Raw genomic sequence first — 72,089 nt, forward strand, 5'->3', positions numbered from 1 at the left:
TGTAAGCTATGCTTTTCATATAAAACATATTTAATTAAAACAGAAGACAGGACAACAAGCTTTCTTCTAACTTCATTTAAACACATGTTTATGTTGTGTTTTAAATTCCCCTTGGGTTAATGCGAATCTGGGCTAAAATCTTAGAAGTGATGTAGCCTAGCTAGTTTTATTCCCTGAGTTTAGACTTCGGGGCCCAATGGCATGTCATCTGAGTCTCCCAGGATCCGTGGATGCCATTGTTCAGAAGGGGCTCACTTGTGCTTCCCTCCTGGTGCTCTGAGACTGAGCTATGGTTTTGCATACACACACATATGCTCTTTTCTGCAGCTTTTCAAAATATTAATTTATTTAGTCTGGCCATCTTCTCCCTTGTTCTGTTTCTCCCCTCTGTTGCAACCATCAACATAACAATTTCTGTGCTCTTTTTGTGTTCTTCTGGAAGGAATTTTAATGGATTTGTGGAAGCAGCTTTGCATGGCTTTAAGTTTTACAATGACTTACTAAGTAGACTGGGAAAAAAGCTTTACTCATGAATGGTGCACATTTTATATTTTATTTGAAATAACAAAACATGCTCTTTCAAACTGTATTTATGTGAATTAACAGGAGAATATTGCATCTTTTACGGAATTTTAATGAGGTTGAACAGAACAGCACATGTGGCAGAGTAACCAAGAGGATTAGTAGTGTATTTATCAAAAAGATTGTTCATAAAAGGAGAAGACACACGGTGATTCTAAATATTGACATTTTCAATTTCTGTTTGAATTTTCAAAAGCAGAAGAATTGTTTTGCAATATAGGCAATCTTTTGGGTGTTTTCTTTGAATGTTGAAAACAGTAATAGCTTAAGGACAAAAAAGACTTCGAGCTCACAGTCTGATTTGGCACCACTGCCTATAAATTTAAGGTGTAGGATTTTTCCCCTAAAAACATTTTGCCTGTCATTACACTGAATTTTATTGGTCTTTAATCATGCTAGCCAAAATTTTAATTTTGGATCAGTTCACTGAGTTGAACTCTTTTGGAAAATTTCAGCTGAATAGTAGGTGTTTCTGAAAATGAGATCAGAGAAAACCCTCACAGGTTCTTTGCAATCCTTCTCTCTTTCTTTCACAACCACTTACCTGAGAAGTGCTGGTCCCTCTGTACTTCAAAATCTGGCACTCGGCTAGGGAGAGGAGAGTTGCAGAGAGGAAGGTGGGGAGGTGGTGAGCAGGAGGGTCCATGTATGAGTCTGGCACTCCTCCAGCATGAAGCTGCCTACATTTGGCTCACTGCAAAGCTCTGCTCAGACACGTTTAAGCAGAAACCTGATAGAGTTTGGCAGCTAAATTCTCAGAAGATTTCCAATACACTTGGCATCTTTCAAGTCTGCAGGAGGCAAGCAGAGCTTCCTCGGGAATTGCTTCTTTTGACTGTCAAAAAAATGTGTTTTGGATGATACAGATCATCTGTTTCAGAAGAAAGAACAAGAAATCCTGCAATGAATGAGCAGCTCAAGCATAAGTTGAACGAAAGGAAAACTTCCTTTTAATGTCGAAAAGCTATCAACACACCAAGCATACAACTGACTGAAGTCCAGAAACAGATGGCTGTGTCTCCTTTCCAAATTGTCATGTACTTTATTTATTTCATAAGAAATACGTCCTATTATTTGGTTTCATCCTACTATGAGATGCATACATGAGTACCTGAAGCTATCCTGACAAGTTACACCAAACAGCATTTATTATGGCATCTTTTTTCCTCACTGAAATGGAGCTTTTGAATGAAAACCATCTGTCCTACTCTTACTACCGTGCCCTGCTGACGAGTCTGGGGCACACCAAGCACAGCCTGTGTGAAGGACAGCAATTTCACCTGCGCCATTCCTGGACAGGCAGCTAGTTGTCTCTGCAGCCAACAGCAAACTTGGCTGGTATCTTCATGAGTCTGTATTTTCCCAAGCCCTAGTGAAAGAGCTGGTCCATTTTTTAACAGCATCCACGTGTAATATTTTGCATGTCCAAATTTTTGGTGGGTTTTGAAGCAGACCGTCCCATGCTAGGACTGATTTTGCTCCAGTTGAATCAAGGACAAAGCTCTACTCCACTTCGTCAGAGGCAGAAACATCCTGTGAATCTCCAATTACTTTCCAAGTCCCACAAAGAAGGGATAATTCCACGTCTTTTTAGTTTATGAGGCACAGTAGAAGATGCCGCAGAATATTTAGCAGGCAATTTGTGCCTTCATAACAGATCTTTGGCTTGGCTTCTGAATCAGAAAAGTCTGCCTTGGTCTGGAATAGTATGCAAAAAGGAACTGTCTTGAATCTATTTGAATATTTAGAGAGTTTATTAAAAAATTCATCATTCTGAAGTAAGAGATGCAATTTTGTTGTGATCTGCACAATGCAAAAATAAGATTCATGGGACAGGACTATATGTTCTTTTTTTTTTATAACAGGAAATTAGACTGTACTTTAACGTTTACCCACAGTTTAGAGAAGAAGATTGCAGATTATCCTGTGCTGTTAACAAGTGACAATACAATTTAGCTTCGTCAGGACTACCAATGGTTCTGGAAAGGAATATCACGTCATTGCATTCTATATTTAATCATTTATTTTGATTCACAAAAAGAACTCCTCTCAGGATGCTCTTGATAATTTTAAAAATTACAGCAATTATAACAGCTCAATAAATACTTCAGCTTCATCTTCTTTAGTCAACACATTACTGATAAAAGAAAAAAATAAACATGGAACTGTTCCTCCAGTCTTTCCACATTTGGAGTTAGGACTGTAGCAAACAACATGGTCACTGTGGCAGATTCATGGGGTCAAAATCTGTCTTCTACTTTTTACTGATTTGCTGCTATCTCAGAAGCATGGCTAAACAACTAGAGCATTTTGCATCTATGATTTACCACAGATTTCTTGTATATCCTTGGGAAAAGGCTGAGGTGCTACTCAGACAGTCCAAGCCATGTAAATAAAGATTTAGTACATTGGCTAAGCTACTTTGCCTGCCTTTGTGCTGCCCTATGGCAGAGCTGATACTGCCTCCCCAGATCCAAAGGCACTATGGTGTATGTCACACAGATAGTCTGGTATCTTTGTAGGATCCACTCCAATTTTAGCATAACTAGCAGTGAGCCAGTGCTCAAAAATCCAGCTGGATACAGAAGAATCCTTTATGGGGTATCTAAATCACATATACCCCAGTACATCCTTCTATCTACAGCTGAAAAGAATTAGGGATTGATTGCCTCCACTTGCCTAAAAGGGGTGGGATGAATCCCTCTCTTCAGGTGCCTCTTTGGTGCAAGCTAAGAAGTGCTCTCAGGTCATGAAGCACTGGGGGTGGCAGCACAGATGCCCCAGTGACCTGCACAGAAGCAGTACTGCCTGGAAGCAGAGGCAGGTGTCTGCAAAAGGCAAGAGGAGGAGTTGCACTCATGCACATTAGCTAAAACTGTGTCTGGACTCAAGCTGTGGCATAGATATTTTGAGTACTGATGACTGAGAGGTCATTATATGAAAATAATACCTCTAATATCTTATTATATCTTAACAAGTTCATAAAATAGTAGAATCATAGAATGGGTTGGGCTGGAAGGGACCTTAAAGATCACCTAGTTCCAACCCCTCTGTCCACTAGACCAGGCTGCTCAAAGCCCCATCCAACTTGGCCTTGAACACTTCCAGGGAGGGGGAATCCACAGCCTCTCTGGGCAAGCTGTTCCAGAGTCTCACCAGCCTCATAGTGAAAAATTTCTTCCTTCCATCTAATCTAAATCTACACTCTCTCAGTTTAAAGCCATTAACCCTCGTCCTATCACTACACTCCTTGATAAAGAGTCCTTTCCCATCTTTCCTGTAGGAAAGCCGCTATAAGGTTTCCCTGGAGCCTTCTCTTCCCCAGGATGAACAACCCCAACTCTCTCAACCTGTCCTCATAAGGGAAGTGCTCCAGCACCCTGATCTTCTTTTGGCCCTCCTCTGGACCCGCTTGAGCAGGTCCATGTCCTTCTGATGTTGGGAGCCCCAGAGCTGGACACAGTACTGCAGGTGGGGTCTCATGAGAGTGGTGTAGAGGGGGAGAATCCCCTCCCTTGACCTGCTGACCATGCTTCTCTTGATGTAGCCCAGGATACGGTTGGCTTTCTGGGCTGCGAGCGCATGTTGCTGGCTCATGGCCAGTTTTTCATCTACCAACATTCCCAAGTCCTTCTCTGCAGGGCTGCTCTCAATCCACTCATCATTGTCCAGCCTGTATTTGTGCTTGGGATTGCTCCGACCCATGCGCAGGACCTTGCACTTGCCCTTGTTGAACTTCATGAGGTTCACATGGGCCCACCTCTCAAGGCTGTCCAGGTCCCTCTGGATGGCACATCCCTTCCCTCCAGCGTGACGACGGCACCACACAGCTTGGTGTCGTCGGCAAACTTGCTGAGGGTGCACTCAATCCCACTGTCCATGTCACCAACAAAGATGTTAAACAGCGCCAGTTCCAACACCAACCCCTGAGGAACGCCGCTTGTCACTGCTCTCCACTTGGACATTGAGCCATTGACTGCAGCTCTTTTGAGTGCAACCATCCAGCCAATTCCTTATCCACCGAGTGCTCCATCCATCAAATCCATGTCTCTCCAAATTAAAGACAAGGATGTTGCGCAGGACAGTGTCAAATGCTTTGCACAAGTCCAGTCAGTTGCTCTTCCCTTATCCGCCGATGCTGTAACCCCATCATAGCAGGCCACCAAATTCGTCAGGCATGATTTGCCCTTAGTGAAGCCATGGTGGCTGTCACCAATCACCTCTTTATTTTCCATGTGCTTTAGCATAGGTTCCAGGAGGATCCGCTCCATGATCTTAGTGGGCACAGAGGTGAGACTGACTGGCCTGTAGTTTCCCGAGTCTTCCTTTTTTCCCTTTTTTAAAATGGGGGTTATGTTTCCCCTCTTCTAGTCCATGGGACTGGAGTGTCATGACTTGTCAAATATGATGGACAGCGGCTTAGCCACTTCATCCGCCAGTTCCCTCAGGACCCGTGGGTGCATTTCACCAGGTCCCATGGACTTTTGCCCCTTCAGGTTCCTTAGAGTTCTGACGGTGAGTCCTTTTGTGCCCATACACAAGGGATATTGGCGTTCAACTGCCTCTGCAGCCTCTCCATGTTCCCCAATAGTGCAGAGCTCTTTGAGGACTTTGAGCTATAAAAAAATATTAATGGGCAAAGGCTGACAGCTTAGTCTGTTATCAAACAGCTTGCTGAGCCTACAGCTCTGTCTTCTGTTCCATGGAGAAGTTACCGACAAATTCCTTGCTCCTCTGGCAGCACCTAGGGAAGGCGCAAGGAGGAGGTTCCAGAGCTGCAGCTGAAGCAGCCCAGAGGTGCACAGATGCTGTGGGAATCCTCCTCTTCTGCTGGGCAGGAACCACCTGCCCCAGAGGATGGACAAAATGGCTTTTGGTCTCTGTGGACAGGAGGACAAGGTGTAAAGAATGTTGAAGGTTACAGATCTGGCTGATGATCCTGAGCATCTGAGCCACAAAGCAAGTGCCCAGCAGAGGGCTTAAGCAGGCCACTAAAGGAAAAGGACTCCTAAAAAACCCCATAGTATGGATGTAGCAAGGAGAAAGCTGTCAATGTACAAGGTTAAGTACAGTGATCATTATATTAAAAAAGATTTAAATAAACTCTGTAAATGAATGCACCCTCAGACAATTCAGTGGAATTGCATCAGCACAAATAAAACTGATAGATCAGTTTTTTAACTTCAGTCTCTTAAAGATTTGAATGTATTGAAGGACACAGGGGTAGACAAAATGCATAAAGTCCAGAAATCCTTCCTCAAAGAAACGTCTGCAGAAAATAGAGTTTGAAAATATAGCAAAAACAATCATTTTGAGGATCAGGCCTCTCCTGCTAGGTCCTGTCTGCCCACCCCAAGAGCATCACAGGCATAAAGAGAACTGGAAACTGCCAGTGAGGAAAAGTGAAACTGTAACAGTTTTCTTTCACTTCAGTAAATTTTGTGTTACTGGGACTTGCAGTTTTCCATCACTGAAGTGCTTGGGGGAATAAATATCGAGAAATGGTAGTGAGCAAAATAGCCTGTAGTTTGCTCTTTTCTCTATTGCTCATGTATAATTGACTTGGGCTTTTGACGAGGCAGTACATTTTTATGACACTTTCAGTATCCTGGGAAATGCTTAATGCTCCCCGGGCCTGTAGAAATGTTTCTTTTTTATTTTGAAGAGTCAATGATTTGACTGGCTGGAAGGAGCTTTACAGGAACCCATGATGAGGCAGGACTTTCACCCCTGCTGCCACCCCCTGATTTTCAGACTCTTTGCTTTTTCCAAATATCCATGGCTGTTGACAGTTGAAGATTTTTCCATGTGGGTGGCTCGGATGTGATGTTAAACAGCTGAAAAAACTTTATGGAGAGCTGGGGGAGTTGCAGCTTGGGCTGTAGGTGGGAGGTAACAGAAAGCTGGAGCTTGGCTGGGTGGTAACAATGTGATGGCACAAAGTCCTGAGCAACACCACGGAAGCAGTAAGATTTCTGACCGAGTCTCCTCTTGTCTCTCACCCACACTTAAAAATGCAGATAAATCAAATTTAAGCATATGAAGCTTGGTTTTAGTGGACTAATTAATTTGAGCCAAATTCTACCCAGGTATAAAGTCACAGTTTGTTCTTCTGATGGTCATAACAGAGATAAAAATTAACTAGTTTTTTTAATTTTTATGGCGAACCCTGCCATCCCCACACATCTTTTTGAGACAACACGAATTGCTTATTCATCCTCCATCTATTTCAAGGGTAATATTTGCAACTGAATTTCTTAGTAACGTTTTAAACACTGGGCAGATGAACACGGTGCAGATGAATTTTCTGCAAAGAGTAGGCTCTGAGTTTATCCGGCGTTATTTTCTTACATAAAAAGCCGAGATTTAGTTTCAAGACGCGCCTACTCTCTGCAGCCACTGAAGTCGCCAAGCGGGACACCCCTCCCTGTGCCCGCAGCTCGGCCCCCTCGCCCCGCCCCCGGTGCGGCCGCCCCAGGGCTCCGCCGGGCCCGCCGCCGCCGCCGCCGCCATGCCGGGCGGTGCGCGGGGCCTGTACCGGCGGATCCTGCTGCTGCACCGGGCGCTGCCGGCCGCCCTGCGGGCGCTGGGGGACCGCTACGTGAAGGAGGAGTTCAGGAAGCACAAGGCCGCCGGGCCCGCCGAGGCCCAGCGCTTCCTGCGGGAATGGGAGGCAAGTGCCCGCCGCCCCGCAGGGCTCTGACGGGGGGCCGCCTCCCCAGCCGCGGGCCCGTCGGGTGGCGCCGAGCCCGGCCCTCGCTGCCGGTGGGCGCCGCGCAGCCGCCGCCTGCGCCCCCGGGCCGGCAGCGGCGGGGCCGCAGCGGCGGCCCAGGCAAGGCCCGGGCGCCCGCCCCGCTGAGGGGGCCCGGCCTCTCGCAAGCCGTTCTTCGGCCGGCGGCCGGCCCCTCGCTCGCCGGCTCTGCCCGCTGCAGCTCGCTGGGCTCCGCCTTGCTGAGGGCTGTGTGTCACGGAAAGGGGGGCGGAAAATGCCCGTTCGCTCCTTGGCTGCGAGTGACCGCGGGGGCGCGGGTTGCTGCTTGGTGTGCTTGGAGTGCCTTCCGCCCCGAAGGACGAGCTCGTTCCAGAGCTAGAAAATGCCTTGTAATTCTGCATCTCTGGGCAGGTTGTCTTTTATGGTATTTATTTCCTTGCCTCATCTATGTGTGATTATAACTATGCACACACAAGTGTATATATAACAGAATGACAATTACATAATTAGCTATAAATACGCGTATAAAAATATATACACGAAATTATCTGTATAATTTATAATAATACATTATATAAATGGGTGTATATATATTTATAACTACGTATATAGCTAATTGTATAATTGGCTAAATACATAGGTGTAAATAGCTTCCCTGTGAACTTGTATTTCACTTTTGAGTGACATTTTTCCAGAGTGTTTCCGAAGGAAAGAGTCTCATGTGAATATTGCTTCTCTGCTACCCCCCCCCACCTCTTCCCCTGGACTTAGCGACTGGTTTCACCAAGGACAGAAAAGCAGATGGCTCACAAGCAGTTAGGATGTAACAAGTTTCACGAGCAGCAGAGGAGGGAGACTTGAGGTGCTTTCCCCACATGCCTGAACTCCAGCTGTTGCTAGCATATTAATAGATCCCAAAAAATCCACGACAGGCAAATGTTATAGACACTTCACAGAGGAAAAACTTCAATTAAAGCATGAAAACAACTGCAAGAGACAGATCTATAGACAAGTTTCCTATTAATTTTCATGCTCATTGAACTACTGGTTTGGTAATATTTTTGAATCTCAAAGCTGTTTTCCTTTCTGTAGAAGAAAATTGTATTCTGAGCCCTGGAAGCGGGTTTGTGTAGGTAGCATCCAGTGCCTCCTGGTTTCCCAACAGCAGGATGCAGATAAGCATATGAAGCTTGGTTTTAGTGGACTAATTAATTTGAGCCAAATTCTACCCAGGTATAAAGTCACAGTTTGTTCTTCTGGTGGTCATAACAGAGATAAAAATTAACTAGTTTTTTTAATTTTTATGGCGAACCCTGCCATCCCCACACAACTTTTTGAGACAACACGAATTGCTTATTCATCCTCCATCTATTTCAAGAGTAATATTTGCAACTGAATTTCATAGTAACGTTTTAAGCACCGGGCAGATGAACACGGTGCAGATGAATTTTCAGGGAAGATCTGATCCATCCCTTCTACCCACTGTAGCTGAAATCCTGGAGGTAAAGCAGTTCCATTACCTTTGCGCCAGGGCATCAGGAACCAGCAGGGAGAACGGTGCATGGTATTCTCTTCAGAGGAAAGGAATAAGTGTGTATTTTAATTGTCTCTTGCCAACTGATAGATCCTGAAATTGGGAAAACTTGTATCTACCTCTCAAATGCCTGATGCTATTGTAATTCTCAGTTGCAGTTTACTTGAAATTGCCAAAATGTTTCCGCATCGCTGCTTCCAATTTTAACATGAGCTAAAAAGACAAGTTACAGGTTACTATTTTCAGTGCTAAAATCTTCCTTAAAATAGTTTTAAAAAAGGAAGAAAATGTTTGCATTGAAATATCTTTAGCCATTTCTGTGAAGTAAATAGTGAAAATGTTTCTCAGTTTTAAAATGTTTTATAAGTAGATTATAGGGAAAACAGAAAAAAATTACACTACAAGGAACAGAAGTTGAATTTTGAAACCTGACATTTAGTGCTATTAGCTATGATATGTTCAAGGAAAGGAAACTAATTTAATAACTGTTTTCAGTGTGTGTGTATAAAGAACTTTGCAAATATGTCTGTCTTCTAACAAGATGCTGGAAGATGTGGCTCTTTCATCTTTAATTTTTGTTTTATTCTGAGATTTTTTTCTCCCCCAAATAATAATCTGTTTCAAGGATGGAATTTAAATCAGACTTTCACATTTTTGGCCTGTGGGTCTCACTCTGTGTCTTACACTATGCCGTGGTTCCCAGACCTTTGAAGTCTTGAACTAGATAACTGAGGAAGGTGGACTGCAGATGACTTGGATTAGGTAACAGAGAAGGATGCTTCAATGTGTGTTGGAGTCCTCTTTGCACCCTTCCTGGGCAGCAGGACACTCTTTTAATCAGAAATAGGCTGGAAGCTCTAGAATGGTTCTTACAGAACACACCAGCGTACCTGGGAAGCGCCCGGTTCCTGAAGGACGAATGAATCGCACAGTTAGCAATGTGCGAAGCTGTGATATGCTACTTCACATACATGAACTGTAACTGTACTTCTTCCTTCCATATCTATTTTTATTAAAACAAAACCAGAACCAACCAAATCAAAAAAAACCCCAAACAAGTCACTACAACATTAATACAAAATGTTGTTTGTATTCCCTGTTAAGTTTTAGCCATTTTTTCGGAGAAAAATGGAAAGTTACAGCTCTGTTAACAGTATTTTGGCATGTTGCACGTCAGGCCCTTCCCCATTTGCTTGTTCATTAAGGTACACATATACCTCACTGTATGCACTTTAGTGTTGTCAATACTTAACTTCCATCTGGGAGAGTTCTTTCCTCATGTCTTCTACTGCATGCAGGGTGGCTGGTACAGAGTGGCATAATGTCATGTTACAGAAAAATAGTATTCATAATTTTATATTAAAATAGTATATCTTAATGTATATTCACAGAGGGTAAAGATTATGGCTATGGTGACTGCATGGATGTTTCCTGACTTTGAATAAGGACTTCAATATGAAGTGTAATCTTAGTAAGCCACCCCATATGCTTTTTGAGCGAAAATTTCCAAGGACGACTTATTTTAACGTGAAATTGCTTGACTTTTGTTAAAACTCTTGAGAGGCTTTTTTTGGATAGTCAGACCTTCTGTGTGTGCTTGAATATACTAGTTCATAGTCTGTGTTTGTGGTATGCTTTCTTGTCCTCCAGTTTGCTAATTGTTTAGTTAACAGGCCTGGCATTTTAATCACATTATGGTTACACCAAACAATTTTTTTTCCCCCTTGGTATTTAAATCATGATGATTCAAGGGAACTGGGCACATTGATTGTTTATCAAAGAAAACAAGCCGAGCAAATTTCCTTAGTTTCTTGTAAAACATGGTAAAAAACCTGTAGGATTTTATGTTAAAAGCTTTAAAAAGAACTGTTAAAGGAATCTTAATTTTACAGGGCATTCAAGCAACCATAGCTTCCAATATTGCTGTAGTTCTTTAATGTTAGGTTTTGCACCGCAGCTTTTGGAAAGAACCCAAATGTCAGTGCAGGACCTGAATACTCAGCCTAATTCTCAAACAAGGGTACAGCCATTTTGTATATCCTTACAGTCCACAGAAGCACAGGGGGAGCCTTACAGGGAGATTTCTAAGATTAACTTTAAAAAGAAATGGGCGCAAAAAAGAGGTAAAAAGGCTCCCAAATGATATTATCTTAGTATGCGAATGATTCATATCGTTTTCACGTACAGGAGATGAGAAGGGATCCCCTTGTTTGTCATGCACAGGAATTGAGGGGTTTAGTGGTAGAACCCAACTGCGTAGATGGCTAATGTCATTTTATGGGAAACCTAAACTGACCTGTTTGCGTTTGCAAAATAAGGAAACTGTCCTTTGAATATTCTTGGAAGAATTCTTAAGTGAATAATACTGATAGAAATAGTCTGCCAGTATGTATACATTTATATAAAAGTATAACAATGTAAACTTTGCGTTTTTCTTGTCATTGGTGTTGGATCGATGGTTTGCATCTTGAAACCTGCTGGAAAGTATTAAAGGGGGATGCCAAAAAGCAAACTTTGTTGTTCAGGAATTATGATTGTTCAGGAATTGTGGTTGTTCAGGTAGATTCCAATTAAGTATATAAATTATTAATATATGTTCCTTTCTATTTTCTAAATATTTAATATTTTAATTAAAATAATTGGTACTCATTTACAGGAGATGGCTAATATAATTAGATTGATAGTGATTATTACCTTGGAGTGCTATTGAATTAATGTTGACAGATATGATAAGTGAATTAGTTCAGCAGTCTTCTAAATCATAGGGTAGCTGATGAGAATGCTCACTTAAGAACAGATAATACTAAGATAATATTGATTACCTTATTCCAAGTTACAAATGATATAATGCAGAATATTCAGCTAAGTAATTTCAGTAATCATTTGTTTTACATCATTTAAGTTAATTCTTTTAATTTTAAAAATGACTGTTTCATACTTAGCTTGTTTAAAAAGCCTGACCCTGTAGATTGGAAGGTCTGGACTGTCTTGAGATGAGCAGAATTGTTCTGCAGAATTACATGACATTTTCTCACATCTAATAGATTGAATAAATTGCCTTTGAAATGCTTTGGCCGCTCTTGACTCTGAAAGCCTTTGTATAAGCTTTCATATGCACTGAGACTTGGTTTGGGAGCTGACATTTGCTGTTCTATACTCAGAAGAAAGGTGACATTTTTTCATTCTTGATAATAAATCTAGGCATTATATTGGTAAAATTAAGGTGGAACTGTATCTCTGTCTGGGGAACTTCATCACGTAGCTTCTCAAGAACGGCTAATTTTTTGAATCAGTATGATATTTGATGTGTTACAAATAATTGTCATTCATCAAATTTGTTTTCAGTTGCCCGTATCACTTGCAGTATTTAGTTTGCTGGGGTGGTTGTGGGATGGTCTCATGATATTTCCCAGGACATAGTTGTCCTGATACATCTTTTTCTGTTTGTGAGTGGATACACTTACAGAATTTTTTGCTTCTTAATTCTTTGGGTTAGTATGATCTTCCTTCCCCTTCTTGATTTATATTTAAGCTTCCGGCACTCAAAAATATGTTGAGATGTTGAAAGGAGAATTTGAAGAGCAAATAGACAATGAAAGTTGGATGGGTGGAAGAGGAAACTGTGGCCAGTACTGGAGTAAGACTGGAATGGGAATGGGGTGTGTGGGTTGCCCTTTTTACTGTCTTTCAGCAAATACATAGGTTGCATAATTCTAAAACTGCTGCTGACTTTCTGTATTCTGCTCGCAGTTTTAGTGAAGTACATTATATAAGTGATCTTTTCTTTGCCTGACAAAGAAATACATTTTTTTTGAAAGTGAAATATGGCTTTAAGGTTTTTGTCATTTTAAGACTTCAGTAAAAGTTGTGAAATAGGATTTAAGAGTAGTATTTCACTGTAACGTTACCGGATACACTGGAATTTGCTTTTAGTGATTTTTATGGCTATCTGGATGAAAACCCTCTTATTAAGAATAAATTCCGAGACGTACGTATTTAGCCCCCACTTAGGGTATTCACTGGGTATTAATTTGTAAGAACTAAATTGGAGACAATTTCCTCTATTTTCTTTGATATTCCTCAAAAAGCAGGAAAGAATTTCTCACTTTTCTGAGAGCTGTGAAGTTGTGGCTGATAAATGGAAGAGCATGTGGGATTTGGGTATGACCAGCCACAGGAAATCAGCCTGCTGCTCTGACCTGGCGTTCCTGGTGGCCTGCTTTGCTGTAAGGTTTGAAGTCTACTTGTGTAAGATGGCAATTTTACCTTGGTGCACCCATGATTTGGTGAGTTTTCTGAACCAGCATTCATCTGCAATTGTCCCATTGACCAGAAAAATAAAGACAAAGGATGACCGCATGGATCTCTATAGCAGAGGTTCACAGTAATACCCGTTTCATGTTGTGGCATCACTTCCGTCCTTTCAGTGTTCCTTCAAATTTGGGTTTAGAAGCAGGAGCTGGTGTCTGCTTCTCTTCCATGGAGAATCCAGGTGGTCTGGGAGCTTTCTTGTGCAGAGAGACTTGGGGTAACCTGGTAGATACCCGCTGGCTTGTGCATGGTGCACGCCTGTCACGGGAAGAGACATTCGGTACTTCTCATCTGGAGAGCAGTGTCATTGTCTTTCAGATTCATCTGCCCACTGCTAAGGCCAGTAATTTTTTTTTTTTTTTGGTCTGTGTACATATTGGTGTGGGAAAGCATTTGATTAACTTTTTAAAACTGTGTTATGTTTAAATATACTGCATTTTTTTTCTGGTTTGGTGTGGTCTAGGGTTGATGGAAAGTAAGACTTATGGCACATGTGAGATTTTGGGAGAGACTTTTACTGTATTTTCCAAATTCAAAATTTCATAAGCTGCGGCATCAGTACTCTCAATGCTTCTGTCATGTTACTGTGCCAATTATTCTATATTATCATATCTGTGATTGCATGTAGCTAGTCAGATGGCTGTCTTGTCTGCTAGTTGAAGTTTTTATTTACAACTGTTTTGCCACAGTGGGAAATAATATCTGAGTCATTGAGGTCACATCAGACAGTAATGTCCGTCACTTGTGTGTGCCAGTCGCCTCAGGTTATAATCCATTGCACAGCAAATTCCACTGAAGTGATGGAACTCTGTATAAATGCGTGGTGTGCAAATAGGTGTATAAATTTCAGATGATTTGATCATTGCATGTATTTGTAAAGTATATAACATGCCTTTGATATTTAAAGTGTGGCATTAATTAAATCCCAACTGAAATTTGTTGGCAGAGTACAGCAGTTTTTATTAGTTAGAATTTAGATTGAGAAGTTTAAATTGCTGTAGAAGTAGGGCAAATACGCGTAAACAGTTTATTCCTTGCATTGAGTATCACTGACTTGGGAAATGAGCAGGGCATATTTATGTTAATGCTCTCAGATTCGAAGACACTGTAGAAATTTTGTGTATGCCTGCTCATGGATTCTTTTTTAATGAGTACAGGTTCATGACAGCCAGCATTTGATTAGATCTCTAAATAAAAGAATAGGAGTGGTCAGACACAGTAGAAACAGAACCAGCAATGGAGCATTTACAGAATTGACAGTTTAAAAGGTAATTCAGGTTTCCATCTAGTGGTGGTATAAAATTGTGTCCAAGCCATGTGAGACACATCATATGCATAACCATGCCAGCTAACATGCCAGAGTGCTTGTGTATGTGTTTAAAACTTAGGAAATCGAAAGCTTTTATTATGTATAAATTATATACATAATAGCACATAATTCAGATTTTATTAAAAGATTTTTGAAGGTAGAGCTGTAATGATCAAAAATCTGTTATTCTGGCAGTGTACATTCAGATCCCTGAGTACTCTTTTGAATCTAACAGTTTATCTTAGTTGCTGCAAATTAGCCCGATTCTGCTTTTTCGGTGTTCCTTGACAGCCATTTCAAAAAGTTTAACTTGGTACAGGTTATAGAAAGAAAACTGATGTCTTTAAGTTGTATGTGCGCAAGTATGAGTATTGTTAGATTTCTTGTTTCCTCTTAGACTTAAAAAAAAAAAAAATAGAGGAAGAGATGGGTGTTCTGATTGCTTTGCCCCAGCACTGTCTATTATTTAAAGTATTTTACAGTGGAATTTAGAGAACTTTACCAGGTTAGGTTTTCAGATGAAGATAATATCGAGGTAACTAATCCACAAATATTTTTAACTTTGTTGTAGTTTAAGACAATGTAGTGGGTCAAACAGACAAACTGAGTATGAATTGGAATTGCAAATTTATAAGGATTTTATTGACACCTTCCTTCTAGCATTTGTTCAGTACTTGTGTGAATATTGTCAGCTTGTAGTGTTTTGCAAGCATGGTAGGTTTTACTGTGTTTTCAGTGCATTTCCACTATCAACACTGTAAACACTGCCAACTTTCCACAAGTGCTGTCAAGTACCATATTTTGTAATTACTGCAATAATATTATGAGTGCTGTAATTGCGCATACTGTATGGATGTGATTTTCTGTCCTGTGTAGACACAAAATTGATATTTTCTGCGAGTTGAAATGGAAGCTGTAGCACATCTGAATAATTGTTTTTGGAATTGTTTTTTTTCTTCTTTCAGCATAATGCGAGATGTCTGCACAAGTAGCGTTATACAAATTGGAGGATTTTTAAAGCCCCAGATGTGTGTATCACATCTGAATATAGAGCTGTACTTAGGACACACTGATGTGTTCGAACCCATTAAGGGATGAAGACTTTTTTATACACTTCACTAATATTAAAGTCAGTTAATCAAATATGTTTTTTACAGGAAGCTGAACCTCAGATTTTGACTTCATAATCTTGTATTTAGTAGCATTTTTATCAATCTTCATGTTGTTTTAGCCGTCTTTTGTAATGCCAAGAGTTTTGGCTGTTTTAGCACTGAAGCTGACTGTATCTACAACCATACATCTTCTAATTGATATCCTGCTGTTTATGCAGATCACTCCTAGGAATACACTGAGCAGAAAATTTCTGTTGAGATATTTTTATTTCTGTGTCTCAGAGCTGCTAATTTCAAACTGCATTTTTTGAAGGATATGATTTCGAAAACATATTTAATCATAGTCTCTGATAAAATGTTTGAATTTATAGGTTTTTAAAGGTCATTTCCAGAAGTAATGTTAATGAGATATTTCTAATTAAATGTTCATTATACTAAAAGTAAGTTACAAGTGATACTAGAAGTAGAGTTACTGAGTATTGGTATTTAGGCTTAGTGATATGTGGGGAGCTTGAGTCTTGTTCATATGCTCCTTTTTTGTTGTTTCAGGGATATTAGTGAGAGACAGAGCGGTCTGAAGTGAAAGAGAGCATGATGCATTTTTTTCCCCCTCTGCAGTAACTGACTAAATCTGTAGAATACTTTCTGAATTGATCTTGCACCCATCTTTCAAGACTGGCTAGCAACTGATCCTTGAAATGTAGATGCATATTCCTTTGCTCTGTGGGAATTCCTGCATGATGTAAAATTGATATAGTAGTTTTAGACTATTTTATACTAATTTTTCTTCTTCCTGAAATATTCTATTCCCTAATTTAGAGGAAATGAACAGATCATTAGGTCCCTGCAACATTTTTTTTTTCTTGTCTTTTTTTTTTTTTTTTCTTCTGGATCTGAACCAGAAGCAGCCTGGTGGAAGGGTTTGAACTTAAGTCCCTATCACCATTGCTTCTTTGGAGATGTTATGGCTGAGGGTATTGAACTGTGTTGGTAGTATTGATATCTGCATGGAATGAACCAGAGCAATTGGTTTATTTTCTGTGGGCCACCAAATAGCATTTAGCTATTTGTTTCTTGCTTTTTATGATTGCATAGCGGAAGCATGTGGTCTTTGTATGATGTTTGATGTATATGCAATCTGTATCGAGGGAGAGATTCATATTGCATTAGCAGTCTTTGAAACTTCATCACTTTCCAACTGAAGTCTTTAATGCCCTCATATGTAGTCTTGATAGCTGATTTTTGACTTGAAAAGTATCCTTCATAAGATTGCAGTTTTTGAAGTGTACACATGATGGCAGCAAATACTTAAATTGTGAAGGCTTGTTTCTGTACTAGAAACAAGTAGGGTATTGAATTTTCTAATATAAACTAGAATTTTCACAGATTCAATTCTTCTTAAATTATTTCTTAAAATGCATATTGAGATTTGTTAACGTACTTCTGCAGATTTTGAGAAGGCTTTTTAATTTGAAAACTCTACCGTGGTTTCTACCTGGGTTAGCCATAATGTTTTCATAATGTGTTTTCTGGTTTTGATTTGTACTGGGGTAGCTGGGGTAGCAAAACGCAGCAGCTACGCCTGTAGTTAGCAGTGTTTAGCATGGCTACCCTTTGATACCTTAGCAGGGAAAAGGGCACCTACAACACTCTGTTAACCCTCAGAGCGTTGCCCTGGCAATTCTGGTTCTCAAGTGGTTTGCTTTTCTGAAGCCCAGTTTTGTTTTTCTCTGTTGGAGAGATATATCTGTACTCTCTGGAAAGAGATCTCTTATATTCCTCTTTCATGCTTCCTTAATAGATGTATATTTTTGACATATCGTGTAGTATTTTGTTTTTTATTTTTCCCCATTGCAGTCTTTCTTTCCAAGTTCTCATCCTGTAATCTAGATGAGTAATGTAAATTTTCCAGCAAGCATTCTTGGCCCAATGAAATACCCTTAGTACTGCTGTCAGTGATCGTACCTAGGCTGTGTCTTGGACTCTGCACTGAGACGTGCATAGCAGCTCCCTGGTTTCCTCCTGTGGGCTTCTAATGTTGTGGGGCTGGGAGGCAGTTGAGAAGTGCTGTGACTGGGTCCTCAGTGGAGCGATGAGGGAAACAGGGCTGAATGTCTGTGAGCATGGCTTGCGTTTACCAACAGCAGCCTTCCTTAATTTTTAAACATCTAGCCATTGGGTGATTGTTGATGTTTCAGGTCAACATTGGAAAATGGTAGTTGGATAACCAGCTGTTTTTTTAGCCACAGATCTGATGTCAGATGTCATATATTATGACATACATGACATAAAAGCACACCTTTGCTTACTACTATAGTATCAGGAAGGGAGATAATTATCAGAGTAGCTTTCTGCTCTTGTTTCATCTGACTAACCTGGCAGCTGGGAAGAGTCATTACAAAGTTCTGATCAGCCACAGTAGCCCCCAGTAGAGTATGCCCAGAGGAGACAGGGCCTTGGTGTGTAGACACAAAACTGGCTGAGTTTTAAGTGATTATATTTTTGGAAGCATATAGTAATAGCCCAATATGCATATTTTTTCGCCAAAAGAAAAGCTTCATTGTGTATAATGCCACATTTTAGATGCTGTTGCAAAGTACGTTGGTATTGTGGGGTCCTGTTAAGAGTAGGGATTTTTCTTTAAAAATGAAAATATAGTATAAAATCGTATTTATTCCTACTTTCATTCCTGGACATGGGTGAAACATTTAAACTGAATCTCTTTCTCTCTTTTCTGTCCCTTCCAAAATGAATATGGCATGTGTCAAAATCCACCATGATATTTTAGGCCAAAAAATTATAGTCTGCCACAGTTACAGGAACTATGGCTTATAAGAATAGCACCTCGTGGAAAGCATAGGTCAGCTTTAGGCTGTGGTACAAGCAGGTTGCTCTAAAATTAAGGGTATTCTGGTTCATGTTGAAATTACTTGTTCTGTATATGTACTTAATTTACAGTAGTTTAAATTTGATTTAATGTTTAGAATTAATTTTAAGGTGTACAGCAAATCACGATATTCAGTTGTTTTCTGGGCCTCTTGAATGTTTAAATTCAGTTGATTGTTTGCAGTGAAGCACTCTAGTGAGCTTTTTAACATCCGTTGCACTGAGTCATTGTAAGAATTTAAGAGATCCATGGTGTGAAGAGTTTTAATTAAATAACAAACATACATTATGTCCTTAGTGGTTTACAAAGATGAGCTTGTGTATAGCTGTAGGGTTTTTTTCACTAGTTCTGCTGTTGATTGACTCATGAAAAGAAATTTCATAGGCAGCGCTAGCAATGTCGTTCTGGTTCATGGGCAATTCAGTGCCATCACTGTAACTGAAAGGAGTTACATTGTTAAGAAAAACATCATCATCCTGTCAGTCAAGAAGCAAGTGAAAGTTGTTTTGTGAATAATGTGAACCTCTTGATTTTCCTCTTTTTTTCTTTCTTTAATTTTATTTTATTGGTGAATCTGATTTTTGCGGAGTGCCTGTCTGCCAGCAGATGCCACTCCTCAGCAACAGACTAGTTTCCCAAATTTGACCAGATAGAGGAAAATAGTTGTGGTAGACCTTTGTTTTTAGAAACATTGATGGCAGTTTGCCTGGGATTGTCTTTGTTTTCCTTGATAAGAACAATCTATGCTATAAACAATTAAATATTTATATTTTACAATGGAGCTGGTTAAAGTTTTGTTTCCTGCTGATGCATGAAACCCTAGGGCTGGAAAAATGGCAGTCTGTAGAGTAAGATGCTTTTGTTCTTCAAAGTTTTGTGTCGAGCAGTATTTTAGTTGAATAGAGGATGACCCAGAAATCAGGAAGCTTCATTATGGAAGGATTTTGGGTCGTTCAAAGGTGTCTACCAGGATTGCTGAAAAGGTGTGATGAGGAGGATGACTTAGAAGCCCAAGTCTCAATGACTTGCATAGGACAAGTCCTTATAAAACCTTCAGGCATACTGAAAAACAGCTGGCCAAGTTGTAAGTGCATCTGCCAAGAAATAACTAAGAAGCTGTGCAGGGAAAATAAACAAGGGAATCCTGGGCAAGAATATTTTGTTGTTTGTCTTTTCTAAATTTTGGAAAGATACTAGCCTGTGATTAGATATCCTGGGACATGAATAATGGCATATTACTATCTCCAAACTTTAAACAACCATTTTTTTTTTTTTTTAACAGCTGATGTTTTGCATGTGGGTGAGGCCTGTCTTGGCCTCTGTAGACATCTGCAGTAGAAGACTATTTTGTTAATTGGTAAATATGGTTGGACCAGCAGAGCCTGGACTGAGGTGATGGATGCCATCTTTCCAGTCCCAACACCTTCCATCTATATGGACCCAGTCTGGTGGTAATGGAAGGCTTCCTGGTATGGCTAACGAGTTGTTGATTTTTTTATGCACATCTACCTGTGTGTGTTGTTCTAAGAGGTTTAGTTTTATGTTCCTGGTGAAAGAAGATCTGTTAGATAGATAGATAGATAGATATATTTTCTGTCCCCCCACCTTAAAAATAACTTTTTAGTTGCTGGTGGGAAACCTGTGATCATCTGGCGATACCATTTGAACCCTGGAGAACTGTGAAGAAAGCCATCTTTCCCAGTATAATCACATTCCTTCATGTTTCCTGAGAAATGGCTCCTTTAAATTGTAGTTTGGATTTTGCTAGAAAGGCAACCTGAGAACCTGCAGGATTAGAGCAGACTATGTGTCAGTTTAGATACAGCCCTTGCCTGTTTGCTGCTGTCTGGTCCTTGCTGCTGGTTTTACAACATTGATAGCTCTTGATTTTCTGGAAAGGCCATGATTGTAAGATGAAAACATTTTGTTTTCCTTTGTTTTATAAAATTTAACTTTCTGTGTCTGAGATGTTTCAAAACTAGGATGTTTTAATTATCATAAGTGTATGTTTTTCCAGTGGTAAAGATTAATTTCTGTGGTCATTTATATTCGACTTATTCTGAACGGAAAAATAAAAAGGGATGCTTAAGCATATTTTAGTCCAGTGGACAATAGCAAAACAACCGAAATGGAAAGATTGAGGTGGAAGGTCAGCACTGACAACTACAGGTTCTTCTCCTGAGTATATATTGTCTGATTGCAAATAAATAGATATTAAGCTGTTTTGTAAGAAATGGGTAAACATGGAAATAGTATTTCTGAACTATTCTGAGTGATGTGTTCATCAAGCAGTAGAGGTTTGCTGTGTATTGAAACTCACACCCTAGAATAGGATTTAACTAATGGATTGGTCAAAACAGGAGTGTCACCATTAACTTTTTGAAGTTGAACAAACTCATGATCATAGGTGATATTTTGTGTGTGTCTAGCTTGAAAACATTTGAGAATTTTTTATCAGCATTTGTTTAATAATTACCAGTAACTTGTTTTTGTAAAGGGTAGTATGGAATTGTTCAGGGTTCTGGACCTTGCTGTTATATTCATCAGCTTTTCCTAGGAAATTTCATATTCTGCATTTTGGTTTTTTTGCATCATTTTCAGGAAAAAGTTTTTCTGAATTCATTTGACATTACAACAAATTTGCTTCTCTTAAGGATGTTTTCTGTAGCATTGACTAGTATCAACTATCCAGTGTTAACAGGTGTTTCACAAACTGAATTTTCTAGACATTAACTACTTCCAACCCTTTAGGATTGTTTTTTTATGTATACGAATAAATATAGATACGCACTATACATATATGGTGTATTTCAGGGGTTTGGCACTCTTCTGGTTTTGGCTGAGATAGTTTTCTTCCTAGTAGCTGGTACAGTGCTGTTTTTTGGATTTAGTGTGAGAGTAATGTTGTAACACACTGATGTTTTAGTTGTTGCCAAGTAGCGCTTATCCTAAGTCAAGGACTTTTCAGTTTCCCATGCTCTACCAGCGAGCACGTGCACAAGAAGCTGGGAGGGTGAATGGCCAGGAGAGCTGGCCCAAACTAGCCCGAGGGATATTCTGTACCATAGAACGTCATGTTCAGTATATAAACTGGGGGGAGTTGGATGGGGAGGATTGCTGCTCAGGCATCGGTCAGCGGGTGGTGAACAATTGCATTGTGCATCTCTTGTCTTTCTTGTGTTTTATTTCTCTCCCTTTTTGTTATCTTCCTTTTCATTACAGTTATTATTATTATTATTATTATTATATTTTATTTCAATTATTAAACTGTTCTTATCTAAATCCACGAGTTTTACTCTTTTTTCTTTCCGATTCTCCTCCCCATCTTGATGGGGTAGGGGAGGAGTGAGTGAGCAGCTGTGTGGTGCTTAGTTTCCAGTTGGGGTTAAACCATGACAGGTGCCATCTACTTCATTGAGTATTTAATGGTTTTGACCTGCAGCAAAGCATGTTGAAATCATCATTTCAGTGGGTTCTTCTGAAATTGCAGGTGTGTCAGACATTCTTCTCAATGGATGTAGCAATGTTGTGCTGCCTCCTATAGGCATGTGGTTGAGTCATGGCTACCTAATTGGTAGCATCAGTCACAAAAAATTGGAAAATTTTCCCTTTTTTTCCCTGAGTTCGTGGTAGAATTGTCTATCATTGATAACGTTGGTAAGTCCTTTAGGCTGGAAGGTGGCTAGTTCAGTGGTGATGCCAGCAGGGGGGCAGTGAGTGAAGTGTAACAAGGTGTTGGCTGCCCGGATTATGGAATAGTTCCCGAAGGAAACCGAGATCCATCTGAAGAGCTTCTAGGTTAGTGAGAAGGAAAACGATCTTGAAAGTGCTGTAATTTTAGTACAAAGTATGTTGGACAAAATAGCCAGCATTCCAACATGTTGCAGTTTGTAACGCTGTTGACTGAAACAAAGGCAGAAGTCTGGAGGGAGACTGTTAAATGCTTCATAGTTTTTTTTCTGTTTTGTTTTGGCTTTGCTGAATTGACATACATTGAACTTTCAAACTCTGTTATTGGCAATATGCTTCATTTTGCAGTGACTGACCTTTCTGAAGACCACTGGGTGCTTTTTGCAACATACTCTATGGAGAACAAACTTGAGGAATTTTGTTGCTGTATTGTCATTGATACTTGGAAAGTATTTCTTCTGTTAATAAATGTACAACAGAATATGAATACTTACTATGGTACTAATTTTTTTTGTTTTTTACTAAGTCGAATTTAAAATCTGCAAATAGAAGACAAACTTGTATCTTGCTTAAGGAAGTAAAATACTTTTTTTGTTGTATTCTGTACAGCACAGTTTTAGACAGTGACTTTTATCTAAACTACTCATAAGTATTGCTTATGGGTGAGACAGGAAGCTAGATACACAGGGAAAGACAGGGAAAATAGAAAAAAGAAAATAGTGGCTTTTTTTAACTGGAAGTAAGTTGAGACATTGCTGTACAATAGTAAAAAGGAAAATAGTAAGGATTAATGAGCCCACCAATCTCTCGCTATTGTTTACCTCACTAGAAAGTGTGGAGAACTTGCTGTAGGTGAAGGTGAAGTTCCTTTCAGCTCTGTTACGAAGTATGAAGTAAAGTCTTTCATGTATCAGAGTATTTGGTTAAGAGAAAGGAGTCTGAATTTTGCAATTGAAGAACTTAAGCATTTACCTGTTTGCATTGAAGCGAACCTTTGTAGTAATTCTGCTTGATAACATATTGCTAAATCCGGTCTCTTTCAGACAGTGTACTCTGCCACCTGGAGTCTTCACAGGCTGAGTGATAAGGTTTTGGAAGAAGCTATCCCAGTACGAAAACTGCACATCACAGAAAAGATTCTAAACCAAAACCAAGCTGTGTGTGAGATAAGCATTTGACTTGGGAATACACCTCTTGCAGAGTGTGGTGAGATCTGTTAGTTTGACTGTTTGGCCCCAGCACTGCTGGGCTAAAGCTGTACGGCTGAATCAGATGTGCCTGGCACTGCTTTACAGCTGTCAGTGGAACAGCCCATGTCCATGCTGTTAAACTCTTACTCTCCAAAGCGGGGTGGCCACATCCAAACTACCTGCTGGGAGCAGTCCCCAGTCTGTGCCAGCTCACTGGCTGGGCCTGGGAGTTGTTTGGGAGAAAGCTACTCATCTTTAATCAAGCCTGTGCCAGGGACCGTGGCACCAAGCTCCCAGGGTGGGTGGTTGAGGTCTGGTACCTTCTCAAAGCATTCCCTGGCACTGGTTTAAATCATTACTGCAGACAGAGCCCTGACTCCTCTGCTGTCAAGTGCAATTGCTGCTTTTTTTCTGGATTCTTTCTCTCTGCATTATCAGATTCTCATCAACCGTTAGATTTATCTTACTTTCTCCAAATCAAAAGCTGTCATCTCTGGAACCTGTGTGCAGATCTGAGCCATTCTAAGAAACAAGTTCTGAACTCTTTAGTGCTGTTCTGTTGCTGGTCTGGTAAAATAAGGGGAGGCTCTCTAGGCCTTTATGAAATTGCATGTCAAAGCTGGGCACTGTGTCTGTACATAAGCAGTTGTGAATGTTCTGCTCTGAATACGTGGAAAATACATTCCTAGAAGGAAAAGAAAGCAAAAAGAATCCCCTTGCTGTCTTTCTAGCCAGGAGGGATTGCCAGACATGTATCTTGTTACTCTGCATCCTAGATCTGAAATATGTTGTTTGAATACTACTATTTCTTTAAAATGTCACTTCTGCTTCAATTTAATGAGTGTTCACTGGTATTAGCCCTTTCAGTGTCCTCTTGAGAACGTACTTCATCTGTCATTCATACTTGGTCTTTGCATTAATAAGGCAAGCAAACACACTTTCTCATCATTCCCTTTTACTGACCCACTTCTGAAATGTCATGGGCCAAGTTTAAACTCTCATGGGCCACAGCAGGTGAAACTATGACACTGTGAAGTTCATTGTGTGTAGTGCCTTTAAGAGGGTGTTGTATGGGTGAAGAGCAGCCCGATGAAGCCCAGTTAAACTTGCTTGGGTAATGATGGGTATAGAGGATCTCCCGAGTTCCCTGGAAAAACTAGAGCTACTGTCATCTTATGTAATACCCCGAGGACAAGCAGACAGAAAATACACTTTATTTCTCTTTGGGTAATGCCAGTTTGTGGATTAGGGCATTTCTAATTTATGCTTTGTTGTTGAGCATAATTTGGTGAACTGGTATCTTTAAGATGTATTGCTTGTAAATTTTGATCAGATAATTTTTGGGTGCTGTCGTGTAATGTGTATTGTGTTTCAAGTGGAAAGGAGGTTTTGTTCTTTTCGTTTACATATTGTACAAGTAAAGCTTCAGTGACTGTTCAATTTAGTGAGGAAAACATAAATGCAGACTGTGATTCTTCTCTGAGAAATAGCTGCCAATGAAGTTTTGTGTTTGTTATGAAAGAATAGGATGGAAACTAGCTTATATGTGCATTCAGTAAAAGCCATGTTCTACAGTTTGAATAAATCAGCTGATTATTGAATGATGATAATGTTTTAATCTCTTGAGTATGTGGACTTGTCTGTCTTAGTTAAATTTGTAGTTGGTTTAGTTGTTTTTATACATTTGCTTTGGGGGGAGAAAATAACTGTTATAGTATGGTATATTCAGTACTGGAACATTTAAAAAAAATCTTAAATCTGGTAATCCTCAAAACATAATGTCAGATCTTATCAGTAACCTGAGATTTTATTTTAAATATTTTTTACTTAGGGATAGTAATTTAAATATAACTTGGACTAATCTTGGCTTTTTAATAAGTAGAGTGATAAAGCAGAGGTAGCCTGGAAGACCTTGGCTGGAAGGGACCTCTGGAGCTCCCTACTCAGAACAGAGCCATCTTAGGTCAGGTTGCTTGGGGCCTTGTCTGGTCACAAATCCTTGTGATTTTTGCTGTTTGCTGTAAAGGATGTGGAGAAAAGATTTGACTTATAGTATAGTTTTTAAATGTTAGCTGAGAAAATTCTCAAAGTTTCTGGTATTCAAGCAAAACTAATTACAGTGATAAAAGTCAGAAAGTCATAATTTAAATAAGCATTCACAACTAAATGGTACTGAAGTACAAGTGCTGAGTACTCTGAAAGTATGTGATCACTGACACACATTTGTATCCTTTGCACTACATCTAATCACTTGTTTTCAATCAAGTAATCAGAGTAATATGTCCCGAAGAATTGAAAATCGTACTGTGTTGGGTTTTGCCTAATAATTTGTTTAGTGTATATATAAATGTAACTCTGTAGATGTGATGTTGGCTGTATGTTTACATTTCAGCAATATGTTTAGTAAGCTTTAGTTTAGTTTGTCTGATTTTATATTGAGACACAAGTCAGCCATATGAATTACATGTGTGTCTGAAATGAGGGTTAATGTGCTAGACAGTATGAAGTGTAACTGGGATGGATTTTTGCAGCAATTAGCAAGGGCTTGGAAACCAGTATTATCGTGGTGTGAATGCTGTCTACATCATTATTAATTTTTATTGTATTGTTTTTAATGGATTGTTTGTGCACTTATTTGCACAAATACACACTTTTAATGCACAGTAACAAGTATAGGTAGGAATAAATTAAGCATATGAGTTTGCAGATTCTTCTTTTGAAAATCGATTGCATGGTATCCAAAAGACTTAGTTCCAGTCTTTCATGGCATTACAATTTTAGGATGCATTAGTTAGATTGATATCTAACAGTGCTTCATTGAATTTATTTAGTAGTCTAGCAGAAGGCATGCAACAGTGTGTAATGGATTTAATTGAAGTGTGAGTGAGCACTTTGAATTTGTTTTATTTGGCTTTGTCTTTTTTTTCACCTTCAGATGTTCAGTTCTGTTGTGTGAGATGAAGTTCTCATGACCCCTTGTACTATTTAGCATATCCCATTTGTTGATTAAAGCTTTTGGTACAGTGATGCATCTGTCACTGGCAAGTTACCAAGTTACTTGCCAAAGGTTTCTTTTTCCTGAGTAATGAGACTTTTTTGTTTGTTTTCATTTGTGATTAGATTGCTTGTAGGCAGTGTTTTTGAGGACAGATAGGATCCTAAAGATACTTCAAATAGGTATGATAATTTTGACAGCAATTGTGGCAGAACTTTCCCAGGGAAATTCTCCACCCACCTGATGAAATAAAGCATTACTAAACTGGGTTCTGCAAAGGAAGATGTTTTGCAAAGCTGTTATTTGTAAAATCACTGCTATAGTAGATATAGCAAGCAATTCAGTGAAGATGAGGAGATCTGTTGTATTTTTCTCATAAATAAATACAGTAGAATACAAATAATTCCACTGCTTCCCCCCCATTGGTGTACAGTCTTGTTTTCAGTGTCTTCCTCTTTTAAGAAATTACACATTCATGTTAAAATGTTATGTTTTGATATAGAGAAGATAAATCATGCTTTGTTCTGATTTTCTAGGTCAGCAGTCAATAGTAATGGCTAGTCCTGCACTATAACAGCAGGTGGACTTTATGGTTGAATTTACTGCAGTGCACGTGCCTGTGGGTCAGAGATCTGCAGGGAGCCGGGGTGAGCTGGGAAGCGCAGTATGGTCAGGACACCAAAGCGATGCCTGGCTGTGGCCCTGGGACCAGCCCGTGCAGATGCCTTCAATGTGTAGCCCATAGGGACAGTTCAGCAAGCAGCCCACAAGTGTGTTTTGGTGTAAACAACTGTTCTAGTCTATGCATCTTTTCTGTGATAGAAATGGGGCACATGCTGGTATGGTAGAGGAACCCTTGCAATCCAGTCCCTTCCTGTGCAGGGCCGGTGCTCAGAGCCGTGACCTGTTGCATCTGTGTGCTGTGCTCACCTGCTGCATCTTCATGGTACTGGTAAGTGGGAGGAGTTTCCACTACATCATTAAACAAATTTAGTTTGGCTAGTCTGAGCTCTCCCCTGTTCTGGCAGCTTCATAAATGCAATGGGATTGATGTTACTTGGAGGATTTTTTTTTCCCTCCCCATTTAGCAAGCATGATTTTTTTTTCAGAGGCACATGAAACATTCTACAGGACAGCAGAGCATGCTAATATTCATCCCTCCCCCCTTAAGACTGAAATAAACGCCTACTCAGGAAGACCCCGTAATTTACCATCAGCATGGTTCAAGGGGAAGCATAGCTGGGTGGCAGGTGATGTAAATCTTATTCGAGGTTCTTCTACTGATGTCTTCAGCAGAAAAACTCTTATTTAAGAGTTTTTTCCTGTTTACTATCTTTGCCTAGTGAATCCTGGGACTAAATTAAAAAACAGAGTAGCTTAACTGGGAATTTATCTTAAATAGGTAGCATAAAAGCCATTCTGCAGAGTGGAGAGTGAGACAAGAATTCATCCTGATTCTCATGTAACTGCCTACTTGTGGGCAGATGTACACAAGACCTCCTCTTCCATATTTTTCTTGGCTAGCAAGCAAAATTAAAGATGTATAAGCAACTCAAAACTAATTCAAGTTTTTATTGTTCATATAGCATTGCATTGCTTTAAACAAGTCCAGAGTAATTTTAAAGCCATGCAAATGTAAGTCGAAGAGTCTTGAAACACAAATGAAATCTCTTGAATAGTTTTGGTATTCTCTGACTGGTAGAGACCTTGAGGAAACCTATTTATTCACGTCATCAATGGATGGCAAGAAGAGTTTTTTCTAGAACTTACTGTATAGTCAGTTTGAAAACTCCTCTTCCTGATCATATACTGTAGATAAAGGACTTGTTTCTTAATATAGTATAAACAAACAGTTCAGCAGTTTGACATTGACACTAATGATGAAAGTATTGTATTAATGTGGAGAGAACATCTGAGTGGATGCGGATGTATCATACCAAAATGATTAACTGGTACCACTTAGCACAGAAGTAGTTTATCTCGTGTGTGTGTGTGACATACAGGTAGAACTAATATGCTACACTTTCCATTCTTGGTATCTTCTCTACAGGCAGGCTGCTTCTGCTCCAAATATTATTGTTTTATCTGTAGCAGAAGGCTTGCGGTACCCAGCTGTGGAAGCACCTGGGAGGCTGGCAGATGGAGCACAGAGCTGAGCTGGCTTGAGCAATCTTAATGTGCACATTTGTGTTTCTGAAAGGTTGCCTTGATATTTTCCTGGCTCTGGTGTTTTTGCATTCTTCTTAAGATACTTTCCTTTAAATTACTGAGGTAAATTAAGTTCTGTTCCAGTTCAACATGTATTTTTGCTTGGGACCGGACAGCCTGTGGTTGCACAGAGAAAAAGGAGAGCTTCTAGGTGGGTGAGAATTTTTAGGAATAAGTAGGCGGTCTGGATTTTGTTGTGGAAGCTTAAGTTTTTGTTAACTGAGTGTTCATTTCAAAATTAAGTATGTACAAATCTAAGCTATTTTACTTACTTGATTTCCCTCCCTTTATTACTCCCCTACCCTGTTTTCCCTGTCATTTGCTAATTCAAAGCAAGCACCCTTTAATAGTTGGAAAACCTCCTGCAATAGCAGAAACAAAAAAGAAGGAATAGAACAAGATCTAGGTGAGTTAATTTTGAAGTATTTGTTGTATAGAGATTACAGGAGAATGTGTTCAGACTTGAATTTGTGATATGTATTTGATCTCCCCAAAAACAGTACAGAAGATTTTATGGAGTTTTTCAGAAGTGCTTTCAGATTAGCTGTCTCTACAGTACTTTATTGAATTTTCAAACTTGTTCAGCAGATCAGTGACTTTTTCTTTTGTATTTAATCCCTCCAGTCTTCTGCGACAGCCCAGCCCATACTTGCTGTATTGTGACAGATGCTGTAAAAATCCTCTTAAATGTCAGAGCCATTGGATAAAGGGATAAGTAGATAGTGACTTGCAGATGATTACAAAAGTTTTGGCGTTTTTCAGATTTGAGGGCTCTGATGTAGTCAGTAGAGATGCATGCTCCCTTACAGCAGCTCTTGAACATTCTGATGACACATTTGTTTCCTTCAGTTAACTTCTGAAGTAGTTCAAAGATCGTATAAAAATCTCCAAATTAAAAACTCCTGGTAAGATGCATAGATTTGTAGGCTTTAGAGTTTTTTGACCTTAAGAAATTGTTAAAAAAAAATCAATACGATTTTAGATTTATGTTTAGAATATTATTTTTTCAGACCTTTTTTGTTTGTACTGTTATGTCAGGAATTTCTGGCTGCATATATGCTATATCACAATATTTTAGGAAAATAAAACAGAGTAAGGAACTTTCTGTTGTAATTTTGAGAGCAATAAAACTAAAGAAGAAGGAAATGCTGTGATTTATTCTATTACGTGGAGGATATGGAAGACTTTTTCAACCTCGTTTGACAGAGGTACATTTATGTGTATGCAAAGTATTATGTCTGGTCTAAAACTTCAGCAGCTTTTAGCATCTTTTGCTGCAGCAACAAGAACTTTCAAAATTTTCACTGGATCTAGCACAGAGACCAATGAGTTAATATTTTTTGCCTTTTATTAAGTATTATGAAGTACATGTTAATTGCAGTAATGAGCCTTCTTTCCACAGAGTGAGTTTACAAGTATAAACCAGTATGTTGTTAGTTGTCTTAAGTAAAATGTCAGTTACATCAGTATGCATTTATTTACATAGAGATGCCCTATTGCTGCTATTTAAAAGCAAGGAGGACTGAATTGTAACCAAATGATTGTGGTCAAGTACACTGAATTATTTCTATAGAGGAGGACTTTCAAAAGTACCAGACTGAACGTCATACTTATCTAAGTAATGCCCTTATAAGAATTCACCTGTGTTTCCCAGTGGCAATATTATTTTATTTTTGAAATCATATGAGTCCACCTGTATGTAGGTTTTCTTTTATCGATGGCCAGTCTCCTAGGTAGTGCTCTATGAAGAGCACACCTCAAAATGTTTGTGCCATGTTGAAGAAGCAGGTAAACCTTAATGACTCCTTGCATGTCTGTTTTAAATGCCTCTGCAAGCACCCAGGTAGAGCTTGTCTCTCTCTCCTGTTACTAGAGGGACCATGGTAAGACTGGCCAAGAAAATCAGCCTTCAACTCAGTATTTTCTATTGCCAAATTTGCTTTGCGAAATTATCATTCCATGTATTGTATTGGAACAGGTGATGTAGGATATGTTCACTTAAAACTGGTGAAGTTTCTGTCTCTTTGTTCTAAGGGATGGGTCTGACTTTCACACTAATGACTCTCTGGTCCATTTATTAAATATAGCCCATGACTTTTTACTTAATTCATTCAAGCACATTATTCTTCTACAGGTCCATTAAAGTAAAAAATTCAGTGCACCCTCAGCAGAAAGGTTATTTGTGGTGTCAGGGAAATCAATGCAAGATGCCTATTAGCAGATTAAATTTTTGTTTATACTTGAGGTTTTCTTCCTGACTGTATTAGTTTAAGGTTTTGGCTCTAATGAGCATATAGGAATGTGAGTAATGGAAAAATAAGAATACCAAGTCTCTTTTGGATATATATGTACATTTGAAATGCTTCGTTGGGTATAAATTGAGTAGAAGAACATGCATGGAAAGTCTTTCAAGTGTCATCATCTGGGATATGTAATCTTTTGCATGTTCTTAGTTAGTATCTAGCAGTCTGGAAACTAATGTGGTTGTCTTGGAAACAGGCTTTATTTTCCTTTTGTGAATATCTAGATGTGAAATCATTGTCTTCCTTGAAAATCTGGAAGTAATTCTTCTGAAATAACTGCAAATTTAAAGCTTGTCCTCTATTTAAAGAATTGATATGGGAGTCTGTAAGTGATGTTTGTGTTGTGTGCTTTAATTATAGTTGTGTGATTATGTTGCTAAAACAGTCCTTAGGTTTTTTTAGGTAAAACGCTTGTACTTAGTGTTGATGTTTGACTGAGAATTATCTGCAGTGAAACACTTTGCCAAGATTTCCTAGCTTAATATTTAAATAGAAATATTACAGTATAACTGATGCATTGAGGAAGTTAAGTTCCTAAAAACAAACTGATACTATCACTTTCAGTCTTTTCCCTTCCCCTGCTTTAAATTAACAGCATGTGATAAAACCTTGAATATTCTGTGAAATTGTAGCATAATATTTGCCAGACAAAATATCAGCAGTAGACAAAAGTGCACAGGACAGCTTTTTATTAGCCAAAGAGCTGCCATGCACAGCGTAAAATGTCAAAGCAAAATAGAATCTGAGTCAAGAAATAACCATCTTTAAAATTGCTGAGCACTTATTAGGATTTGTATGAAAATATGAAACAATGTTCTCGAAAGAAGTTTAACTTTTCTGGTCTGTAGCTTATTTGTCCGGTCACAGCAGTCTTAGAGTTTGGTATTAGTAACAGTGTAATTTCATAATAATTTTTACAAATGAAGGTCCAGACTGAATAATTTTCCATGTTTTGTTCTTAAATTGTTAACTATATTGTTCTAATGGGGTTTTTAATATATTTCTCTTCCAAGTATTTTTGTCTCCAGTACCAATTTAAGACTCTCAAATACCGGTATGTACTTCAGAGAAGAATATTGTTTAAAATTCTTCCATACAAGAATTCTTTTTTTTTGGTGGAGCTGACACTTTGAATGATACGACCTGTCCAAGGGAAGAGAACCATGGCAGGATCTCGTTGAGCCTTTGGAACCCATTCGCATGACCATCTCTTTCATCCTACCTCCTCTATCTTCATTCTGACCTGTTTCTTGTTCTACATCTACATTTCAGATTGATCTCTCTTTTCAGAACTTAATCAGTAATTTTATTTTTTCTTAGATGTTGTTTTTCCTTCAACTATGTTCCGATTTGTTTTCTTTTCTTCTTCCCTAGAATGAACTCAAGCTTTCTATTTAAGGCCTGAGAAGAAGCTTATTAATGTAAGTGAAGAGGATCTTAAAGACTAAGGTTGTTATCAGATGATGTAAAAAGCTTTTAGTGACCTAGATTTTGGCCCTGATGTACAATACTGATGTAAGTATGTGCATCCAGATAGAAATAATTAATCACAGCTTGTTTTTCCACAAATGACAGTAAAGTCACTCTGATGTACTGTAATGCTCTTGTGCTCCATTTTGGATTTAATAGCATTTATATATGTTTACCTTGATAGTCAGGCCACAAACTTCCCACTTTCACCTCAAATTATGATCTCACAAGTCTTACATGAAAAAAAGACATTAAAATAACATGTTATTTAAGCTATAAGCAAAGCTGTTAGAGCTTTTTTCACATTCCTCTAAATAAATGTCATTTCTTCCAGTTTAACAATATTAGTAAACTGTGTTCAGAAAAAAGTAGTCCATTTTGTACCTTCCTGATCAAATAATAATTCTCCATGCTGATTACTAAGTATTACATAATCATATTCCCTGGCTCCGTTTTAGCTGAACAATTTTTCATTCTCTTCTCCCAAAACTGCAAACAAGCAAGCAACCAAAAAAACCCCCAACCCATTATATGGTAACTGTTCTGTATAGTTACAGTATGTGCATCATTGTGTTACTGTGATCACTACCCTGAAATTTGGTTGATAATCACATATTCTAGCATCCTTCCTGAATCTCCTGGGAAAACATGATTTTGTTAAAGTTCTTGTGGCTTTTCCTTTCAGATTAACTTTTAGAAAACTTTGAAGTTTTCTGGTTGTTTCCATTCTTTATGATCCAGTGACTTTGTCCTGGAGAAATCTGTTTTACTTCTGTGTGTTGTAATTAGAAATGGTGACATGGTCTTTCATCCCAGAAGTTAAAATATACATAATTCAAAGTTTTCTAAGGATAAAAAGGAAGTACAATTTTTTTTTTTCATCATGTGTTTCACTTCAGGATGTTGCTAAGTCTGACTTCAGCAGCATTACCCAAAGATAAAACAAACTCCAGAGGAGAGATTATAGATTCATTCAAGGAGAAATGGTATTTTTGTTGCCTTTTGTAATTAAAAAAACCACAAACCAAAACAACTAATGAACACTTCTTTGTACCGTAAGAAAGGAAGGAAGTTGATTGAGCCAGTCATCTACAGCCAGAGAGAGAGAGAGAGAGAGATGTAGTTGTTTTCTCAGTGACGAGACCCACATCTCTGGAGGACAGTGTATCCAGTCATCACATCATGTTGAAGACAGAAGTTTCTCTCTCTGACGCTCAGCATAGAGACAACGTGCATCTCTAGCTTCACTTAGACATGTAACATACAGATGTAGACAATCCCATCGCAAGTGCTAGACTATCCCCTTGGCTTGAAACGGCCTCTACGAAATCTTTCCATCTAATAATGGACTGAAATACAAAATAGGTTATCCAAGCTGTTCTTCACACAACTTGCTTTAGAGCTCCTCATTAATTACAATTGGGTATAGTTGTTAGAAAAGGGAGGGTTTTATTTAACCAGTGTTGTTTTTCTTTGGGAGTAGTAAGTGTCCTGTAGTGAGATGGGTTCTCCACACTGTTGGGCTTGAAGGGTACTTGAGGAACCAGTTTGGTGTCTGGCAAACCATGTAATTTTCATACCTCTTGTGTTTTGCATTTATGTTTAAACGAACTGTATGTGCTGCTCTGCTGTCCCTGTTTTTCCTTCCCTTTCTGGAGTGCAACCGTAGTGGCTGCCTCAGCAGAGAGGCAGGGACAGTGGCTGTGAGTTACTGGCTCTGGTTTAGCCTCACTCTGGGATATTTTTCCCTTTGGGAATTCCTCAACTGCCATGCTCAAGAGGTGGTGATGCACAGGGGAAGAACAGGGATCTCGTTCTGGGAGGGATGCAGTTTGCACTGTTGCTGGATTAGAAAAAAATGCTTTAAAAAATTCTTTCACATAATCTGAAATTTTCAAAAATTTGTATGAAAATATGTTTTCCTTTAATTTCTGAGAAAAGTGCTTTTTTTTTTTTTTTTTGAACAGAGTGTGTAATGTTTCAGCTTTAATGAAAATGAAGTATTCTTTCTCATACACTTTTCAATTCTTACATGTGCTTAAAGTTTCAACTTAGTGTTCTTATGACTGGTCATATAAGCTACTCAGTCTCGTTTTTAAGTGTTTGTGTTTTTATACATAGCAAACTTCTGAATAAAACATACCTATTTAGTATGTTACATCCTAACTTCTGCTTAACTGAACCCGTCTATTATTAATGGAAAATATCAAGGATGGCTGAGATTTGGAATATAACAGAACTGGCAGATTTTTTAGATTGTTTAAGGCATCTTATTCTTTATGTCTACAAGCTGTCAGAAGGTGGTAAACAGATCTCAGAACAGCAGCATTTATAACCAAATTGCTTTAATGAAATACAGATAAATCATTCAACAGAAGAGCTAATTAGATCTGTAGCCTATAGCATAGGCTCTGCCATCCCATCCATTAGCAACCCTGGTGCTTCACTCAAGCCAAAGAGTGAGTTTACAGTATATTTGATTTGAGTGACAGAGGTTTGTGTGTGAATGCAAAAAGGATTAGAATATTATTTAAGTGATACCTCAAGATAAGCAGTGGTGAACACAGGACTTGAAGAGCATTTGCTTGCTTACCTGCCTTGCTGCAGCCTTTGCTGGCTGCAGTGCCGCCTTGGGTTGCTGAGTTTGCAGCTATGGCTACCTTAGCCCAAACCACCCTGTTGAAGGGCTGTTCTATGGCTTTCTTTAACATGTCCATGCTGGGAAAATCTTCCTGGTTTTGAAACCAGAAAACTTAGTGTTACTTTGCACAACTGCCTCTCTTAGTAGATAATAAACATTTTGTTGATGGATTCTGTGCTGTGACATTGGTAATGAAGGAGATGCTAGAACAAGAAAAACATTGGTTTCTATAATAAATAAGCTTGTTGCTAGATTTTTCTTGTATATGGCTGTTAAATTTATAGCGTAACCATATTTTTGTGACGATCAACTTGTTTGTAATGCTTTATTTAACCGGAGCACAATGCTGTTTTAGAGGCCTTCCTGTTGCCTCAGAATGCAAGCTTGTCTACTGCACCAGAGCTGGAGTGTCTGTGGATGAAACATTTGGCTTCATACCTTTTGTATGTTGGTGTTTTCCAGAGTTACATGTAAAGTCCTGTAGCATTTTCAGGAAGAGAATAGTTTTTGAGATTTCCCTCTTGTGCCCACACTACAGTCAATAAAAATTTTTATTGCAAAACCACTCAGCAGTAACCATTCATCTTACGTCCTTCAGGCTTTTGGCAGAAGCAGTGTTAAGCCAGTGCTGAATGTTTGTGCAAGTGCCTCTTGCTAAGAGTTGCCTCTAGTTTGCTGTTACACGTAATGGATGCTCAGGTGATTTAAATGCCAGAAGAGAAAGTTGGTTTTTAACCTTCTGTCAAGACTTGCAGTAGGAGCTGGACATCTTTATTCCCCAGAGGTCCTCTGCTGTGCTGGGTACCTCAGAATGAAATTGCTGTCTTCATTCTGGTGCCCTTTTCCCAGCAATTACTATTTTAATTTTCCATGTATAAAACTGGTAACGCCAGCCATATGTCATTATCTGGTATCATTCAAATACCATTTGATGGGTATTTTAAAAAGCAGGAGGAAGGCTTACTCATTACCCTTTATAGTATATTGACTTTGTTTTTAAGTGATCATGGGGTGTTCTTTAAAAAATCAAAGGTGGTTTGAAATTGTGTGATAATAATGTTTTTCCTGTTAGTGGATGTGTGACTTCATGTAGCTGTTTATTCAGATTAGGTAATTTATTTGACAGTAATTGTTATTTTATGCAATTTAAAAAATGTTTGTGGCCTATTTTAGGTGGTCTTATACGATGAAGTATAGGTTGCTATGGCTTAACATGTACGTCAGTCTATGAATATATCCACTGAAATTAAGCTTAAGCTGAGTTTAAGTGTGGTAGAATTTTCCTGAGTTTGTTGTTACATTTCCAACTATACTTATAGCTTCTGGTAAAATATATGAAGATGTTCTGGAGTTTCATGTAGTGTATCTCCCATTTAAAAATCTATACAGATTTTTGTCTTTTGCTGATACTGAACTGAATTAGTTTAACAAACAAACCAGTTTTGTAGTAAAAAAATACAGTAAATCAGTTGCAGAATTCTGTCTGAGCATGCATAAAATAATTCATTCAACATATCTCTGCATAATAATAAGAACAGGTTGTTCCTTGCTGTGCTGTTCATTCACAGTTGTTTCTTCATGCTACTGTCCTAGCAGCATGTGTTTGATTTTGCTCCTAGTAGCAGCAGAAGAATTTGAAATGCTGCAATTTTAAGTTAACTTCCAGGGAGCGATGAGTGTGGCCTATCAGGCCATGCTTGTTCTTTTGATGTCACCCTGAGAAAAATAAATTTTAAGTAATTTGATAGCGTTTTTCAGTGCCTGACTGTGCCGTGTTTGTTTAACATGTCTCAGAGTAGTGGTTTCTGATCTGGCCCCAGTAGTGTTTTATCAGTGTTATCATTAATTTGACTACAAGTAGAGTTAGTCTTTTTGGAGTGGATGAATACATCAGCTTTATACTTTTAACTGCTTAAGGGAGATTAAAATTTTAGACCTTTTAAAGAGAAAATCTGGCAAGAAACTGAATCATACAGGTAGTTACCGTGAACAGACATATCTATCCTGACTTTTTCTATCTAAATGAATCTTACAGAGATTTTTTTGAGCTATTGTCTAAAATGTAGCATTGTACATGTTGAGGAGGACACCAAAGAAAATAGAAGTGATGATTACCATTCTTCCCAGTGAAAATGGGCAAATGGGCTCTTAGCCCATGTAATCTTACAATTAAATCATAAATGTCTCTCAGCATTTCGTATTTGCATATGAGATAAATGTCTGTCAGCATGTACTGGATGTAGGAGTCTATACATCTGGCAGTCAGGGAGTGGGGCTTTTGGTTGTGTGGGTTTTGCTTTTATTTTTGTATTTAATCCTTTCTCAACTTTGAGAACAACAAGGCTGACACCCTTTCTGTAATGTGTGGTACTTTAAAACCTTAAATGTCACCCATCCCCTTGCCCTTTTGGTGAATTTGTGCATTCTCTGAATGCTTATGAGTCAGGAAGCAGAGGAAAACTCTTATTTGCCTCAGTTAGTGAATTTAAATAAAAACCCCTATGGTTATTGATTACAACAAATACTCGGCTTCTGTGTTTTTGTAGAAATCACTTGGAGGTTCAAGTATTTAATCATGCCATAGTATTTTAAGAGAGCCTAATGACTGGATTCAGCTTGCATGCTGTAGACTCCAGCGTGATCTGTGGGCAGAACCAGCATCTCTAAGGAATGCATCAGAGCATTCAGGTGAGGCATCTGCCTCGCTGCACTGGTGATACAGAGAGTTTCGGGGTGTCTCTGCAGTTGCACATACTGTTGGCAATGCCGGGACCTGGCCAGTCTGCACCTCAGACTGTTACTCTCCTTTAAGACTGAGATGGGTGCTGGGAGGAGCAGGAGTCTGAGCATGTCTGTGATATGGATGGTCAACACGCTGGGATTTAATACTGGGTAAGTCAGCCGTCTTTTGATGGTAGATGGTCAGGAGAGATTGTCTTGACTTGGACTTGATTTTGATCCTCTTTGTTTCTGGTGGCAGTCCATATACAAGGGGCAAAGACTTTTGCCGTTCAGCTGGTGGTTTGGTTTTTATTTTTTTTTTTCATGTAGGTGCCCAGAAATTGTACAGCTGGTGCAGGCAGAGGATCATTGCAGTAAGAGCTACTTACAAAGAACCAACCAACCTAAAAAAACCTAAGGTGCAGAGGTTATCCCTGACTGACCTGCCATACTTGACCATCCCTGCAAGGGAGGAGAGCACCTGTGTGCCTCTGCCATCCTTGTGTACGCCGAGCCTGGCTCTGTGAGGGTGCAGGTTTGCTTGTCTTCTGTCTGTGTCTCTTGTTTCTGGTTCTGTGAGCAGAGTGCAAACCATAATTGGAATAAGATGCCCTTGAAAAGTCTGCCAGGGATTCATGTCACGATTGACAAAGGAGTTTTGTTATATTTGGAAGATGTAGTTACATGTAAAATAAAATGAAAGGCAGAAGCGAAGTAGTTTTCCTTGTTTGAGAAGGCTAAGCAAGAGTTTGTTTCAGTTCTGCTGGTAGGGAAGATGACACTAGGAAATTCTAGTTCAACTAGTTAAATTCTCTATCTGTTAAGTTCTAATGAAAACTAGAGCATATGCAAACATGCTGCTCCTCCTTATTGTCTGAGAGGGACTGTGATCATCATATTTTGTGACCAAAGGTGTATTTCTGAAAGAACAAATGTCAGCTTGTTTTTTTCTTGGTAGTTTTCCTCCCCTCTAGCCCCTTACACTTTTAAGCCTATTGCTGAACTTTGGAGTTCAACGTATTAAAATTCATGTGCAGTTAGCAAAATGGTGCATTTTCTGTATAGAAGCTGAATCTTAAATTACAGAACTATGTACCAGCAAGTTATGTAGTACCTTTCCACAAATCACTGGTCATATAATAACAGTATGAATTTCTGAGGGAACAGTAATGTGTTAAACACTTAAATATCCCAAGCTTTTTTCATTCCTCATCTGGCATCGCAGCCAGAGAAAATGAGATACAGCTGATCTTTTCCCAGTGCTTTTCTAAAGGCTGAAACATATTTTCTTTGGTGCATCACTGCCTTTTGGTAAAACGAGGTGAGAAAGTTCCATTTTCTGTCATGAGCCAACCAAAACCCAGCATGTTTTCAGGGTCCAGTTTTGAATTTTTCTTCACATTACAAATCGATGTGAAACCACAACTACTGAGGCTTTCTGGCATGTACAAAACATTTGTTCAGCTAGAAAATGAGTGGGGGAAAAGAGCCAGTGGTGACGTGTCCAGATGGGAGCACGCTGGAGTGCTGCGAAGCAGAACACCTGGCATCAGGGAATGGGGAACACATCACAGTGTGTCTGGAGGCAGAGGGCATCTGTGAGAGCAGGCGTTGCAGCTTTGTTGAGGACCACCACTTCCAAGATCTGGATTCTTCAACGCTGATGCTTTGTGAAATGTGATGCTTTGATGTTAGATTAAATAAAAAGAATGTCGCAGACTCTTTACCAGTAATTAATTTGTTATTTTTGGAAAAGAGGATCTTCTGGCCAACAAAGTCTGTAAAATTGTAACCTGTCTTTAAATGGACTTCAGTTATTTCTAGGAACTGTAGCCCGTGCCTGCAGCAGTAGCCCCAGGCTGCTCCCAGGTGGTCAGTCATTAACGGTGGGGAGGACTTTTCTCCCACCTGGGAACCTGCACTGGTGGGACATCACATGGAGGGGTTCTCAGGGTTTGTACATTTATTCAGGTCTCTTGATAAGATGTGGTGAGTTTCACATTGCTTGCTTTCAGTGTTGTTTCTGAATTATATGCTGTGAATGTTGTTGTTTGGTATGATGAGAGTTTCTTTTTTTGGAGTCCAGAATCAATAATGACTGTATTGTTTTGTGCAGAAATTTGAAGATAGAATGAGGTGGAATAGTTGATGTGTAACATGTCGGTGTGTCACTGGTCTGCTCACAGCTTCAGAGATCACATTTGTCCATCTGCCTTGATAAGAAATTCTGTAAATTATTAAGTTGAAGACTTTTTAACCCATTATCATTTTTTACCTTGTTGTTACTGTTTGATTGTTCAGTCATCAGGAAAAAACTGTATTTAGTTCCTTCTAAACCCTGGGCCAACTGCACCATAAGGTAACACTGCTGAGGTGTAGGATTACTGCAGAGATTAACTGTAGTATCACTGTTCCTGAATGCGTATTTAATGTAAAAAGGGGAGAGGTCATGTGGGGAAGAACCTCAGTATTATGAAACTGGTGTTATTTTTCTTATTAGGTAACTTTAACACAACGTTCTACCACTACAGATCTCTGTTAGAAATGAGGAATCTGTTTAGTTCAGAGTCTGTATTAATAAAAATTTACTTTTGTAATTGGTAATTTGGTGATTGGATTAACAATTCAGTGTGCAATAATTAGGCTTCTTTTAGCTGAAAATTGGAAATGAAAATAATGCTTATAATTAATTGTTAGAATCCTGTGCTTTTCAATACTCCTGATATTTGATCCTTTATTTAAAAAAAAAGTGTTACAATGTAGCACAGTCATCATTCTTATTTATTCAGAATATAGTTTTTTTTAGTTCACTTTCTTATACTGAATTCAGAGTTGTGCTTGAAACTTTAAGGCTGTTTTGAAGGATGCCTCACTAAAGTAGGAGAGGAGCCTATATTTTTGCCAATAAAAATTAACTTTTGAAATTAATTTCTTAATTGTGGGGTTTGTTTTTAAGTTCCTCTTAAGAAAAATTAAAGTTTAGGCTCTCTTCCAACCCAATGTTTAAATGTGTGCTTAACTTCTAAACATCCGAGTAGGTTCACTGACTTCAGTAAATACACATGCCATGAGGCTTTTGACAAATTCACTCACTGCAGCTTCTTTGAGAGCTGCTGCAGCGGGGCTGGTGCTGGACTGAGGGAGCTGGGGAGCGCACAGGATCCATGCTGATGGGCTTTGAACACAGCAGTGTCAGTGGTAGCACTGCTAGCTGAATTAAATTTGCAGAACCACTGTCCTTGCAAAACCTCCAGTGTTGTAATTTAGAAAAGTAGTAATGGTCAAAGATTGCTCCAAAGCGGTGAGAAAGCAATTTTCCGACTATGCCCACATTACTGGTGTGACCTGTTGGCCACTTCCATTTCTGTCCTTGAGAAAGTTTTGCTTTTATAATGATCCTCAGCCTGGTATTGATGTAATACATACTGACTGTTTTGCCTGTCCACTGACATAAATGCTGTTATTTAAGTAAACATGGTCCAAATACTTTCTGATACAACAGGATTGAAAGTAAGTCTGAACAAATTTATGTTCAAAACAGTACAGAAAGGGGGTTATCCTTTTCTTTTTCCTTCGGGGAATGAGGATGCAATCTGTCCTTGAAGCCCCTTCTTATTCTCTTCTAACTTTTAATTTTGTTAACTGATTTCTCCCAAAACTGACTGAATGACAGAAGTCTCGCAGTTGCTGAATTCCTTCTGCCTTTGGAGCAATCCGGGGCTGGGTGCAAATGACCTTCTCAGTTCCCAGAGATGCGGAAAGGTTTTAGGACATTTGTCTAATTATAGATTGCTTTTTCTAATGTATTTCTTCAAGAATAATACTTTTCCAGATAGTATCAGTTTACAAAGTGAATCCTATTGATATCCTGCTAGATAGAAAACATGTATTTTAATAGTTATAGCTATATAAATAGATTTGGTCTTATAATTAAATTTTATTTTGTTTTCAGTAGTAGTACATGATATGACAAATAATCTATACATATATGATATGCATTTAAACTAGCTATATAAAATTGACTGTAGATACTAGAAATGTCTTAATAACTTTTCTTTCTTAAAAAAAGTATACTTTTTTTGCCATTTGGTGTTGATTAATAGACTGTTGTAGAAGATTGAGTAAGAGTATGTTATTACAGTAAAATGGTATTAAAAAAAGTTGACCTGAATCCTGCATTTGTCATTTTGGTGACCTTTATATTCCTTCCTCATTAGAACTATGCAGCACTGATACAGCAACAAATTAATGAGGACAAACAAAACTTGAGAGAAAAGACTGTATATGGAATCCAGCTCACAGAAGAAAAACTTAATGACTTCCGTGATGAACAGATTGGGCAGCTGAAGGAACTGATGGACGAGGCTACCAAACCTAATAAAAAAATCACCATTTCTAAAGACTTGAAACACAAAAACTAAAAGGTTTTAAAAATTGTTAATGCATATGGAAGCATTTTGAAAGTTCCTTTTCCAGTTGGACTTGAATGTGGTTTCTGTGGAATAATGGGCACTACTTATGCCCTAACTTGTCTGAAATGGATATCTCTGGCTATTTGGCTTTCTGTGCAAGAATAAATGTTAAAATGGAATAATCACAACAATTGTATGTTAATTGCAGTATTTTTTTATCCTAATGGAAGGGGGAGACTTAAAGGATTCAATAAAAGTAAATTGACATTTTTGAAATAGACAGTTGGGGTTTTTTTATCATGGCACCATAGGGTAAAACATCTTTCTGTTTGTATATCATCCTCCACCTGGAAAAGATGCAATTAGCATTTGTTTTCTGATGTGGATTCAGTAGACAAAGGTATGGTAGTGGAGTGGGTTCGTTTTGATGGAAAGAAATGAGCAGTAGTGCTGTTGAAATTGAAAGTTGGTTTTCTTCTTGAGCTTTATTGTGAAATGTGCTTTAAGATAAACTTTGTAGTCCATTATTAAATTGACCTCGAACCACTGGCTTATGAAGAAAATTCTGCATTTTTTTTCAAAGCTAGACTCATATTATTGTTAGTATCTAAAGTTATAAAAACCATTCGTGAGTTGTGCTGTACTTAGAATTCAAAGGCTCTTTAAAAGCTCAGTATCCCATATTATTCAATATTTGATATAGACCAAAATTTGTAAACCCCTCAATCACAGAAATTATCCTGTTGATAATACTGTATGACAAATATAAATAATTCATTTGTAATAGGTTAAGTCTTCATCAGGAAAATGTGTGCCTATTGTAATACTCATACTATTGGGACTAAGAAAAGTTCTGGTTTTTTTATCTGTTAAGAAAAAACACACCCCTTTCTGTGCAAAAGACAGCTTTCATTTTGTATTCCAAACCTAGTTTTATATTATTAGTTTTGTGCTATTTCTGGACATTTTCCTGTCTGTTACCCACAGCGTGTTCAAGACAACATAATTTCTTTCCTCTTGGGGGATAACAGCTTTGACAAGTAAGCACATTTCCATCTGTCTTGAGTTGTAACAACATGCTGTTTGCCAAAGATACGCTCCTGGATCCTAAGGGGGCGCAATTTGGGGAGCAGCCTGCTTCTCTCTCCCTTACCTCTCTTCCCAATCCTTTGCTAGGATTTTAGGTTTCAGGCTGCTCATTTCTATTAAAAGTTCAATTGCAAGACTCCTGTGTAAGGAACACTTATAGTTGCTTTGTTACGTCTTCCTCTGGCAGCCCCAAGCTCTGTTGCTTGTGCTGTAGGAAAATCCTTTAGCCTCAAGGGCCTAATCCAAACAGGATGGAAGGGCGGAGATGGCATCCAGACTGCAGGGCTGAGGTTCACAGGTCCCTCGTTCTTGGTGCTTCAAGGGCATATTTGGAGAGAATGGCAGCTCCTTTCTGGCCTGCTATGTACCTAGGTCTTGCCCCTGCATCGAAGTGGGAAGCGGATGCGTGTGCAAGCAGGAGGCTTGGAAATTGTCTCTGATGCTGCCATTCACACATACCTAAAGCTTTTTTCTTTTTAGACTTCAAAGTCTAAAAATCTGGTCCAACCCCAGAGTTTAGGGCATAAGGGTGTATTCTGTTGGACTTCCATCAGATGTACAGTAACCAGTAATTTGCATTACTAGATCTACTCAGTTTTAATACCAAAAGCGATGTTTGGGTGTTGACAACAGTTTGTTTCCATTCCTTGATTGCTAGTACATGTGTGCTTACTTTCCAGTCAGTATCCAAGTTGCTTCAGATTTATTTCAAATACTGCAATTTAGGGCACAGTTATATTTTTATCAACACATTTAATGAAACTTGTTAGTTCAATGAAACTGGTTAGAATACTTTTTTTTACATGTCTCCTCATGTATGTACATGATAATGCACATGTATATGGACATGATAATGCACATTTCTGGGGGCTAAATGAATTTATAATGAAAAATTGCTATTTGGTATGAAAAATTTAAGCTTATAATGAGACCTAAAGTGACTTGGAGGTGAGGGTAAACATCTTTACACCCGCAGTCCATTTTCTAGTAAATCCAGCAACTTTTTTCTTTCTCTTCCCGGTGGTAGCTCATATTTTGTACAATGTTTTTATTCTTGTTTAAAACAGCTCTTACAAAAGCCAAAATTCCACAATAGGAAGGAAACATCTTTAAAGATTGTTGGCTCTAAGACAGCCAGTGCTAATAGTAAGGCACGCTCTGATGTGAGCAGCGCTTACACCAGTGGCGGGCATGGGTGGCCCCACAGAAGCTTTGCAATGCCAACACCACCATACATTAGTGAAATTCTTTGATTTACAAGTGTGGATGATGACAGTTGAGGAAGACAACGGACTTCTCACCCTGTCCACAGAAGGGTAGAGTGATAAAGATGCTTTTTCTTTAGTTCTATTTCTTTAAGATATAGGATACTTTTTGTGGGGAATTTTACACAGGGTTTGATGGATAATGAACAGAGGAAAGCATCCATCAAAATTACTTCAAAACTACAGGCAGCATGCTATTTCAAATGGCAGAAGAGTTCCTTAGAAAAAAAAATACTAATCACCTAATAATGAAAAATAGCTCTGATCGCTTTAGAAATGAGTACAAAGTTTTAAGCTGTGTCCTGTGTGTGTTGGTATGGATTGCTGTTATACAATGTAATACTGAAAAGCTCCTACCACCCTTAAAAGAGCTCTCTCTGTTCAGCTTATCCATTAAGAATAATCCTTTGTATTTTGTTGATCTTAAATCCATTCGTCTCTTCTAGAACTAAGAGACTGATAAATTCACTGGTTAATTTGGCTAAACCTTATCTGTGGTAACCCCTGATGTGATTGCCTGGCAGCTGGTAGGAGTTGGAGGGAGCTGAAATTTTAGATAGCTGGAAAAGGCATGAGCTGAAGTCTTACCAACAAGCAAACAATTTTCAGAAATGTGTCTCATAAAAATTATCAGTTTTGATACGCAAAATACAAAGTTATACATATTAAAAAGAACAACTAAAAATGTCATTCTTCCAGTGTTTTATTATTTGTGATGTGGGCTTATGCTTTTTTAACCGGCTGTTCAGCAAGAGCTATTAGAGTGTGAAGTTTCTCACTTAAAAATAAATCAATAATTTAACATGTTGAAGGTAGGATTTACGAAGGAGTTTCGTTTCTCAGCTATTTGGACTTACTTTAATCCTTTTGAATTATTAGTGGACTTTCTATTTCTTCATCTTGGATATGGGAGGCTGGTTATTCACTGATGTGTCAGTGGTCAACTTTTAATTGGCTTCTAGGTAAAAATATTGAACAATTGGTGAAGAAGCAATACCATGCCTTTCCCTGCCTGTTACCATCTGTTTTAATTTTAACTCTCTAGCCAAAATTAATAGCAGAGGTGGGGCTGAATCTCTCAGCAGACTGATTTACTCCAAGTGTGAACACAGAGGGTCCATGTACCTTTGAGGAAGGGTGAAAGGTGAATCACTGTGAAAGGCATCTCCCATTCTAGGGCAAAAGATGTCTCTACATGCCATCCTGCTTAACTGTTGCTTTTCAGACCTCTTGGAAAGGGTTTCAAGGTAAATCCTTCCTGCTGGAGGGTATAGATGCAGCAACACAGGTTTTGCAGGGCTGCTTTGATAACAAAACTGCCTGACCCACCTACCAATCCGTCTCTCAGTGCTGGGCTGGGCTTGGGGCACCTGCCAGCCTTTGGTACCCAAGAGCCTCACAGTGAGGAATGGTGGTACTGGGAAGGCTTCCCCTTTGAACCACATCAGGAAGGTCACTGTAAAGACTGACACAAATCAAATAGCTGATGTTAGAAGTGACAATAATTGCATTTGTAAATGATCTGCTCTTGTTCATGGAGGTTACATACCTGCTGCAAAATCACAGGCTTTGATAGGGATATTTTCAGCAGTTTCAGTGGCCATGGCTCTGCCTAGGGAACAGACTTGACAGTATTGAGTTCTTCCAGCTTTTCCAGTGGTTTGTGTCTACTGATTAAGGCACATGAAGATCAGAATTTTATTTGGATGCAGCCATTATATAAATATAATACAAAGTATTCTTTGTTCATTGAAATTGAGAGCTATAAGTCAACATATAAATTCAACATATAAATGACTAAAAACTGAATGGTTTTGCCACTTGTAGCAGTGTGTGTTACAAGTAAATGGCAGGTGTTTCAACAAGTCCATTTATGTGATATATAATCCTACGCAACAGATACGTGTGTCTGGGCAGTTCAGTGTTTAATGTGCTCTCTAACAGTTTCAAAGCATGCACATGAGACTATGAAAAAAGAGTTCTTGGTTAATAAAATGACCTTTAGTTACTGAATATCTGTCAACTTGTTTTAAATGCTGAGGAACATTGAGACAAGTGCATATTACTACTGTAAAGCCCTCAATAAGTAGTTTGTTGAAATATCACCATTTGCAACACCATTTCAAGCACAGATCAGCCTTCTGTTTTGTGCCAATTACACTCCTAGAGGGATGAAGTGAAATCTAAATCATCTGTTAAGTGAGCTAACATATTTACCATTTTTTCCCCAAAGGTTCCTATTTCTGGTTTTGACTGGAAAAGCAACTAGTACAGAATCTAAAAGAGTTGTATTTGTTTATCCTGAGAGATTAACAGCAAAACTGGCAAATTATGGAGCAGAATGTAAGCTGGCAGTACTCTGTTGGGGTTGTACCAAAGGCAGGATATCACTTAGCTTTACTTTGGTGGAATAATGTACAGAATCTATAGCACAGAAGGTCTGCCAGAGCAGCAGAAATTGGCCATGCTCTTCTCTTGTACAAGAGACCCACATCAAAAATATGATGTTGCAGTCAGGAATCGGTAACCCAAGCAGATGACGGACTGTGGTAGATCCTTCCAACAGGCTCTGCCAACCAGCCTGGGGTTTGAACTGCACGTGTCCAAACCCAAGGCATGCTGTCTGCCAGCATCCACTCCTAGGCTGCTAAAGGAGTCTGAATTTTCCGTTTCTGGGTGCTGTAGAGAGGCAGTAAGGAGCTGTGGACCAATTCAGCTGATCACAGACCATGTTTCCTACTCACAGAGGGATTCCCTCCTTGTACATCCCCTCTATTAATCGAGTATAGATTAACAATATCATGCTGTCATCAGTGAAGTCACCTTCGATTATGTCCTACTAAGTTAAAAGAACTTTTCAAAGCTGAAGAAAATACCCTGTTAATCAAAGACCCAGGTAGAACTGATTCAAGAATTTCTATTTCTTTCTATTTAATGTTATAATGTGAGCACATGCTACTGGGTGGTGGGGAAATGGACCTGACCTAAATATCTTAAAATGACAACTTCTTGGCCTCTTGGTCAAAATCTTGCAATCCTTTACCACTGGAGAACTTCAACTTCAGATGGTATGGTACAGTGCTCACAGAATGTACCCTCAGGCACAGTAAAAAGGAAAACTTACGTGGGGCTTTTCTTTACAAATGATGAAACTCAACTCTTCTGCTTTGTTTTTTCTTTTGAGTTAAAATGTGCCATTCCTTTCCAGTTCAGCTATTCCAGATTAACATTGTCAATTGGAAGATGAGCTTGGAAAAGAAATTAAGTAAGTTTTTATGTGCATTGAGGTACAGTAAGGTTTGTTCAGATGTGTCTGTATTTCAGCCAGCTTTTGTTGTCCTCCTTGTCGCACTGTTAATTGCTGATTTCATATGGTAGGACTTTGCTCAGGTTGTGAAAGAGAGGGAATCAACACCTTTTGTACAAATGCCTCAGATGCCTTAGTGACGTGTGACTAAGACACGTTGCTGCAGCAGCACGGGCAGGAGCACGGCACATAAAACTGCACAGCGCAGGCCCTGCTTGCTGCTTGCCAGCAGCCCATGCCCAGGAGGCTGGCAGGCAGGGAGGGAAAGAAGATTTAGGAAGAACTGGCTTTACAAACAAATAGAAAGGTCTTCCAAGTAGCTCTTGATACTTTAAGGTATTTTCCTCTGGAGGGGCCTCTGCCAATCACAAGCCCATCATGCAGAGTGCCAAAGCCATGGCAGAGGTCTTGGTGCCAGAGATTGGCTGGGACTGTGGGGTCCAGTCTTCCTCAGGCTTAAAATTCCCCAGTCTGTCCTGGGGAATTCAATTGGTCTGCCACAGGTTCCTTGAATTTTTCTCCTGAGCATTCAGCAATTTTAGCGTTTCACGAACACACAAGAAGTATAAAAACAGTGTAGCTGCAGGAGTCAGCGGTTGGTGATGGCTCCCAGCTTCCTTCAGCTCAGGAGTGCAGCATTGCCTGTGTGCAGCACACACGCTGCGTAGCTGCGGCGGGTTCACAGCAGTAACTTGAGACAAGGCAATTGCTTTGATTTTGGTGCAAATGTAGCAATGTGACCCAGTATTCTTGAGGGAGTTAGTACAGTGTTGCCTTCCTGATCCCACCGTGCTGGGATGGATGGTCAGTCTGAGGAAGAGTGGCACTGTATAATGGTATGGTTTCTCTTCTCCAGCCCTTTCCTTGCCCTAGGTAATTTGTGCCACAGGAGTGTGCTTTACCGCATACAAGTCCTACAGAGGTGAAAATGCTATTCCCACCTGCCCTTCCCAAGCCCCTGTTTCGCATCCTGGAGCTCAGGGAAGCTTCTCGGGTCTCATTTGGCTCATGCTACTCACCCCAGTAGCCTGCTTTTAAAACTCTGCAATGAGCAAGTAAGTTAGGAAACATTTTAACCTCTTGCCAGGCCTCAGGTGGGACTAAGGCTTGGAACTGTAAAACTGAGGAAGGAAAACACTTCTCATTGTTGCTATGGAGACTGGAGTTTATGTAGTAATGACTTGTTCTGCTTCCCATCTTCTCGATCTTATGCCAAAAAAAAAAGAAAAAAGGAACCGAAAAAATCGGTGGCAAAACCTCTGGTATATGAGATTACAATTTGAATGACCTCTCAGCAGTGTTGCAAAGGAAAACAGATGACAGGAATAGGTAAAAAAAGTCTCTGTCAAGACAGTCTCTTTTTGCAGAGGAGGAACTAGGAAGAGACTAGAGAAGGAACTAGAGCTGTAGTGGACACAAGAACAACCATCTGTTGCAGGTCCTTTGGAGGATCCAGTGTTCCCCATCCTGAGCCACTGCTCCAGCCCCTCAGCCTAAGCACTCTGGTCACGATCAGATGCTCAGAGAACAGTGTGACACTTTCTAACAACAAGGGCTACCCACATTTTCTCTATAATCTGCATCTTTGGACAAGAGGGATATGGATTCTGGGACTTCACCTTCTCCTAAATGGCTGTGGATGAGGTCTTCCCTCACTAGTCCACTACCTGAGGCAAAACGTGCTGCAGGAACTGCATAGCAGTGTAGTGAGGCACAAACGTACCTGTTCCTTGTGGGCACATGATCAGTATGGGTGTGATGACACTGCATGAAGTCTGTACCCTGCTCTATTGCAGATCAAGGCATGAAATGTGTCTGATCACACTGCTGCAATAAATAGATTATTGCAGTATTTGCTTATGCATAGTTTTGAAAGCAGCTCTGAAAGTTCAAAAAATGACACATCTTAAGCATAGTAGATTGCCTTTAAAAAGAAATACTATATCCACACCAAAAAGACTGAATCTATTTATATCCACACCAAAAAGACTAAACCTATTATCTACCAGACTAAACCTATTTTGATGTCACAGGATTTAAGCCCTGGAGCAGAGGCAAAAGGCACCCCTAACACAGTGGTCAAACAAGTTTCAGAGCATCATGGAGAAATATCCCTTTTCATTTACAAGCACTGAAGTCCTGTGCTGAAGGAGGAAAGAAGGCGGCCATGTGGCCCCATCCCTAACCACTCAGATCCGTCAGCAGTCTCTTCTGGTTGTCATGATTTCAGGACACACCTGAATCCCTGTGCTTTCCCACAGTGGTTTGTGTGTTAGTCCAGAAACAGCAGCCCACTAAGTGGAGATGCTCCAGCATTAGCTTCTCAATTTTATCTTCTTTTTCTCTGTTCACATTGGCTCTGCAAAGCCACAGCTGGCTCCCAAAGCAAGAGGTGCTCTCCTGGCTATGTGTAAATGTCTACTATAGCCTCTATGCATTAAGAGCAGCCAGACTGAGGGTGTGCGGACTTTTGTGCTGACTGGCAGTGATTTAAAGACTGGCTAATGGCTTTCAGAATGAAAAAAACAAACAGAAGTGGTATGCCAGGGAACATTTTATAGGAGTTTACTAGTTTGATCCCTAATCCCGAACTGTGGTAGGGATTTTACTAGATATCACAATAGAAGCTCACTAAAAGCTATACGGTGAGACAAAGCAAGCAAAGAATATTGACCTGGAATGCCAAGGGGGTACTTGGAGTTAGAGGCAATCCTGTAAAAGCTATTTAGATGTTATTGACATCCTACAATGTGGATAGTTATTTTGAAACCAATATTAATCAAGTATGTAGGCCAAAATATAGTTTTGTCCATCTCAAAAACTGGATGATCTCTACAAGTCCATGTAAAAATCAATCTCAGAAGAAGAGAGAGTAAAGCAGCTGCTGAGAAAACGTCTAGAGAACTGGAAGGGAGATGTGCAGGAGTTCCTTCAAACCCCAGAGTGTCTTCAAATGCCAAGAGCAAGTTAAGAAATTGATACTACTTTGAAGTCAGTTGTTCTCGCCTCTGGCTGTGAGGTACAGTGCTTTTCCTCTGATGCCATCCAGGAAGAGCAGGTCACACGCAGGCTGGAGCTGCTGTCTCTTCTGCTCTTACCCGCAACAAATCTTTGTATCTCACAGGTGACTAGGGAGTCAAAGGGGCTTCTGCGAGCAAATCCCAAACTTTGCAGGATGAAACCTGCTTTGCTGACTTTCTGTGAATTGTGATAGTTAAGCTCTGGCATGAATTTCAAGGTAAGTATCTTCATCTTGACCCAGCTTTCTTCCTTGGTTACTCCTATCAGATTGGGGGGGTAGGACTGTTTTGATTTTTTTTGTTTAATTCTATGAAGTTGAAATTACCCTCTGGTATGGGAATCCCAGATGATCAGCTTTGCTGTCCTTTGTATTTCACTCTGCTTAAGAACTACTTGATGAGTTAAAAAATGTAACTACTTCTTTTCAAATTTGGGAGTAATTACAAAAACTGATGCAAGGATTCTTAAGACCACTATAAAAAAGTTCCTGTAAGTAACTGAGACATTAGGAATCCAAAAATGCATGGGCTATACTCCAGAAAAAAAAAACAACAACCAAACAACAAACCCTTAGAAAATTAGTAATGTTATTGCTTACTTCTGGACATAATATATGTAGCGAGAGATCTGTGCAGATCTTCGTATATGTCACACGAACCTTATGTGTGACTTGTAATCACTTTTGGGTCTCATCATTACCACATAACCCCTTCTATTAAAACAAACTGATCACTATGTAATTAGTTACAGTGTAGTCATTTGTAAGAGCAAAACTTTGTTTCCTGCCTAAAAGGAGCTGGAGAGAGCTATAAACAGGAAATATCAGTGCTACCTGTGGGATTCAATTGCTATTTTCCCATAGCTGTGATGCTTAACATCATATTGCTGTAGCATGGATGTTCCAGGAACACAAGGCATGATGCTTAGTCATGATTAAAAGCTAAACCACATACTTTGGCTTTCATTTGGCTTCTTTCTAAATCAGGTATCACTGGATGTCACACCCAGGGGGCCCAAAGGAGTGCTTGTGCTGGTGGGAGCCGGGGAGCATCTGCATATGGGAAAGGGGGACTATCCCGAGGGCCATTCCCTGCGGTTCCTGCTACTGGCACCTCTCCGAGCAGTGTGACCAGCTTCAGGGAGCTTGAGGCAGCCACCTCTCTCCTCCACATGGGGAGGAAGGGCACTTCCTGCATGACACAGAAAGCCACTGAGGGAAATCCTAATGTTTTGCTGCAGGGATTTACCTATTGCCTTCAGGGGGCTGAAGTTTGGACCGCAAAGGGTTCACTTCTCTGTGCAACATGCCAGCATAGCATCTCCTGCCTTAACCTTTCTCTTGGAAACAAAAAAAAGGAAGAAACTGAAGATTACATCAAACCAAATCCAGTCCCAACTGTGTTTGTTCTGACTACGGTTTTTCCTGTCCCAAGGTGTCATTTCTTTACCAGAACTGTTTGACTTTCAGCTGAAAAAAATGAAAGACTGGCTAGGAGAAAAGACAGTCCTTAGCTCTGCCCATTTGCAGGTAAGCAAACCTGCTTAAGATTTGCAAACCTGCTTAGGATCATTAAAGCTGATGCAATTTTACAGCAATATCTGAAGCTTTTGGAAACTTGTGACCCACTGCACTGAGCTCTGCACAAAAGGTTCCCTCTGTCCAAATGAGCAGGGACCTCCAGTGCCACTCCAAGGGATCTGTGTGGCTTTTTGGACTTATTTTTAACATGCTGCAGAGGGGATTAGAAAGGAAACTTTGTACCACCTGTTTGTCCTGGACTGCAAGTGAGCCTTTCTGGAAATTACTCGAACTCTTTAGCATGGACAGACTGCTCAGATGTTGGCTTCCTGTGAACTGTTTGTCCATCAACTCAGGACTCAATATGCTATTGCTGCCTCTCCTCAGGCATTTACAGATTGGAGATCAAAGCATTTCCAGGTTGTTTTTTTCAGCCTCAGGGCACTGCATAAGGCCTGTAACACCCACTGTTTAAAGAGAATGGCCTTAAAATGCCACGTCTTTAAATAAAAAATGAACTTTTTAATGAACATTGGCAATAAGGCCCAAAACAGGCTGGTTATTTTATTTTTTTTAGAAACACTTCTCACTCCCTGTGCCAATGGAAAGATCTATTACTTGTCTCAGAGCAAGTACCAACATCTGCTGCATAAAAAGCACATCTGCTCAGCAGGGGGAGAGGGGGCAGGCACAGAGATCACCCCTGCAGAGCAGGGTAAGGGGTGGGGATAAACGGATGTAAGAGGCTGTGGAGGGTGTTGAGGCGCTTGGTACAGCTCTGCTCTCTTTACATCCTGCAGCACACACCACTCCCCTGCCTCATGCCATCAGTCAGCCTCCTTTGGCACGGAGGAGAGGGCTTCCCGAGCCCCGGGAATGGTGCTCATTACTAGACTCATAGTTTCTGCCGTAAATATGAAGGTTTTTTCCTACTCTTTCCCTGACATTCTGCCCAGGTTGCACGCCATGAAAATTCAGAGCTGTCACAGAGGCTTGGAGTGGCATGCTGGTAATTACCTTGTCCGAGCAAGGTTTTAAGTGTATTTTCTTTGTCAACAGATGGGACATGCAGCTCCTCCTTCCAGGCTTCAGAGCACAAGCCTTGCAACACCTTTGGTGTGCACCATGCTTCAGTGTCATTTGGGAATGTCTGTATGAAACAATTTATAGTACTTGGCATCTTTTTGTGAAATATTTATAGAGGTACTATATTCCAGTGAATTGTATTGCTGGCTCATGCAATTCAGATGATAAAAATGCCCTTTGTAATCTATGGAAAAGGAACCCATCAGCACTGTAGAAATAAGATTTGCGACCAGCAGCATCATCAGCTAGCTGAAATCCAGGACATGGGCAAGCACCATTGCTCCAATAAATCCCAGATACAGCGGAGATGGTGGCAAAGTTCACCTGTGCCTACGGAGCCAGGCTCCTACTGCTTGTGTCAATGATGGAGTCAGGTCAGTGCCTTGGCCCGAGAACAAACCTGTTCCAGTCAAAGCAGCAACAGATTGCAGCCGAGGAGCAGCACCGCTAACCCTTGCACAGCTGGCCTAGAAAAAATCCAAAAGCCTCAAACAAATATATTTACAGTCTCAGGCTCCTCTGCTGGGAGATAGAAATTGCAAGGATCCATAACGTTTGTCTAGAGACAGAAACAATATTTCATTTGGTTAAAGGGAACCTTTCCATTCCCTGAGCACACGCATAAATGTTGGTGTAGAAAAAAAACCCTGAATGAGTTTTCATCAAGTGAGCTATGAAATTGTGTTCAATATAACAGTGATTTTCTGTTTTCACTGCAGGACAGGACTCCAAGGGATGTAAGACAGAAAGGCTTGAAATTAAAGTCTTCCTTTTCCGTGGACATTTTATTTTAGTTCTTTCTCTGTGCCTTATTTTTCTTCCCTGAAAGTAAGTCATCATGCCAGAAGCCCCTGACACTGCCCTGGCAGCCCCCATCACACAAGAAGAGGGGGTGGCAGTAGATCAGTCTCCTCCTTTCTGCTCAGTCTGGCCGTGCCCTGCTCCCAGGACACAGCTGTGGATCAGAGCTGACTTTGGGGGAGATACCGTCTGCAGCCCCAGCCACTTCCCATGTCGGTCTGTGAGGTGGGGGGTGAGCTGCCTTCCTTTTGAAGAGACATCCTGGGGGGCCTTGTGGGGATGCTGCGGTTGGTGGTCCTATGGTCAAAACTGCCCCTGGGAGGCAAGGACATTTGTGCTCCTCAGTGCTCAGTTGGAAGCAGACGAAGCACTTTCCACAGGTAGATTTGCTGTGTTTGGAGGTTTTAAAAAATATTTTTATGCAAACTGAAAATAAATCAGGTACTTGTACAAAGTCTCAAATAGCCAAGTTTAGCCAGTCTCTGATATAATTGTACAGATTAGAAACCAGCCATCATCTGGAGGGCATGTGTGAACCCAGCTCTGTCTGTAGGGATCTCTCAGTGGGGATGTTAGGCAAGGGGCTGGCAGGTGAGGTTGGGCTTTGGGAGTTTGGTAGGAATCTCTGTGTACTGGTAATGCAGCACATGGTGTGAGATGGAGGTGGTCGTCTGTTGGTAACATTGACCGGGCTCTTCTGCTGTAGGCCATGCACTGTGACCTGTGGGTGTCATTGAGGTGGCTACAGCTCCTCAGTGGAGCATGGCTTCGGTGTTGTGAAGGGCCCCTGCCAGCCCGGGGAGGTGACCCCTGCAGCAGGGGCAGGCGGTGAGGTGTCTCCCTCCAGGAGCTCTGGTGTGGTGCCCTGCCTGCTCCCACACCTGCCTGTGCAACCCGGGGGGTTCGTTGCTGATGGTACAGCGGGGGTCGAATGAGCACTTCCCTGGGTCGGAAGCAGTGAGCCTCCTGAATGCTTTCCAATTTGCCGGTAACTCACAGCAGCCGCCATCGGCTGGCTTACATTAATAGCAGCTTTGGCTTCCAACTGGGATCCCATTACAAACTCCCTCTCTGAATCAAGCTGGTATTAAAGAAATAACTGCCTTAGTAATTAGTCAAAATTAGCAATGATTATAATCTTATACGTTTAGAGTGATAAACAACTCACTTGAGGAAAGCAGAAATGGCGGTGGAAAGGATTCAGAGCCCCTCCTGAACACAAATAATGGGGATAAGGTGGTGGCTAAATGTGAGACAGAGGCATCACGCCTTTGAGCAGGCAGACAGACAGACACGGGTATGCAACAGAAACACGTGTCTGCTGCTGCTGCAGGCCCTGCAGCCACCCACCCAGTTTGATGTCCCTGCCCAGCACCAGCGGAGGTGCCTGACCCTTTCCTCTGAAACCCACCCTCGGCAATTGCATTGCACTTGCCTGCGGGTGATGAGGTGGTCACTGCCAGGAAACACAACCCCTCTTGTCAACAGAGGCTGACGGACTGTCCCACTCCATCCCATCCATCACCTGGGCACTGGCAGGCAGCCTTACCCATGCCCTGAGCTCCCCCTGTCCCAGCCCTCCTTTTTGGGGGTAAGAGGAATTCCTGGTACTGGGAAAACCCAAACTCTCACTGTACCTCACAAGCAGCACTGGTTTTATCTGTGATAAAACCCAGATAAAACCCAGCGAGGTTTTATCTCAACCTGCTGGGTCTCCCCAGCACCATGGCTTGTGTGATGCTTGGCAGCTGGCTGATGCTTCAAGTCCCCTGGGCTAGATCCTTTGGTCTCACGGTGGCCCTGCCTGTGGTCTTGGGCTGTGTCATGTCTATGGCTTACAGGCAGAAAAAACCAAACTGGAGTAAGAAAGAAAGGAGCCAAGAGTGGCAAGCGATTGTTTCTTTTGGTTTATATTTGCTGCTTTTTTCCCTGAGTTTTTTACTTCAGGGCAAAAGTGGAGTAAAGGATTGGAGAAGGAGGAGCTGAATGAAGTGAGCTTGGAAGAGGGCTGGAAAACCAAAACACGTGCTTTGTCATGGGACCTTCCTTCCATACACACATCGAGGGCAGCACGTTGCTAGGTCCACCAGAGAGCATGGAGTACTTGGGACAGTTGAGTTATCAGGGAATAAAGCTGTCTTCTTAGAGGAAAGCCACCTCCTGTGTTGCAGTTTTCCTGCTTTGGGGTATAAGTTCAGCCTTGGTGAAACCAAAGGTGCTCCATGGCTGAACTGGTTTTCTGCACCTCGAACTCACGTGGTTCTGAGGTACTAGAAAATACCACCCTTTCCTCCTCTCCACACTCATCCGAGTTTTCTCAGCTGTTAGCAGCATGAACTCATAAGTGACAGTTCCTGTAAGAAGGCTGTTTATAAACAGATGTGCAATAATTTTAGGATCATCCTTATTTTAGTGTAGGCTTACATGAATTTGTCTTCGAATCCTTCAGATGGCTAATTCCTCTTTGAATCTCATATAAAAGCACATGGTGATTCATCATTAAAATAATAATAATCACTATACTGGCTGCACATAGTTTAGTCTTTCAGCAAATAAAGCAGTGATTGAAACTTGCTATTATCAAACCAGACCAAGTTTGTTCAGAAGAAAAAAATAATTCTGTTATTTTTGTACAAATTGGTATAATGAGCTGTCTCTGTGCTATTATCTCTGATCATTAACTGGCTCTATTATGCAGGATAATACTCAGAATAATTATTACTTATCTGCATGTACATACATTGAATAATAAAATAATTAGACCTTTTAAAACAGAGGATGGAAAAGATTCCATTTACTGTAATTCTGACTTTCTGATTATAAGGTTGGAATAAATAATGCGATATTTTATCAGTGTGTCAAGCCAGTAAATGCTGGATTTACAGATATCAGTACAGGCTGTGAGTAAGGTATGTATTTTGTCAAACTCTAGACTGAACAGAGATTTACATAAGGATGTGAAGGATCTGGGCTGCTGAAATTCAGAGGTGGATGAAGGCTGCTGAGAACAGCACACTCTTTCTAAGAACAGTGCACTCCTGCTGCATGCAGCTGCATTTTGGTGCAGGGATTTGCAGCGCATGTCCCTTGGCAAGCTGTGCATATAGAGGATTCTCCTGAAATAATGCAATTCTGTGGAAGCTAGTTACCTAGGGAGCTTTCATGTGTCTAGGCCTTGGGCTCTGTCTCAATCTCCCATCTGTATGATGGGGCAGCTTCTGCTTCACATGAATGTTGGGAAGGCAAAAGCGGTAGTGGTGTTAAAAATGGTGATATATCACTGTACAGAAAGGTAAAGAGCTCCAGGCCTGGGATTTCTTTGGGCCTGTCTGAAAGATGCACTGTGTGTCTTTCAGACATACCCAAAGACATCCCTGCTCTCTGCAAGAGACGGGTGGGGAGCCTGGATGTGACCCCCATGGGTGTCAGCACGGGAGCAGGACCTGTGGGGTGGTGTGAAGCAGACCGCTCCAGCCTCGAAGGGCTCTTCAGAGCCAGGAACCAAATCACACATATGGGTTAGGGATTGTCTTTTAACATGATTGCAAAAGTAGACAGACCCTGGGGATCATCAAAGCCTCCTTATTGTACTGGTCCAAATGAAGTGGAATGAATGGGAGATGGATACTGCAGAGGACAGTATTAAAATGTTGTAGTGGGGAGGTGGGTGGCACTTCACACTTCACCTTTTTGGCTGTTGCTCATTATTTTCAAGAACTGCATTTCTATATATGATATGCTGAATTTTCTTGTCTTCACTCACACTTCTTCATGAGCAGGCTGGCCTGAGCCAAGCTGGCTGTATGGTTATTCTTGGCCTGTGATTGATTTTGCTTCATTTGCTGTCTCAAGAATGTGACCTTCCGACTTGCATATACGCTGTGCAATGGTCCTGAGGAATGGCAGTGGGTGTTACCCATTTCTCAAATAATAATTATTTTAAGGGGGGGGTGTGTTGTTTGCTTGCCTTTTTTTTTTAGGACACCTCAAGAATAACTGAACTATATGTCAGATAATGAAGAGAAACCAATTCATCTCATGCTCTCTTGCAAGTCCCAGACACTGGGCTAATCACACAAATGATTAGGAACTCGAAGCAGACTGGTGGAACATTTTAATTCTGTTTGTTGAGAGCTGTAAACGTAATTGATTTACATTTTTCTCCAATAAGTTAATTTGAGAGAGTGTTCCCATTGTGAATAATATCAGATTCAAGGCTATATGGCTTACAAATCTCAGTGACTCCACTGGAGAAAATACAGATCACTCCTTGCTGTAAAAGGATGAAAAGGATAAAGACTAATGACTGGTAAATGTTGGCTTCCTGTAAACAGAAAATTACCAAATCTGACAAATGCTATACATTAGCACTGTAACACAAGAAGCAACATGCTCTCCATTATCCCTGATAAGTTAATGGATCAGTGCTGAAATTGAAAAAAATAATTAAAGAAAATCTTCTTTGGAAGCAAAGTCTCCAGCTTGATTCAGAATAGTTTTGGACTTAAAAACCTCTGTTCCCTGGAAATATTACAGTTAACTGAAGGACTGGTGTATGAAACATTTTTTCATCAAAAAATGTAGATTGGCTGAAGATGAAGATCCTTACAGAAGGACAGCCCTTTAGATGAAATCTTTTGCTTTAATTTTGGTGGGGTCAGAGAGAGAGAGGAAAGGAGCTGAGGACTGAAATGCAGCAGACCCAGATTCAAACTCCTGCTGATGCTGCATATCTTAATCTTCACTGGCTTGTCTAAGCTTTCCCTGATGTGTCTTTGTTTTTTTCTTTCCAGAAAAATCTTTTTGTCATTTCTGCATGGAACCAGATCATGTGTGATTTTTTTTGTGTGAAAGAGAATTCTTGTTTCCTGGCCAGCTGTGAGCTCCCCCCAGGAAGGCAGGGGAAACACAGACTCTGTGAAAGATCCCTTGCATGCCATTGTTGCCTCCTTGTTTGTATGGCAGAGTGGAACAATTCAGAGACTACAAGGGCTCAGAATTCAGTTTCATCAAAAAACACTAAAAATTCCATAACTAACAAAAAAAGCCCCACACCTCACAACAACTGGTGGGACAAAAGCACCCTTATCAGCATGATACAGGCAATTGGGTGAAAAGAGCAAGAGAAAGGGCCTTATTCATAGTGAAAAGAAGTTTAATTAAATAATGCTTTAAAGCATTTCAGCAAATATTAAGAATAACAAACGTGGAAAAAGTTTCCTTCTGACACAGCCTAATCGTGATGACAGGCAAAATAATTCTCCTTCTTAATGTGATTAAGGCAGGTCAGGGTTTGCCATGTGTTTTTGCAAGCATGGCTGGAATTAATCACATAGATGTCATGAGCATCTCTGCCCTTGCCAACACTCGTATTCACAACTCCCTTTGGTGTCGGCATGGCTTCCCCAGCAGTGGTGAGGAAGCCAGGCTGGAGGGCTCAGCCTTGCTCACCCGGCCAGGTGAGCTCCTTTGGTGCAGGATGCTTGGGGTTCCAAGCCTGTCTTCTCAGGGAAGAAATTTTGTCATCATCTGCTGGTAAAAACATAAAAGGAGGGCTCTTTTTAGCAGCAAAATTTGAAGATGTTTGTAATTACCTTTGATGTCGGCTTCTTGTCAGTATTGCTACAAAAGCAGCTCACCTGCATAGTACCTTTAAATATCCCTGGTAATCATAACCCTTTAAGAGTCCAAATTTACATCCAAATTCCTTACACCTTTGCTAGTAACTGAACCATAAAATGATTTTTTTATGTGGTTATTATGAAGGTGCAATTACGTACTGCTGTAAATCTGATTCTTTCTGGACTAAATCTCTGAAAAAGGAGAAAATAGTAATTTTGCAATGAGTCTAAGAATTCTGCTGCTTCACTAGAAAAGACAGGCTGGATATTTTCTGCCCCATCCAGTGAATTTTAGGGATGACACTGCGGATGCCACTGCGCCATTAGGATGCGCTGGACAGAAGCTGTGTGAATGGTGCTGGGGTACGTGTATGGAGGGTAGGCAGGTGGTCTTAGCTCCTTCTCCTCTGCCAAAGCTGCAGTGTGAAGAATGCCAAGTTCTCCAAACTTCCATCTTTCCAGACACAGAAAACACTACTTCTTAGCTCAAGGATCCTGACCAGGACACCCAGAAACAACAGACTACGGACTGTCATGAGAAGTGGATGAATATTAAAAATTTGTTGTGAAATGCAGATTCACGTTAAAGAAATGTTAACATTTTTTTAACTTACAAAAGAAATAGGAAAGGACCTTGCACTGTGAAATTGTACCTAAAGTCAGTGGTGACTGACCGTTAATCACAAAGTTATATAGGTTGCAGGTATTATAGTCAAGGACTTGTCCAACATTGCTGTCCTGAGACAGACACAGGCCCCATCATTTCCCATTTCCTAGCAATCTCCAGTGATTTCTTCCTAAACTTTAGGTTCTCAGAGACATAAGAATAATTGCCTAACCCTATTATAGATTTATAGGATCCAGTCTAGCTCAAATTAGATAGAGAAGGTTCTCCAAAAGTGCAGCCATCTTTGCAATATGACTATGTTTCATCCTGTTTTTCTTGCTGTGAGTTTAATAGTACCTGATCTGTACGAAACATGCCCGTCTTTAAAAGCATCGTGTTTTTCCCATTTAGATCTAGCTACTTTTGTAGATAGATGTGTGACAATGGAATATATGTTCTGGATAGGTCCCTGGTAACCAGATATCAGCTCTGCTTAAGATGAGGAACGTGGTGGATCTCACCTAATTTTTGTTGTGAAACCTCGTCATTCCCTTGGAAAACATGATCCTGATTTTGTATTGATTAGCTCATTTAGAAACAGGTTTACAGCCCTTGGCTTTGTTTTACAGCCCCAAGCTCCTGATGTTTTTGTCTTATATAAGCAAGTTTTTGTTGGACCTGATGACTCTGATGACTCTTGCAGCACACTGCACAACGACCCGGTGGCTTGGCTCTTCTGAAGCCATGTCAGCCGGAGGCTGCTCTGCGTGCTTGTCTGGATCAAAGTGCTTCTGCTAAGCCTCCCATTGTGTTCCCTGGGAAAAGGCAGATTCATCTTGCTGCAGAGATGGGTCATATCCAGCGTAACTCATTCATCAGTGCTTTCTGACAGGGCAATATTTCATTAATGGAAAAGAAAAACATTTTTAAAACTGTCCTTCACGGGATGAGCTGTTGCCCCAGGCTATTCATCATAGTGATTCATTGCAACTTCATTTCTTTTGGGAAGTACTCTCACTGCTGCTTTAGACCGCTATGTACCAGTATTTGTCAGGCAGGGTGGGCTGGCTTGCTACATGGGGAACCTGGCGTTGATAGGATACTGAGATGTATAAAATCATGGAATTATTGATTACTTTCCTCCCCAAATTTCAGATGAGTTTATTTAGACAGATGAATGAACATGGCATGCCTTGTTAATCAGTTTCTTATAAACGTACTAGATTTTCATGGCTGAAAGCACTGTGTTTGCTCATGCTTGGTCCAAGAGCAGCTCTGAAGGATGTTGACTCTCCTAACACTTCCATTTGCAACCTATGCCTCAGAAATTCTGAAAACCTGCTAGTTAAGTAGTAAATATGACAATATTTGTGCTTCCTATAGCCCTTCAATATTCATCAGTATATGCCCCAATAGGTCTTTCACTGCTTCTTATCCATAGTTTTACTAATAGTTTAAGACAGTGGAACAGAAACTCTGGCAGTGAGAGCTGGGAAACGTTGTGGCTCTCTGCACAGCTCTTTACAGCTTAACCAGCTGTAAACCCCAGAAAGGACTTAGAAAAAGAATTCGAAATATCCATCGTGTCCTCTCATCCTCTAGTCTTTCATCACTTGCTTACCCCTTGTAAAGTCAACTCTGAAGTTTAGCTAGCAGGAAGAAGTGCTGAGTGGTGGCTGAATCCCAGGGCTGAAGGGGTGCCAGCTAAGCTGCTGGGAGCACTGGTGCAGGCGCCCAGAGCTGGGGTCAGCCTTCAAGGAAAGAAAGGAGAAGCCTCATCTCCAAGGTCATCCCATCACTGCTTCTGCGGCTCAGCCGGCTCTTCTGAGGGGTGCTCCAGAGGAGAAGGAGGGAGCCCTTGTCCACTGGAGCTTTTGCTGCTCAAAGTCATTTATATTCCCACTGGTGCACAGACTTTTCTCTGTGCACTGCAACTGTTCATGTTTTGTAGTTAGCTTTAGTCTGCAAATTGATTTTGATTTTGAACTGATGTCTATGTTTCGAACACATGAGAATATAAAAGAGTGTGGAAGAGACAAAATAATGCCCAGTGCTATTTGAATTTCTTGTAGGAATAAGACTCCATCTACTTTTCTGATGGTTTGCTTGCACAGCAGCTCCTTTGAAGGAACAACTGTTTAGTTTCCTTTGTCTGATTCATTTTGGTGACTTCTCAAATAAATAAAACATATTCAGACTTTCACTTAATAATTTACTTAAATTATATTTTTTAAGGTAATCCTTCCTGAGAATTAAACAGGCCATTTCATTTTTGGGTCAGGCAAAATATCTGGATATCAGATTACCCAAAACTGATCTGGTTTTGGTTTTTTTTGCATTTCAGCCAGTGATCTAAAAACTTGTACAGGACATACTGGAGATGTGTAACAAGATTTATCAAGCCTGTCTCTTTCTGGTAATGACAGGATAAATGCTTGCAAGCTACATCTCCAATGTCTGACTTTAAGTATAATATTTTATGGCAAGTCTGTTCTAATTTATCCAAGGAACACAAGGCAATAGCAATGGGGAATATTATGCAAATTCATCGGGCTAGCTCATTCCTGTGCTCACGCAGTAAATAGTGCATCCTCAGTGCTAAGTACAGCATTTCAAATAAGGTGGGATTTTTAGTGGGTTGTGCATAAAAACAAATACACATTCATTTCAAATTACCCAGTCACATTATTTCTATCAGAATCTGTAAAATAGTATTCCACAGGTAATTTAACACCAGACAGGGACATTAGTATTGCAGACACAAATATCAGCTTAAGTACAATTAGAAATAAATCTACAGGTGTTAGCCAATCGATTGCATAAAATAATTAATTAAACTAAACCAATCACTTTTGGTGAGATACTTTAATTATAGCATCCCTTATTTGCAAACAGATTACCCGATCAGATAACAAAAAAATGGTGTTCAAATGCTTAGTTTTTTCCTCATATATAAAATAGATATTTACTTGCTTTATTTCATCTTGGTGTGGAAGTCTAGAATACAGTTATGAACAAGATATTAAAAAGTCTACAAAGCTGTCTCTCTTTTATGGCTTTTTCCTAGTATGTGGAATTTTTGCACTTTTTATGTATTGGATCGTGTTTCATGCCAGATAGAATCAGAATAGACGAGAGTGTGTCTGATAGCTTCATCCCAGGTGTTCATCTGGGGGTTATGATGAAGTCTTCTGAATGTGTAGTAACACCCGGCTATTGCTGGGTAACATCATGTGTGGACATTTTTCCTCCAAATTGAAAATGTCATCTTGTCAGTTTAGCTCAATGCACTTTTAAGGATGGGAGAGATTAGCAGAGGGCAGGCAAAACCATTTGTTGCAAATCTGTAACCTAGAGAAGGATACCAAGAAAGGTAAAAGGAGAGAGATAGAGCCAGTTCAAGCTCAGTCTCACTGTGTGAGTGAGTGAGGGACTCTAGTTGCAGAACAGTGAGAAGAAAGCGAACCATGAGGGAGAGAAGAAGTATTATCAAGCTTTTCTTACTGCAGACGTTCTCTTGGCTATTATACCTTCCTGCTTATAACACAGAAACTTCTTCTTATTATAGACAGGCTGTGATCAAGTGATTACAAGTGCATGTGATAGACAGTAGGGCTAAGAAGAGGTCAAGTGACTGACTGTAATCTCAGTCCAGCCACTGAAAAATAGGTCAAGGTTTGGATGTAAAATGTTAATGTCTGCAAGTTTACCAATTTTGCTTTTCTTATTGTCACTGATCTTTACAGCAGTGAATTGGCTTTCTAAGACAAGCGCCAGGGAGGGACCAAGCAATCTGTGCTGGCACCAGTGCAGCCAGGGTGTGCGACTGCTGGGGCTGCAGCGAGCAGAGCGCCTGGCCAATGGCTGCCAGTGCTGCTTGGGGATGTGCTGACTCCTCCTCAGGTATTGAAGCCCTTCCCAGTGGTTTCAACTGTGTTTCATTCATCCATGTTGCAGAAGAGTTAGGTGGCTGAGGGATCTGAAGGCTAAATTTGAAAGGAATCTGTGCTTTTTGGGTGTGACATGTTGTGGAACTTCATGGATGAAAGCATCCTCAGGGGGCAACAGAAGCATGTGACAGCAGAGGCAACAAAAGCTATCTTGCTCGCACAAGCAAGGATGTGAAGATAAGACTGTGTACACAAAACTGGGACCAAGTAAAAGCTTGAATACAGGGGAACCAGATGACTGGGAGAAGTAAACAGTTGTGTGTGTCTCAGTGAATTTCTCAAAAAAATCCCAGCCTCTGTCAGAGCCAGAAGGTGGGAAAATAAGTGGAAAGTAAGGGAGAGTGTGGGCAGCAGGGAGAAACAGAAGCTGTAGTACTTGCAGGGCCTTTAGCTTAGAGATTTGTTTGAAAGAGAGAGAAAAGTTTAAAAAGTTATCTCAAGAAAAATAATAATGCTTGCAGCTCTGGAGGGCACGAAGGCCAAGACATGAAAAGGCCAAGGAATGTAGACCCGGTTGTAGCTGTAGGGTTGAAGGGCAGGACTTGTCCTCCCTGTGAAGCAGAACTAAGTGCCTGCTCATCCTTCATGCCTGTGAGGGACTGCACCATCCTGCAAAGACGACCTGCTCTCTGTTTTGTAGAATACCTTGTAATAGATCCACCTTCTGTCATGTGAGGCAACTGCGTGGGTGAAAGATGAGTTCTGTCCTGAGGAGCTTAAAATATTCACAGCGCAGGCCAGCTTCTGCTGAGTGGAACGAAGAAGGAGTAAAATGTAAAATGGGTGTGCTGCTGGTAAGGTATGTTAGTTCAGGGCAGTACAGGATCCTGGGAGAAAAACATATGCCCGGCAAAATTCCAGCCTTTGGGATGCTGTGGGTGGGGAAGAGGTTGCTTTCGCCTCTCCAGTTTGGGGTTGTTTCATGCTATGGAGAGGCTCAAGCAGCTTGGGTGAAGGTGGTATTACCGCTAGTGAGCAGACGTGTCCTGAGAGGAGTGTGCAGGCTCTGGGCACAGCTCTCCTTCCTGGTGATCAGGATCAGACTGACTCTGAGCATACATTGTCTGCAGAGTCCTTGTGTTGCCTCTGGTGTGCCTCTCTTCCTCTCCTTGGCCTAACATGCCAAGGCTCTGGGCTTGCCACACTGGATTTTATAGCTGAGTGTATAAGAGAGAGAAAGGGAGAAGTCTACTGAGCATTCAAAGCATTGCAGAGACAATGAGGTGAGAGGTACTGTGGCGTATCTTGGTCTGGATGAAATGGTTACAGTTACTCTAAAATCAATAAGATGAAATAAAGCTTCAAGATGAACGTAGGCAGTGGAACTTGCTCATAGCAAAGTCTGATATAAGAGCGATCTCGTCTGCCATTGATGAATGACTTCACTAAATTAGAGTTTTACAGGAACAGGTATTTCAGGAAATTTATCTCTCACATAAGAGTGAAAAACTTATCCCAGTGAGGAAACTACTTGTAACAGTCACAAGCATGTAATGATCCCTGGAAAACTGGTGTGCAGAGCCAGGCATCCAGTACAAGAACACAGCCACTCAGGAACAGCCTTGCTCTGATCTACAGAGATAAGTCTTAAATATTGATCATTTAAGCAATATCTAGAAATCCTTACTCAGTTTTTGCTGAAGAAAAACACCCACTGATTCAGTTTGACCCAGATTTTTTTCAATCTTGTTTTTTTTAATTTTTTTGATAACACAAGAGTCCAAAAATACCAAAGCCCTTGCAAAGTGGCCACTCATGTCTACCACCCAAAGATGTACTTAAACAGACAGTTCTAGCTACATTTGTTTACTTGCTTAAAGTCAGTGAGTGAAGCCAAGTTGCCATCAGTTTTTAAGGTGATTATCTCTGGGCAGTTCTATTTTGAAAAACCTTAGATTAATTCTGTTTTCCAACACAATGACAATGGTTATGTCCTCCAAAAATGTATATAAGTGTCTTTTTTTTAAGATAATTGCATTTCTTGCTAATCATGAGCTGTAGTAAGTAACTTGCAGGATGCAAGCAATGCTGTATATTTAATAAAGTCTGAAGGAATAAATAATAGACCTTTTATGAGAGGTTACTCTTCAGTAAAGAAGAGATATTAAAATGATTTCTTTATCCAATTTCTAAGCAAATGGTAGCTACTGAAAATGGAACACATCCTTTTAACCTAATGCATTTTGATATTTTACAAGCAGAAGATTGTTATATTTTCTACTGCCAGACAGACTGACTTAAAAACAACATGGAAGAAGGCTTTAGTAAAAATTCTTTGAAACATTATGGTCTTAGTTACAAAATTTTTCTGGTATTTTGTTGGTGTTCCTGCACCCAGTGTCTTCCACTCAGATTTTCCATGGGAAATGGTGGTTTATGCCATCATGAGAAATGGTATTTTCTTAGTCTTTAATATAGAACTACCTTTTAGATGACTCCAGGCAAGATTTACAGACATGCTGCCATATATTAGGATCCTTAATTGCACATACTTAAGCTGATATCAATAAGCACTAGCAACTACCAATTTCTAACTGTAAGATCTAATTTTCAGATAAAGACCCACTGAATTAAGTGGGATTAAAATCCATGCTTCATGTAAACATGCATTTACATCTGAATAGGTATGGTTTGCAACCCATCCTTAGGTATCTCCCTTAAGTATGACTATGGTACTGATGTGTAATTTCGGTTCTTGCTGGAAGCAATTCTCCCAACTCTGATATCCTAATTTACATTTATTTTAATAGCAGGTAATTCCTTGGTATTCATTAGTCCAGTTTCTGAAACAATCTTTTTGTTGTTTCATCTTATATGGAACAATTAATAGAATTAATACCTTGCATAAATTGGGAAAAAGATGGTGAGCAAAAGTACCTCGTCAGGTATGAATTTTCTTGTTAGGCTGAGAGCAAAACCAACATATCCCAAATCTCAGTGATCTGTATGAACCTTCTTTCATCTCACCCATCTCCCACTTGCTTACTTCAAATTAGGTGCAGATTTTGCTATTATCATTGCCACAGATTCAGGTATCCCCCACCCACCCTTTCCTGAGATGTCAGCTTTATGTGAACAAATCCAGTGAAAGTAAAACTGGACAAAAACACTTAAGTGAAAGAAAAAAACCCCATTTTTGTGCAATTTTTAAGAATCAGAAGTCAAAAACAATGCCTTCAATCCAATGCGTCCTACGGACTGATTACCAGCATAATGGAATAGCTTGGGAGATCTGTGACCTCATTTGTATTTCACACCAAAGAAGTCAAAGTTGCACTTGGAGAGCCTTTTTTTGTCTGCTATGAACTAGCACATAGCCTCTCTTTCACCAGCCTGGCCAAGCATCTGTTTCAATGGTATGCATAGAGCGAGTGGTTCTGAACCAGCAATTTTCCAGATCATTAGACACTGACCAAGCATCAGCTTGAGTCTTTCAGTAGATTTATTTTAAAAGATTTTTTTCAAAGCAGAAAATTCAACTGCCTTTAAAACTAATGAAAGAATCACTTACATTGAAAGGCCTAATTTGCAGTCTGTGGAACTTGCTTTGCAGACTTAGAGGTCTAAACAAATTTTGAAGCAGATCTTCATGCACTTCACTTTTCTCCCCCGTACTGGGGCAGGAAGCTTTTATTCTGGTGAAGCACAAGAAGCTCACTGAAAACAGGACTGTCTTCAGTAAGAAACCCCTTGTAGATTGGGACTCACAGAAAGAGAAGGATCTATAATTATTACCTTGCAAGGTAATAGAGGAGCAAAGAGAAAAAGTCAAACAGTAATACTAATGGCATGACAGCAGGTATGAATTTGTATGAATGAGTTCAGTGAGAGCAACAACCTAAAACTCCAGGGTGAAACATCTAGCACTGATGCAACTGGTATTCCAGCAGTACGTGGTCAAATAAGTTACATTCAGCTTACAACTACGGTGCTATGAAGAACTCTTGCCTTCTGTTCCTCAATTCAAAGCAAAATTATGTATTTTTCAAAATATGAAAAGATGATTTTTTTTTAATCTTTAGTTTTTTCAAATGAAGTCTTCCACCTTGTTTCTTAACAGGACAAACTCAAAGGGATCAAAAAGTAATTTGGAGAAAAAGTGGTTATAACACTTGCCCAAACCTTGAGAGACCAGTTTGCTTCTGTGTAGACATTTGAATTCACATCCCACATCATGAGGGAGAGAGCCTTAGCCATTCAAGAAAGGCTAGCTGAGGTACTGAGAAATGTATCAGCCGCTGTCCTTGTGTAAAGGCAGCATCCATCCAGGTGTTCCCCTCTTCCAAGTGACTGCCTGAACCAGCAGCCAGGTCATTCTCACTCCGTGTCTCAGTGAAGGCTTACTTTACATGATGTAGTCCAAACTCAGGAGAAAGGCTAGTTTGGGAAAGTCCTTTTCCACCTAAAACTGTATCTGAAAAGCAGTTGCTCCTGGTTAAGATCCTTGCCTGGGTTAAGCAGAGTACACCTCATCTCCCAGTGCTGAAGTGAGTGCCCTCACTGAAAGGCCAAAGGATGGCCTGAGGCGGTCTCATTTTGAGTCAGGACAAGGGCAAGGTTCTCCAGCTGGGCATCATGTTTGGAAATGTGATTCCACGTATTGCCTTGTTCACCATTCAGATGTTTATCTAAAGTCAAACATTAAGAGAGGAACTGAGAGCTCCTCATTTCTTCTGCAACCACACAGGAGCACCCTGAGGGAAGATGCACATCTACGTCTCCACAGGCAGAGGCAGGTACTGGACAGGACTACTATGATCAAATACTAGCAAAAGAGATGCATCTTTCTTCAGTAACATTAGGAACCTTGCTCACATAACAAAATGCTGAGTTGAAACTACTCAGGAGCTTGACCTTTAATAAACTGTTTGGTGACAACCAAAACTGCAAGGGTAGGGGGAAGGATTTATTATGCTCCACAGACCTGTTCTGTGTTCCCTATAAACTAGTACTAGGAAACCTTAAGAGTGCATAGATTTTTCAATTCACTCATATCTTTTTTTTCACAAAAGTTTATGAAAATGGCATGGGATAAATTCTTTGCTTAAGCAGATAAGCTTTCAGTAAAATTTGCAGCCAAGTTTCTTTTCTTCAGACAACAACCCCAACAAAGTGACACTAAATACATATTCTTAAGAGCCGATTCAAAAATAAATGTTGTGAACAAAGAGTGAGAAAACAACAATAGAAAAGAAGGTCCAATACAATGCCCAGCCTGATCACAGTATCCATTGCAAATTACAATCTCTCTCTTTTCAAGGATCTTTGAGGAGTTTTTTGCAGGCAAATGGTTTTCCTCATAGATAAATGCAAACAGTGTGAGATCCCTAGAGTGTGAACTGTACAGGAAACTGTTTAACACAGATTTTATGAGACTTTTCAAAGAGACATAATTTTCATTCCTAGAGGAAGAAAGGATTCTTTTGCCTAAGTTTTTGATTGCAATTCAAAGAAACTGGAAAAAAGTTTTTTTCCAGGAAGGACCACAGCACCTTTTGCAGCTGAAACAACTGTACCTCATTCACAATATTCCTCATTACAATTATCTAGAGAGTGGAGAAGGGAAGGTGTGGCCACCAGGTGGTTGAAGGAATGTCAGAGTGGGATTCCTGTTCCCTGGTTTCATCATGTAAATAGGGCAGCTAGTATAAATCAGTTATCTCCACTCTCACTGTGGTCTTTGAGAAGAAACAGGCACCTTCAGAGGGCCTCTCCACAAAGATGAGAGGCTAAGATCTGTGGATTTAAGTTTGTCTAGAAATAATTTTTTTCTGGGAGATGGGCTCATAAAATGTCAGGACTGTGGGACTAGACAATAGGAATGTTCCAAATATAAGCAGACAAACCCCACATATAGTTAATTTGTGATTGCATGTCAGTTGAATAATGCTGCTTTCTTCTGCTGTGCAGCATGGAAAAGTGAATGAGTTGTTGTGGACTCACTGTAAAATAGGATGTTTCCATAAATGCAAATTGTTTGGCTTTTGGTATTTCCCCTTAGTATTTTTTTTAACGCACTATAGTTTGTATTCATACGTAGTTGTGATTACAGGTAATAAGCATCATTATATTGTGTGTGGGTAAATTAATTTCTGTTTTCTTACTGCTGTATACTAAAATTATATAAATATATCACATAACAAGTGAACTTCCAATTAATGTAGTTCAATTACCTTTAAATCACCACTGAAGCATTTTAATTGTGAGGCACACGGATTACATCACCAAGTGATATAATGAGGTTTCCTTGAGCATTTCTGCCTACCTAATGGTCTGAGAAAGACACTCTTCCACCCGGTGAATACTGCTTATTTTCTCCAGTGTCACTGGTTTCCATGACATTTTTTTGTTGCATCTCGTTGACTTGAACCCAAGAGTTTAACCATCGTTGTCAAACACACAGAATCCTGGTGGGTTAAGGCAGCCTCTGGTAACATTCTTCACACATATCACATATCTTCACACAACATATCTCCACTCAATAGGTCAAGAGCTTTTCTCACTGAGGAAATATTTCAGATTTCAGCTCTATGAGATGATTCCTACTCCTGGCAAGAAATATTTAGAATGACAATAAGCCAAGACACTCACAAAATTATGATTTTCTGTGACAAATCCTTATCCAAACTGTCTCAAGATTTTTGGTCCATCACAGTACATTAGAAATCTGTAAAGAGCAGCTTGCCTTGAAGGATTACATTGCTTCTAGTTTAATTTGAACTCAGAAATTCAGAGATGGAAACCATCTGTAAGAATAAAAAGACCCCAGTGCTTTCACACCTCAGAATGAGCTCAGTCTGAGTTCGAAGTTAGGTTTTGTAGAGTCCTTTCCATATCTGAACTGCCTAGTTGCTGCTGAAAAGTAGGATTGTAACTCTCCGGCTTTCACAAGGGTAGCTTCCAAACCACATATTTGTGCAATGGGAAGCCCAAGAGAAAGGGAAGACAACTCCCTCAGGCGGTGGACCACCTAAGTGACATGGTCTTAACTTTCCTCTTTCTGTTGACCAACACATAGAAGGTGAACATGAAAAAGTTAGTAAGTTATGTGCTATAAGAGTTTATAACAGTATGTGTAAAGAGCCAGTAGACCTGGAAGCACCAAAACTCTATGGCAAGACAGGATTAAGCCCTCTTCCCAACTGTGTGTGCCAGAGCTAGAGGTCACAATAATTTCCTCGGAGCAGGCTGGGTTCTGATTCCCATGTCCTGAAAAGGACTCAGTGCAATATCAGAACTGATATGCAATGTGACAAAGTCATGTCTTGACTTTTAAACCTTGCAGAGGTCACTCAAATTTAAAAGAAAAAACCAAAACACTTCATGCAAGGCTTTCTTCTTTCTCTGAAAGTCTGGGAGAACTGCAACAAATTATGTCAGAAGAAAAAAAATGCTACATTTGGGAATATAATACGAATTGCTTGGTGCTATGCCATGCTTTCGTTGAAGATAACATATAAACACTTATATTCAATATTAAGTAAAAAAGTCTCTCCTCAGCCACACAATGACTTACTATTTATCTCCAGGTCTTTCTGAAGTTTCTTGTGTTCCCATTGACTTAAGACTTCTGTGCCTTCAAAGGTTTGTAGATGAAGCTCTTAAAAGGAAAACTTGAGTGGAGATGTCTGTTTTGAAATGTGTTTCCAATCTATTGTTTTTCTCTCCCTGTTAGCCAAAGGTCAAATTTAATCAAGGAATGTAGATTGTTCTCTATATTTAACATAAATCTCTTTTGATGACCTC

General features: G+C 40.0%; 1 protein-coding gene across 1 annotated transcript; it reads left to right on the plus strand.

The window, feature by feature from the left end:
- The first annotated feature begins 7,053 nt into the window (after positions 1 to 7,053).
- On the plus strand, positions 7,054 to 42,268 carry SDHAF3 (succinate dehydrogenase complex assembly factor 3). Its single transcript, XM_074836192.1, has 2 exons — positions 7,054 to 7,255; positions 41,883 to 42,268. The coding sequence occupies exons 1-2, from the start codon at positions 7,094 to 7,096 to the stop codon at positions 42,084 to 42,086; spliced, it is 366 nt and encodes a 121-aa protein (XP_074692293.1). The 5' UTR covers positions 7,054 to 7,093; the 3' UTR covers positions 42,087 to 42,268.
- The last annotated feature ends 29,821 nt before the right edge of the window (positions 42,269 to 72,089 follow it).

The sequence above is a fragment of the Strix aluco genome, chromosome 1 (genome assembly GCF_031877795.1).
Source record: "Strix aluco isolate bStrAlu1 chromosome 1, bStrAlu1.hap1, whole genome shotgun sequence".
NCBI classification, from domain to species: domain Eukaryota; kingdom Metazoa; phylum Chordata; class Aves; order Strigiformes; family Strigidae; genus Strix; species Strix aluco.

What these genes read in the sequence shown, in the direction of transcription:
- SDHAF3 (XM_074836192.1), top strand. Translation starts at nt 7,094, where the DNA reads ATGCCGGGCGGTGCGCGGGGCCTGTACCGGCGGATCCTGCTGCTGCAC. An exon ending in GCTTCCTGCGGGAATGGGAG is followed by an intron (nt 7,256 to 41,882) that starts GCAAGTGCCCGC and finishes CTTCCTCATTAG; the next exon opens with AACTATGCAGCACTGATACA.